General features: G+C 28.1%; 3 protein-coding genes across 4 annotated transcripts; 1 reads left to right on the top strand and 2 right to left on the bottom strand.

Annotated features, from left to right (window-relative positions):
* The first annotated feature begins 20311 nt into the window (after nt 1-20311).
* LOC113377212 (DDB1- and CUL4-associated factor 10 homolog) lies at nt 20312-24743 on the top strand. Of its 2 annotated transcripts, none has more exons than XM_026617446.1 (7): nt 20312-20756; nt 21987-22231; nt 22311-22435; nt 22685-22840; nt 23258-23317; nt 23765-23878; nt 24000-24743. In XM_026617446.1, exons 1-7 carry the CDS (start codon nt 20461-20463, stop codon nt 24606-24608), a joined length of 1605 nt encoding a protein of 534 aa, XP_026473231.1. In that variant the 5' UTR covers nt 20312-20460; the 3' UTR covers nt 24609-24743. The 2 variants fall into 2 exon arrangements, with proteins under 2 accessions (XP_026473231.1, XP_026473230.1); XM_026617445.1 differs by lacking the exon at nt 23258-23317 and adding an exon at nt 23080-23139.
* Nucleotides 24744-26745: 2002 nt separating this feature from the next.
* On the bottom strand, nt 26746-33278 carry LOC113375980 (UV radiation resistance-associated gene protein-like). The gene is made up of 8 exons (XM_026615917.1): nt 32300-33278; nt 31271-31442; nt 30617-30789; nt 30176-30324; nt 27570-27647; nt 27159-27338; nt 26987-27091; nt 26746-26923 (listed from the first exon to the last, which is right to left on the bottom strand). The coding sequence occupies exons 1-8, from the start codon at nt 33059-33061 to the stop codon at nt 26746-26748; spliced, it is 1797 nt and encodes a 598-aa protein (XP_026471702.1). The 5' UTR covers nt 33062-33278.
* Nucleotides 33279-46799: 13521 nt separating this feature from the next.
* On the bottom strand, nt 46800-48025 carry LOC113376518 (skin secretory protein xP2-like; the record flags this gene model as incomplete). The annotated part of the gene is made up of 1 exon (XM_026616465.1): nt 46800-48025. A coding segment is annotated over one exon (1182 nt), but the record flags the coding sequence as incomplete, so codon positions are not given.
* Between the last annotated feature and the right edge of the window lie 15357 nt (nt 48026-63382).

Genomic DNA, 63382 nt, shown 5'->3' with positions numbered 1-63382 from the left:
AAAAAAAAAAAATCGGTCAAAATTTTTGGTCAAAAAAATTTTTGGACAAAAAAATTTTTGGTCAAAAAAATTTTGGGAAAAAAAATTTTGGTCAAAAAATTTTGGTCAAAAAAACTTTGGCCCAAAAAATTTTCGTCAAAAAAATTTTTGGGAAAAAAATTTTGGTCCAAAAAATTTTGGTCAAAAAAACTTTAGCCAAAAAATTTTGGTAAAAAAAATTTGGTTCAAAAAAATTTTGGTCCAAACAATTTTGGCCCAAAAATTGGTCAAAAAAATTTTGGCCCAAAAAATTAAAAAAAAAAAAATTTGTTCAAAAAAATTTTTGGTCCAAAAAATATTGGGAAAAAAAATTTTGGGAAAAAATTTTGAAAATTTTGGTCAAAAAAATTTATGAAAAAAAATTTTGGTTCAAAAAATTTTGACCGAAAAAATTGGTCAAAAAAATTTTGGCCCAAAAAATTAAAAAAAAATTTTGGCCCAAAAAATTAAAAAAAAATTTTGGTCAAAAAAATTTTTGGACAAAAAAATTTTGGTCAAAAAAATTTTGGAAAAAAAAATTTTGGGAAAATAATTTTGGTCAAAAAAATATTGGTCAGAAAAATTTTTGTCAAAAAAATTTTTGGTCAAAAAATTTTAGTCAAAAAAATTTTTGGACAAAAAAATTTATGGTAAAAAAATTTCGGAAAAAAAATTTGGTCAAAAAAATTGTGCCCAAAAAAATTGGGTCAAAAAATTTATGAAAAAAAATTTTGGTTCAAAAAATTTTGGCCGAAAAAAATTGGTCAAAAAATTTTGGCCCAAAAAATTAAAAAAAAATTTGGTCAAAAAAATTTTTGGACAAAAAAATTTTGGTCACAAAAATTTTGGAAAAAAAATTTTGGTCCGAAAATTGGTCAAAAAACTTTGGCCCAAAAATTAAAAAAAAAAAATTGGTCAAAAAAATTTTTGGACAAAAAAATTCGGTCAAAAAATTTCGGAAAAAAAATTTTGGTCAAAACAAATTTTCGAAAAAAATTTTTGGTCAAAAAAATTTTTGAAAAAAAATTTTGGCCCAAAAAATTTGGGTCAAAAAAATTTTGGTCAAAAAAATTTTTGGAAAAAAAATTTTGGTCCAAAAAATTTTGGCCCAAAAAATTAAAAAAAAATTTGGTCAAAAAAATTTTTGGACAAAAAAAAATTCGGTCAAAAATTTTCGGAAAAAAATTTTGGTCAAAACAAATTTTCGAAAAAAATTTTGGTCAAAAATTTTTTGGAAAAAATTTTGGCCCAAAAATTTGGGTCAAAAAATTTTGGTCAAAAAAATTTTTGGAAAAAAAATTTTGGTCCAAAAAATTTTTGGAAAAAAAATTTTGGTCCATAAAATTTTGGCACAAAAAATTGGTCAAAAAAAATTTTGGCCCAGAAAAATAAAAAAAAAATTTGGTCAAAAAAAATTTGGCTTGAATTAAAAAAAAAATTCGGTCAAAAAAATTTTTGGACAAAAAAATTTTGTGGTCAAAAAAATTTTGGTCAAAAAATTTTTGACAAAAAAATTTTGGTCAAAAAATTTGGCCCAAAAAATTAAAAAAAAAATTTGGTCAAAAAATTTTTGGACAAAAAAATTCTGGAAAAAAAATTTTGGTCCAAAAAATTTTTGGGAAAAAATTTTGGTCCATAAAATTTTGGCACAAAAAATTGGTCAAAAAATTTTGGTCAAAAAATTTTGGCACAAAAAATTAAAAAAAAAAGTTGGTCAAAAAAATTTTGCCCAAATTAAAAAAAAAAATTTCGGTCAAAAAAATTTTTGGACAAAAAAATTTGTGGTCAAAAAAAATTTGGTCCAAAAATTTTTGGAAAAAAAATTTTGGTCATAAAATTTTGGCACAAAAAATTAAAAAAAAATTTGGTCAAAAAAATTTGGCCCAAATTAAAAAAAAAATTCGGTCAAAAAAATTTTTGGACAAAAAAATTTGTGGTCAAAAAAAGTGTGGTCAAAAAAATTTTTGGACAAAAAATTTTTGGACAAAAAAATTTTGGTCAAAAAAATTTTGGCCCAAAAAATTAAAAAAAAAATTGGTCAAAAAAATTTTTGGACAAAAAAAATTCGGTCAAAAAATTTCGGAAAAAAATTTTGGTCAAAACAAATTTTCGAAAAAAATTTTTGGAAAAAAATTTTGGCCCAAAAAATTTGGGTCAAAAAAATTTTGGTCAAAAAAATTTTTGGAAAAAAAATTTTGGTCCAAAAAATTTTTGGAAAAAAAATTTTGGTCCATAAAATTTTGGCACAAAAAATTGGTCAAAAAAATTTTGGCCCAAAAAATTAAAAAAAAAATTTGATCAAAAAAGATTTGGCCCAATTAAAAAAAAAATTGGGTCAAAAAAATTTTTGGACAAAAAAATTTTGTCAAAAAAAAATTTTGGTCAAAAATTTTGGTCAAAAAAATTTTTGGACAAAAGAGTGTTTGGTCAAAAAAATTTTAATCAAACAAATTTTGGTCAAAAAAATTTGGGTCAAAAAATTTGGTCAAAAAAATTTTTGAACAAAAAAATTTTTGGTCAAAAAAAATTTTTGGTCAAAAAAAATTTTGGTCAAAAAAATTTGGCCGAAAAAATCTGGTCAAAAAATTTTGACCCAAAAAATTTAAAAAAAATTTGGCCCAAAAAATTAAAAAAAAAATTTGGTCAAAAAAAATTTGGCGCAAATTAAAAAAAAAATTTTCGGGTACAAAAATTTTTGGACAAAAAAAATTGTGGTCAAAAAAATTTTGGTCAAAAAAATTTTGGTCAAAAAAATTTTTGGACTAAAGAATTTTTGGTCAAAAAAATTTTGGTCAAAAAAATTTTGGGAAAATAATTTTGGTCAAAAAAATATTGGTCAAAAAAATTTTGGTCAAAAAAATTTTTGGTCAAAAAAATTTTAGTCAAAAAAATTTTTGGACAAAAAAATTTATGGTCAAAAAATTTCGGAAAAAAAAATGGTCAAAAAAATTGTGGCCCAAAAAAATTGGGTCAAAAAAATTTTGGTCAAAAAATTTATGAAAAAAAATTTTGGTTCAAAAAATTTTGGCCGAAAAATTGGTCAAAAAAAATTTTGGCCAAAAAATTAAAAAAAAATTTTGGTCAAAAAATTTTTGGACAAAAAATTTTGGTCAAAAAATTTTGGAAAAAATTTTTGGTCAAAAAATTTGTCAAAAAACTTGGGCCCAAAAAATTAAAAAAAAAAATTGGTCAAAAAAATTTTTGGACAAAAAAAATTCGGTCAAAAAATTCGGAAAAAAAATTTTGGTCAAAACAAATTTTCGAAAAAAATTTTGGTCAAAAAAATTTTTTGAAAAAAATTTTGGTCAAAAAAATTTTGGCCCAAAAAATTTTGGCCCAAAAAATTTGGGTAAAAAAATTTTGGTCAAAAAAATTTTTGGAAAAAAAATTTTGGTCCAAAAAATTTTGGCCCAAAAAATTAAAAAAAAAAATTTAGTCAAAAAAAATTTTGGACAAAAAAATTCGGTCAAAAAATTTCGGAAAAAATTTTGGTCAAAACAAATTTTCGAAAAAATTTTTGGTCAAAAAATTTTTGGAAAAAAATTTGGCCCAAAAATTTGGGTCCAAAAAATTTTGGTCAAAAAAATTTTTGGAAAAAAATTTGGGTCCAAAAAATTTTTGGAAAAAAAATTTTTGGTCAAAAAAATTTGCAAAAAAACATTTTTGGCACAAAAATTGGTCAAAAACTTGGCCCAAAAATTAAAAAAAAAATTTGGTCAAAAAATTTTGGCTTAAATTAAAAAAAAAAATTCGGTCATAAAATTTTTGGACAAAAAAATTTGTGGTCAAAAAAATTTTGGTCAAAAAAATTTTTGGACAAAAAATTTTGGTCAAAAAAATTTTGGCCCAAAAAATTAAAAAAAAAATTTGGTCAAAAAAATTTTTGGACAAAAAAAATTCTGGAAAAAAATTTTGGTCCAAAAATTTTTGGGAAAAAAATTTTGGTCCATAAAATTTGGCACAAAAAATTGGTCAAAAAAATTTGGTCAAAAAATTTTGGCACAAAAATTAAAAAAAAAAGTTGGTCAAAAAAATTTTGGCCCAAATTAAAAAAAAATTTTCGGTCAAAAAAATTTTGGACAAAAAAATTTTGTGTCAAAAAAAATTTTGGTCCAAAAATTTTTGGTCAAAAAAATTTTAGTCAAAAAATTTTTGGACAAAAAATTTATGGTCAAAAAAATTTCGGAAAAAAATTTGGTCAAAAAAATTGTGGCCCAAAAAAATGGGTCAAAAAAATTTTGGTCAAAAAAATTTATGAAAAAAAATTTTTGGTTCAAAAAATTTTGGCCGAAAAAATTGGTCAAAAAAATTTTGGCCCAAATAATTAAAAAAATTTTGGTCAAAAAAATTTTGGAAAAAAAAATTTTGGGAAAATAATTTTGGTCAAAAAAATATTGGTCAAAAAAATTTTGGTCAAAAAAATTTTTGGTCAAAAAAAGTTTTGGTCAAAAAAATTTTTGGACAAAAAAATTTATGGTCAAAAAAATTTCGGAAAAAAAATTTGGTCAAAAAAATTGTGGCCCAAAAAAATTGGGTCAAAAAATTTATGAAAAAAAATTTTGGTTCAAAAAATTTTGGCCGAAAAAATGGTCAAAAAATTTTGGCCCAAAAATTAAAAAAAAAATTTGGTCAAAAATTTTTGGACAAAAAAATTTTGGTCAAAAAAATTTTGGAAAAAAAATTTTGGTCCGAAAATTGGTCAAAAAAACTTTGGCCCAAAAAATTAAAAAAAAATTGGTCAAAAAAAATTTTTGGACAAAAAAAATTCGGTCAAAAAATTTCGGAAAAAAAATTTTGGTCAAAACAAATTTTCGAAAAAAATTTTTGGTCAAAAAAATTTTTGAAAAAAAATTTTGGCCCAAAAAATTTGGGTCAAAAAAATTTTGGTCAAAAAAATTTTTGGAAAAAAAATTTTGGTCCAAAAAATTTTGGCCCAAAAAATTAAAAAAAAAATTTGGTCAAAAAAATTTTTGGACAAAAAAAATTCGGTCAAAAAATTTCGGAAAAAAATTTTGGTCAAAACAAATTTTCGAAAAAAATTTTTGGTCAAAAAATTTTTTGGAAAAAAATTTTGGCCCAAAAAATTTGGGTCAAAAAAATTTGGGTCAAAAAAATTTTGGTCAAAAAAATTTTTGGAAAAAAAATTTTGGTCCAAAAAATTTTTGGAAAAAAAATTTTGGTCCATAAAATTTTGGCACAAAAAATTGGTCAAAAAAATTTTGGCCCAGAAAAATAAAAAAAAAATTTGGTCAAAAAAAATTTGGCTTGAATTAAAAAAAAAAATTCGGTCAAAAAATTTTTGGACAAAAAAATTTGTGGTCAAAAAAATTTTGGTCAAAAAAATTTTGGACAAAAAAATTTTGGTCAAAAAAATTTTGGCCCAAAAAATTAAAAAAAAAATTTGGTCAAAAAAATTTTTGGACAAAAAAAATTCTGGAAAAAAAATTTTGGTCCAAAAAATTTTTGGGAAAAAAATTTTGGTCCATAAAATTTTGGCACAAAAAATTGGTCAAAAAAATTTTGGTCAAAAAATTTTGGCACAAAAAATTAAAAAAAAAAGATTGGTCAAAAAAATTTTGGCCCAAATTAAAAAAAAAATTTCGGTCAAAAAAATTTTTGGACAAAAAAATTTGTGGTCAAAAAAAATTTTGGTCCAAAAAATTTTTGGAAAAAAAATTTTGGTCCATAAAATTTTGGCACAAAAAATTAAAAAAAAAATTTGGTCAAAAAAATTTTGGCCCAAATTAAAAAAAAAATTTCGGTCAAAAAAATTTTTGGACAAAAAAATTTGTGGTCAAAAAAAGTGTGGTCAAAAAAATTTTTGGACAAAAAATTTTTGGACAAAAAAATTTTGGTCAAAAAAATTTTGGCCCAAAAAATTAAAAAAAAAATTGGTCAAAAAAATTTTTGGACAAAAAAAATTCGGTCAAAAAATTTCGGAAAAAAATTTTGGTCAAAACAAATTTTCGAAAAAATTTTTGGAAAAAAATTTTGGCCCAAAAATTTGGGTCAAAAAAATTTTGGTAAAAAATTTTTGGAAAAAAAATTTTGTCCAAAAAATTTTTGGAAAAAAAATTTTGGTCCATAAAATTTTGGCACAAAAAATTGGTCAAAAAAATTTTGGCCCAAAAAATTAAAAAAAAAATTTGATCAAAAAAGATTTGGCCCAAATTAAAAAAAAAATTGGGTCAAAAAAATTTTTGGACAAAAAAATTTTTGGTCAAAAAAATTTTTGGTCAAAAAAATTTTGGTCAAAAAAATTTTTGGACAAAAGAGTTTTTGGTCAAAAAAATTTTAATCAAACAAATTTTGGTCAAAAAAATTTTTGGTCAAAAAATTTTGGTCAAAAAAATTTTTGAACAAAAAAATTTTTGGTCAAAAAAATTTTTGGTCAAAAAAATTTTGGTCAAAAAAATTTTGGCCGAAAAAATCTTGGTCAAAAAAATTTTGACCCAAAAAATTTAAAAAAAAAATTTGGCCCAAAAAATTAAAAAAAAAATTTGGTCAAAAAAAATTTGGCGCAAATTAAAAAAAAAATTTTCGGTACAAAAATTTTTGGACAAAAAAAATTGTGGTCAAAAAAATTTTGGTCAAAAAAATTTTGGTCAAAAAATTTTTGGTCTAAAGAATTTTTGGTCAAAAAAATTTTGGTCAAAAAAATTTTGGGAAAATAATTTTGGTCAAAAAATATTGGTCAAAAAATTTTGGTCAAAAAATTTTGGTCAAAAAAATTTTAGTCAAAAAATTTTTGGACAAAAAATTTATGGTCAAAAAAATTTCGGAAAAAAAAATTGGTCAAAAAAATTTGGCCCAAAAATTGGGTCAAAAAAAATTTTGGTCAAAAAAATTTATGAAAAAAATTTTGGTTCAAAAAATTTTTGGCCGAAAAAATTGGTCAAAAAATTTTGGCCCAAAAAATTAAAAAAAAATTTTGGTCAAAAAATTTTTGGACAAAAAAATTTTGGTCAAAAAATTTGGAAAAAAAATTTTGGTCCAAATTGGTCAAAAAACTTTGGCCAAAAATTAAAAAAAAAAATTGGTCAAAAAATTTTTTGACAAAAAAATTCGGTCCAAAAATTTTCGGAAAAAAAATTTTGGTCAAAAAAATTTTCGAAAAAAAAATTTTGGTCAAAAAAATTTTGAAAAAATTTTGGTCAAAAAATTTGGGCCCAAAAAATTTTGGCCCAAAAAATTTGGGTCAAAAAATTTTGGTCAAAAAAATTTTTGGAAAAAATTTTGGTCCAAAAAATTTTGGCCCAAAAAATTAAAAAAAATTTAGTCAAAAAAAATTTGGACAAAAAAAATTCGGTCAAAAAATTTCGGAAAAAAAATTTGGTCAAAACAATTTTCGAAAAAAATTTTTGGTCAAAAATTTTTGGAAAAAATTTTGGCCAAAAAATTTGGGTCAAAAAAATTTTGGTCAAAAAATTTTTGGAAAAAAAATTTTGGGTCCAAAAATTTTTGGAAAAAAAATTTTGGTCCATAAAATTTTGGCAAAAAATTGGTCAAAAAACTTTGGCCCAAAAATTAAAAAAAAATTTGGTCAAAAAAATTTTGGCTTAAATTAAAAAAAAAATTCGGTCAAAAAAATTTTTGGACAAAAAATTTGTGGTCAAAAAAAATTTTGGTCAAAAAAATTTTTGGACAAAAAATTTTGGTCAAAAAATTTTGGCCCAAAAAATTAAAAAAAAAATTTGGTCAAAAAAATTTTTGGACAAAAAAAATTCTGGAAAAAAAATTTTGGTCCAAAAAATTTTTGGGAAAAAAATTTTGGTCCATAAAATTTTGGCACAAAAAATTGGTCAAAAAAATTTTGGTCAAAAAAATTTTGGCACAAAAAATTAAAAAAAAAAAGTTGGTCAAAAAAATTTTGGCCCAAATTAAAAAAAAATTTTCGGTCAAAAAAATTTTTGGACAAAAAAATTTGTGGTCAAAAAAAATTTTGGTCCAAAAAATTTTTGGTCAAAAAAATTTTAGTCAAAAAAATTTTTGGACAAAAAAATTTATGGTCAAAAAAATTTCGGAAAAAAAATTTGGTCAAAAAAATTGTGGCCCAAAAAAATTGGGTCAAAAAAATTTTGGTCAAAAAAATTTATGAAAAAAAATTTTGGTTCAAAAAATTTTGGCCGAAAAAATTGGTCAAAAAAATTTTGGCCCAAATAATTAAAAAAAAATTTTGGTCAAAAAAATTTTGGAAAAAAAAATTTTGGGAAAATAATTTTGGTCAAAAAAATATTGGTCAGAAAAATTTTGGTCAAAAAAATTTTTGGTCAAAAAAATTTTAGTCAAAAAAATTTTTGGACAAAAAAATTTATGGTAAAAAAAATTTCGGAAAAAAAATTGGTCAAAAAAATTGTGGCCCAAAAAAATTGGGTCAAAAAAATTTATGAAAAAAAATTTTGGTTCAAAAAATTTTGGCAGAAAAAATTGGTCAAAAAAATTTTGGCCCAAAAAATTAAAAAAAAAATTTGGTCAAAAAAATTTTTGGACAAAAAAATTTTGGTCAAAAAAATTTTGGAAAAAAAATTTTGGTCCGAAAAATTGGTCAAAAAAACTTTGGCCCAAAAAATTAAAAAAAAAAATTGGTCAAAAAAATTTTTGGACAAAAAAAATTCGGTCAAAAAATTTCGGAAAAAAAATTTTGGTCAAAACAAATTTTCGAAAAAAATTTTTGGTCAAAAAAATTTTTGAAAAAAATTTTGGCCCAAAAAATTTGGGTCAAAAAAATTTTGGTCAAAAAAATTTTTGGAAAAAAAATTTTGGTCCAAAAAATTTTGGCCCAAAAAATTAAAAAAAAATTTGGTCAAAAAAATTTTTGGACAAAAAAAATTCGGTCAAAAAATTTCGGAAAAAAATTTTGGTCAAAACAAATTTTCGAAAAAAATTTTTGGTCAAAAAATTTTTTGGAAAAAAATTTTGGCCCAAAAAATTTGGGTCAAAAAAATTTTGGTCAAAAAAATTTTTGGAAAAAAAATTTTGGTCCAAAAAATTTTTGGAAAAAAAATTTTGGTCCATAAAATTTTGGCACAAAAAATTGGTTAAAAAAAATTTTGGCCCAAAAAATTAAAAAAAAAATTTGGTCAAAAAAAATTTGGCTTGAATTAAAAAAAAAAATTCGGTCAAAAAAATTTTTGGACAAAAAAATTTGTGGTCAAAAAAATTTTGGTCAAAAAAATTTTTGGACAAAAAAATTTTGGTCAAAAAAATTTTGGCCCAAAAAATTAAAAAAAAAATTTGGTCAAAAAAATTTTTGGACAAAAAAAATTCTGGAAAAAAAATTTTGGTCCAAAAAATTTTTGGGAAAAAAATTTTGGTCCATAAAATTTTGGCACAAAAAATTGGTCAAAAAAATTTTGGTCAAAAAAATTTTGGCACAAAAAATTAAAAAAAAAAGTTGGTAAAAAAAATTTTGGCCCAAATTAAAAAAAAAATTCGGTCAAAAAAATTTTTGGACAAAAAAATTTGTGGTCAAAAAAAATTTTGGTCCAAAAAATTTTTGGAAAAAAAATTTTGGTCCATAAAATTTTGGCACAAAAAATTGGTCAAAAAAATTTTGGCCCAAAAAATTAAAAAAAAAATTTGGTCAAAAAAATTTTGGCCCAAATTAAAAAAAAAATTTCGGAAAAAAAATTTGGTCAAAAAAATTGTGGCCCAAAAAAATTGGGTCAAAAAAATTTTGGTCAAAAAAATTTATGAAAAAAAATTTTGGTTCAAAAAATTTTGGCCGAAAAAATCGGTCAAAAAAATTTTGGCCCAAAAAATTAAAAAAAAATTTTGGTCAAAAAAATTTTTGGACAAAAAAAATTCGGTCAAAAAATTTCGGAAAAAAAATTTTGGTCAAAACAAATTTTCGAAAAAAATTTTTGGTCAAAAAATTTTTGAAAAAAAATTTTGGTCAAAAAAATTTTGGCCCAAAAAATTTGGGTCAAAAAAATTTTGGTCAAAAAAATTTTTGGAAAAAAAATTTTGGTCCAAAAAATTTTTGGAAAAAAAATTTTTGGAAAAAAAATTTTGGTCCAAAAAATTTTTGTAAAAAAAATTTTGGTCCAAAAAATTTTGGAAAAAAAATTTTTGAAAACAAATTTGGTCAAAAAAATTTTGGGAAAAAAAATTTTGTTCCAAAAAATGTTGGGAAAAAAAATTTTGGTCAAAAAAATTTTGGGAAAAAATTTGGGAGAAAAATTATTGGGAAAAAAGTTTTTTGGAAAAAAAATTTGGTGGCCGAAGTTTTAATACCTGCAAATGTGCCTTTGTGCATTCTATATATTTAAGAGAATGTGTTATTGAAAAATGCATATGAATGAATGAATGGAATGGAGGACGCGACATCTGTCGCATATGTAGTAAACTTTCAGCAATAAGGTGCAGTTTAAACAAGTCTATATATTCTATATATAATAAATCTATACAATATATTCTTAATTCAGTTAAATTTAAAAATTTGTATTTCCATGTACAACAATATGGATTACCTTTTATAAGTGGCGAAAGGAGATTATTTCAAAACATGTCAAAACTCAAAAATTTTAGCGAAAAAAAAAATTGAGAGAAAAAAAATTTGTGAAAAAAAAATTTTGAGAATTTTTTTTTTTCAAAATTTTTTTCCCTAAAATTTTTTTTCGAAAAAAAAAATTGAGAGAAAAAAATTTTGTGAAAAAAAAATTTTTGAGAATTTTTTTTTTCAAAATTTTTTTTCCTAAAATTTTTTTTCCAAAAATTTTTTTCCCCAAATTTTTTTTCAAATTTTTTTTCAAATTTTTTTTCCAAAAATTTTTTTCCACAAAATTTTTTCCCCAAATTTTTTTTTCGCTATACTGCACGTCGTGTGCTATTGATGAACTGTTGCCCTAGCAACGTTTGCTAGGCAACAAGGGTGCCCGTACGTCAGAAGCAGTTTAGTTTTTTTTTTTAGTTTTTATTTCTGTTTTATTACAATATATTACAATATAGTATACAATAACCATGATTTATGAGTTTACTACTAAAAGTATTTTACTCTTATTTAATACTACAAACTATCCACTTTAAATTATACATTTTGTTTTAAAAATAAAATAATGGTTTGTGATCGAGAAAAAAAGAAAGTTCAAACATTCTTCAAAAAAAAAATCACAATCTTTAAATATATATTTAATTTACATTCTTTAAATTATTAGATACTCTTATTTGTGTTGTCCAGAATGTAGTTCGGCATTGGATATTTGCCGTACCATATGATGTCAGGCGTGTACTGTCCGAGGGTTCTAATATTATTATTGGTATGGTCTTTGCATTTTTCGTAGAAGTTTTCCGTCATTTTCTTAATGTGGTTAATCACAGTCGGTATGTCTGCTTGTTCGTGTAAGAGCTTTGTTGAGTAGTAGTGTCCGGTAGTTGGGTCACGTATCAGGTTCAGTATTTGTCTCAGTGATTTGTTTTGTAAAATTTGTAGTTTTTTAATATTTGTCCTCGATGTCATGTTCCATATTGGGGCAGCATACATCAGACATGGCCTGATCAGCGTTAGATATATTCTTCTTTTATTACGCATATTTAATACACTCTTTGTGCTCAATAATGGTCTAAAAAGATTTAGAAGCCCATATGTTTGCGCCAATTTCTTTCGCGCCTATCAAGCGTTACTCCTAGGTACTTAACTTTATCTGTCCATTTAATTTTTTGTCCTAAAATTTTTATTTCTATAGGCTTTTCTTTCAATTTATTTCCTTTCCAAAAAATTATTGCTTCCGTTTTTAAGGGATTTACTTTTATGTGCCATTTTTCTGCATATTTTGCTATATTATCAATGTGATTTTGTAGCTTGTTAGCTATCACCGCTACTGATTTGGATGATGTGTACACAGCAGTATCGTCCGCAAATGTTAATGTATTTGTTTTGCTGTCAGTAGGGATATCATATATATATGTGTTAAACAATGTTGGTCCTAGCAAGGATCCCTGAGGCACTCCAGCTACTATACGTTTAGGATTTGAAAGATTATTATTTACTTGAACCTGAAATGTACGATCTTTAAGATATGAAATAATGACTTTTGTTATGTAATGTGGAAATTGTAAATTTATTAATTTATACAACAGTCCATCTGTCCAAATTGTATCGAAAGCTTTTTCAAAATCTATTAGTACAAGACCAGTGTGTGTCTTTTTGTTAAAATTTAGTACAGTATTTTCAACTAGCTGTGCTAGTGGATGCAGAACTGGATGCCCATGTTTGAAACCATATTGCGTTTCTGGTATGATATTATTAACACTTAAAAATTTATTAAATCGAACAAGCAGCAATTTTTCAACTACTTTGCTTATTGTATTTAATAGACTTATAGGTCTGTAGCTTTGTGGTAGATTTGGTTGTTTTCCTGGCTTTAGTATTGGTACCACATTAGAACATTTCCATGACACAGGAAAGTATCCATTTTTAAAAATTTTATTTGTTATTCGTGTAAGTAGGATAATAGCTTTAATAGGTAACTGTTTAATTGCTAAGTTCTGTATACCATCTGGTCCTGGTGCTTTCTTATTAGACAGTTTCTTAATAATATTTCTAACTTCCGCAACAGTTACTATCTCTATTTTGTGATTTTTGTTATAAGTATTGTTTATATATTGTCTTACACTGGAACTAACAGTATGTTCAAAAGCATTTTGAGTAATAGAAAGATTGTACTGATGTGCTAATTCGAAGTTAGATGCTAAAATTTCGGCCTTTTGTTCGGGCGTTGTTGCAAAGTTATTGGAATTTGTATGTAAATATGGTATGGGAGCAAAAGTTTGGGTCAGTCTTTTTGCAGTGTACCAAATTTTATTTGGATAATAGTTAATATTTGTTAGTTTATTAGCCCATATTTTATTACGATAAACCCTAATGTCCTCAGTAATTATTCTAGTAAGCCTGTTTAAATGTTCTTTGAGGAACGTGGCACCTGATTTTTGCCACAACTTTTTAATTTGATTTTTTAATTTAATTTTGGATATAATTTCCAAAGGTAAACTAATTGTTTGTGTTGAAGTGGACTTTCGCAATGGAATGGTTTTACTTATGGCATCAGTAATAGTAGTTGTTAGGTGTTCTACAGCTTGATCTATACTATCATTGTTGTCAATTTGTCTGGTGTGACATATATTATCATTTACTATTTTCTTATAGAGCAGCCAATTGGCTTTATTATAATCTAAAACATTTTTGTAGGATTGAGGATTGTCGTCAAGTGGGTTTGAGATACTTATAAAGACTGGATTATGATCTGAGTTAAAAAATAAAGATTTGGTTATAGGTTCAGAAAGAATAGATAGATTTTTTGTAAGGGCTAAATCTATTGTACTATGGTCTTGATTTGGTATCGCAGGAAATCTAGTTGGAGTCTGAGGATAATGTAGTTGAATGGTATCATGGTTTTTGTTTAAGTACTTAAATAGTTTGAGTCCGTTTGTGTTATTATATTTACAATTCCACATTATGTGTTGCGCATTAAAATCACCAGCTACAATAACTCTTGGATTTAAGTTAAATATTTTATGTAAGTCTGCATGCAATAGTTTTGCAGAAGGAACATATATGGAGACAATAGTTATTTTACGTCCTCTATTGAACACATTTATAGCAGTAATTTCAGAGTGTTTTACAGATAATAACGGTAATTCTTCATGTCTGATACAAGCTTTTATAAATATTGCTGTACCACCCCATCCTGTCATGTTTCTGTCATTCCGGTATATTTTGTAGTCGTTCATGTATAATTTGTCAGTGGGTTTTAAGTGAGTCTCATTTATTATTACGATGTCTAAGTCCATTGTAACGATCGTTTGTCTGAGTTCATCAATGTTATTTTTTATTCCATTTGAATTGAAAAACATTATTTTTATACCATACTTGTCAATTATGGGCATTTAGTAAGAAAGTTTAAAATTGTAGTATATTTTTCATTGTATGTCATGTTAGTATTTATAGTCTTTGTAAGTGCATAAAGTTCCCTGAAAATTTTTATTACCTCAGGATCTGAAAAAAGCAACTTGATTTGTCTTATTGCAGCAAAAATGCCCTCGGTGGAGTTAAAATCAGGATCTTGATTCGATGAGGTTGATGGTATACTTCTTTGTTCAGGAATAGCTTGGAATTTTGGTAGTTCCATCTGGACAGTGTGTCTGGCATCTCTCGGCTTCAGCGTTTCAGAATAGCTTTTTGTCATAGGTTTAGGTTCAATGGCTGCATGAATCTGTTATTTTTTAGCCTTGTAATTCAGTAAGGATGTACACTTTGAATAGTTTGCTGGGTGATAGTCTTTACAATTAACGCACTGGGGCTTTTCTTTTGATAATTTTTGGCAGCAGCCAGGAGAATGTGCTTTTGTGCATTTAATGCATCTATATTTCATATCACACGAGTAAGACGTATGTCCAAAACTTAAACATTTATGACATTGTAGGATTTTGAAATTTGGCTTATACATTTCCCATTTAATAATGTGACCATTTAAGTTCGTTATTTCTTTTACTTTTGACATGTCTTGCGATTTGTCAAGCATAATTATATAAATTGGTAGATTATGTTTTTGTCCATCAGAATAGGTTTTCTTTAATTGTATGACCTTTTGCACAAGAATACGTCGTACACTCAGTAATTCAAATACCTCTAACTCAGTAATTGCTGGATGTAAACCTGTTAGTGTGATTTTCTTTGTTGTTTCTCCAGTGGAATACGTATAAAATTGGTAATTGCAATCTCTTAATGTACTCTTTATCTTGTTATGATCTACTAGTGTCTTAGTATATATTTTATGGGTATGCGTTTTAATATATTGTATGGTAAAATTAACTTTCGTAACATCTCGGATGTAGTTTATGGCCCTGAGATCTAAGTTATGTTTTACTATTATCGGTGGTACCTTTACTTCTATAGGTTTCGTGTCATTATTCCCTTGTATGATTTCCATTGTTTTTTTGCTTTTGGCCTCGCTTTCTTGACTTAACCTTTGTAAATTCTTCAAGTTCGAGGTCGGTATCCATATCACTTCGGTCAGTAAGTGACTGGTACCTGTTTTCTTTTTTATTCTTTTTACTTCGTACCATTGTTTGTTTGTTACTTTTGATTTCAAGCCTTTTGATAGATTTCCTAGGCTTATGCCTAGGAAACTCTGTGTTGGGGACACCCACCTGACTATAGATTTTCTTTACCTTCTTGTAATAATACTTAAGAAATATTCTTCTAAATAAACTAGCTTCTAATAACTTTAAATTTCACTACACTCTTGCACTTCCGGGTCGTATACTTCAGCTCTCTTCGTTCTCTCGTGACCACACCACTTACGTCAGAAGCAAAAAAACGAATTTAATTATTAATTGTACAGGCAGTACTGCACAGCGTGCGTTATGAGTTGTAAAAAATAGATAACTTATCATCAGTACTGCACAGCGAGAGTTATAAATGGAAAAAATAACAGAATTAGTTAACACTTGTATTTAAGCTTTACAAATAAACCAACGTTTTTCCTTCGATATTCTATGTCAAAAATCAATCCAACCCGGAGATCGACGACGACTTTGAAATATGTCGCGATCTAAAAACAGTCCAGGTGAGACGACTCAATCAGTTCCTGCTCCAACGGATCTCGATACATGGTAGTAATAAACATGAATTGACACTCAGTACATACTACTAAGTGTAATGAAAAAGCTGCTAGGTCGTTATTTCATAATCGCCCTTGCAGTACTTTGAAGCGTACAAAAAAAAATTTTGGTCAAAAAAATTTTGGTCAAAAAAATTTTGGCCCAAAAAATTGGTCAAAAAAACTTTGGTCCAAAAAATTAAAAAAAAAATTTGGTCAAAAAAATTTTTGGACAAAAAAAATTCGGTCAAAAAATTTCGGAAAAAAAATTTTGGTCAAAACAAATTTTCGAAAAAAATTTTTGGTCAAAAAAATTTTTGGAAAAAAAAATTTGGTCAAAAAAATTTTGGCCCAAAAAATTTGGGTCAAAAAAATTTTGGTCAAAAAAATTTTTGGAAAAAAAATTTTGTTCCAAAAAATTTTTGGAAAAAAAGTCCATAAAATTTTGGCACAAAAAATTGGTCAAAAAAATTTTGGCCCAAAAAATTAAAAAAAAAATTTGGTCAAAAAAATTTTGGCCCAAATTAAAAAAAAAATTCGGTCAAAAAATTTTTTGGACAAAAAAATTTTTGGTCAAAAAAATTTTTGTCAAAAAAATTTTGGACAAAAGAGTTTTTGGTCAAAAAAATTTTGGTCAAAAAAATTTTTGATCAAAAAAATTTTGGTCAAAAAAATTTTGGCCGAAAAAATCTTGGTCAAAAAAATTTTGGCGCAAATTAAAAAAAAAAATTCGGATAAAAAAATTTTTGGACAAAAAAAATTGTGGTCAAAAAAATTTTGGTCAAAAAAATTTTTGGACAAAAGAATTTTTGGTCAAAAAAATTTTGGTCAAAAAAATTTTGGGAAAAAAATTTTGGTCAAAAAAATATTGGTCAAAAAAATTTTGGTCAAAAAAATTGTTGGTCAAAAAAATTTTGGTCGAAAAAATTTTTGGACAAAAAAATTCATGGTCAAAAAAATTTCGGGAAAAAAATTTGGTCAAAAAAATTGTGGCCCAAAAAAATTGGGTCAAAAAAATTTTGGTCAAAAAAATTTATGAAAAAAAATTTTGGCCGAAAAAATTGGTCAAAAAAATTTTGGCCCAAAAAATTAAAAAAAAATTTTGGTCAAAAAAATTTTTGGACAAAAAAATTTTGGTCAAAAAAATTTTGGTCAAAAAAATTTTGGCCCAAAAAATTGGTCAAAAAAACTTTGGCCCAATAAATTAAAAAAAAAGTTGGTCAAAAAAATTTTTGGACAAAAAAAATTCGGTCAAAAAATTTCGGAAAAAAAATTTGGTCAAAACAAATTTTCGAAAAAAATTTTTGGTCAAAAAAATTTTTGGAAAAAAAATTTTGGTCAAAAAAATTTGGGTCAAAAAAATTTTGGTCGAAAAAATTTTTGGAAAAAAAATTTTGGTCCAAAAAATTTTGGAAAAAAAAATTTTGAAAACAAATTTGGTCAAAAAAATTTTGGGAAAAAAAAATTTTGGTCCAAAAAATGTTGGAAAAAAAATTTTGGTCAAAAAAATTTTGGTCAGAAAAATGTTGGTCAAAAAAATTTTGGTCAAAAAAATTTTGGCCAAAAAAATTTTTGGGAAAAAATTTGGGAGAAAAATTATTGGGAAAAAAAGTTTTTTGGAAAAAAAATTTGGTGACCGAAGTTTTAATACCTGCAAATGTGCTTTTGTACATTCCATATATTTAAGAGAATGTGTTATTGAAAAATGCATATGAATGAATGGATGGAATGGAGGACGCGACATCTGTCGCATATGTAGTAAACTTTCAGCAATAAGGTGCAGTTTAAACAAGTCTATATATTCTATATATAATAAATCTATACAATATATTCTTAATTCAGTTAAATTTAAAAATTTGTACTTTCATGTACAACAATATGGATTACCTTTTATAAGTGGCGAAAGGAGATTATTTCAATACATGTCAAAACTCAAAAATTTTAGCGAAAAAAAAGAATTTTGGAGAGAAATTTTTTTTTTCAAAATTTTTTTTCCCTAAAATTTTTTTTCAAACATTTTTTTCTCACAAAAATTTTTACTCAAAATGTTTTTCCAAATTTTTTTCCCAAATTTTTTTTCACAAATTTTTTTTCCCTAAAATTTTTTTTCGTAAAAAATTTTTTTTCCCAAAATTTTTTTTTCCTAAATTTATTTTTAAAAAAATTTTTCTCCCAAAAATTTTTACCCAAAATTTTTTTTCCCAAAATTTTTTTTTCCAAAATTTTTTTTTCTCAAAATTTTTTTTCCTCAAAATTTTTTTCAAAAAATTTTTTTTTCACAAAATTTTTTTCCCAAAATTTTTTTTCGCTAAATTTTTTTCCCAAATTTTTTTCCCAAAATTTTTTTTCAATATTTTTTCCCAAAATTTTTTTTTCAAAAATTTTTTCCCCAAAATTTTTTTCAAAATTTTTTTTCGCTAAATTTTTTTTCCTAATTTTTTTTTTGAAACCAAAAAAATTACAAGTTAAAAGCTCTGAAAAAACTTTTTGATGCAACCAAAAAAACTTATAAAATTACAAGCTAAAAGATCTGAAAAAAATTCTTCAATGCAACCAAAAATACTTATAATATTACAGGCTAAAAGCTCTGAAAAAAAGTATGAAGACGAACACGAACACGAACACGTTAACTCGGAATATTTTTAAGAGCAAATTTTCAAAAATCAAAAATTTTTATAATTGAACCAGTTTCTGGTAGAACTTTAATGGTTTAGTATGATGATTGAGACCAAGTACTCTATCGTTATACCAAGTGAATCAAAACAAAATGAAACCCAACAAAAAGTTGAGTTGACAATGTGTATATACTACTAAGTGCAATGAAACAGCTACTAGGTCGTTATTCCACAATAGTTAATAAGTTATAGCAGTCGCAAAAAATCGAAAATAAACATTTTTATTTATCTTTACGTTTCAAAACCTTCTGAACATTTTGGCATACCTTAGAAAAAATGGATGCATGTGTATGTGTGTGTGCGTGTGTATATGTGTGTGTGCGGATACAAATTTCGTCGACGATTTCGGGAACGTGGATGAAGCGATTTGAATAATTAAAAAAAAACATTCGATTCGTATTGATAAGAAGACATAGTGTCTAGCCGTTCCGAAGATATAGTGCAAAAAGTGCCAAAAACGGTAACTCAGTTTTTAAGAGAACGGAGCGTCCAATTTGAATAATATAAAAAACATTTTACTTGTATTGATCAAATTGAAATTGAGCGGTTTCGAAGATCTAGTAAAAAAAGTAAAAAAAATGCCATTTGGCGGTCAAAAATGACCATTAGACATATGCACTTCAAATTATCAGATATTTTATAGAGATTTTAACAATAAGCTCTCCATTATACTGTATTTCTGATCATTTGTGTCAAATTATGAAAAGTATTAGGAAGGAGTTGAATTGTGGTTTTTGAGGCTATTACAAACTTTTGCTGAATCACTACAACCACTATTAGTTGTGGGCAAAATTCAAGTTTTACGAAAACATTTAGAGTATAGGTTCCCAAACTTGTTTGTGCCGTGGACCCCCTGCAATCATTTTTGTTTTGCTATGAACCTCCTATATTAAAGTGACCACACGTACTAGTTTCGCCGGAACAGTCGCGGATTTCCATCAAGTGATGCGGGTTTTTATAAAATCAATATTTGGCCTGAATTGTTAAGGCACAGTTAAGGATGAAATAATCGCTTACTCACACAAATATAGAAATTGCCTAGCTGATCACCCGAACTTGCTCGCGAGAAAACTTCAGAACAACACTACCAGGGCCCGATTAAAAAGAAAATTTCTTCTGCATTAATCAATTATAGATAAGACCTTCGACAAATCACTGGCAATGGTCAGATGATTTGTATTTTGCCAATGCCTTCAGTTTCATGTCAAATATTTTACTTGTTGTCCGCTTCAGGACAGTTGTAAAAATTATTAAAATAATAATAATAAAAAAAAAATAAGAAAAAAAGTGAGCCGATGAAAAAGTATTAGATGTTTTATGTAGGTTATTAAGAAACGTTAGTGTTGTTTTTGTATCAGTTGACAAAATTTGTATCTTTTTTCGTTTGTGTTTGTACATTTGTTAATAAAAAATTTATTATGAATTGCACTCAAAAACATAACCCTTAGACACTATGAATAGAACAGCTTTAAACTCAGATACAGAACAGAAATACTATGTAGTGCGTTGACAGATTAGTCTAATCATATTATACTTCAAGAAAAGAGACCAGTCGTAGGAAATTGTATAAGAAATCAAATATAAGCTTCTAAAAAAAAGACAAAATATTTAGAAATCTTCCAGCTGTTTAAAATTAGATTAACACTTCACACGGATCTGAATATACTTGGAAGAAAATGAATTGCTTAAGAATGTCAAATTTTGCACAGAATGATTATTAGTTAATGAGAGTTAAGAGTGACAGACAATGTAATGAACTAACACTATAATGCATTATTCACTAAATTTCACTAAATGTTTATATTAATAAGTTAAAAAGTGTGAAGTTATTCCAGTGGATTAAGTATCATGTATACATAGATAAAAGAAGAATATATTTAAACTGGCAGTGAGCCATAACCATAAGCGATCCCTATGGCTCGCTCCACTGAACGAACGCGCACGAACGCGCACGACAAATCCTGTTTTTGACATGCGCGAGATTTGCTTTTGCTTGCAATAATTTAGTCTGCGCACATTGCGAACAGATTCGTCGTACGGATTAGTGCAATGGAGACGAACCACTACGTTTCTCTGTTTTGGCATTTGTTGTCGATGATCAACTGCGATTGACACATGTTGATGTTCTTAACGAAATTAAATAAATTTGTATCTAAAATACTTCGATAATGTCCAGTACGTACTGGATGACTCGCGACGTTCAGTACGGGTTTAAGCCGAAATTAGGAACGCAGAATAAATTTTACAAGACTCTTTACAGTTCGTTCTATAGACGAACCTCATCTTCCACTAAACGTCACCCTGATTATTTATATGGAGGTGTCTTCAATTTAGAATTTTCTCCCGATAGTTCTATATTAATATCCGCCAGGGAGAAAAATGCGTTCATATTGTGGGATCCAATTTCATTGGAAGAAATTAAAGTAGTGGAAAATGCTCACCATGACTGCGTCAATTGTATAAAGTTAGTATTAAAATTAAGCAAAACACCAGATATAAGCTATCATATTCTATCTATTGATAATTTTATAGGTAGATTAAACAAAAACGTATAATGCTGAAAAATGATAATAAACGTTTTCCCAATTTTTTAAACAATGAAAATTGCACAGAGATTTGCTTTCATGGTCTTACTTAATTGGTGTAATTTTATAACACAGCTTGATTGTTGAATTTGAAATGATATATTCGATGAGCAAATTGCAATTAGGGGATTTAATTGCTCTGTCATTAGCGAAGAACTAATCTGAATCATTCGAGAGTACAGACAATGATTATTTGCTATAATCAAAACTTATTTATTTCGATATAGTTTTATGACCACTTTTAAACTTTATGCATTACTACTTGTACCACATTTTCTTGAATATAAAACAAATACTTTCAATGCATACTGAATTTTAGGTATAGCTCTCATAAGAAATCACAGCAGAGACTTGTTTTCTTTTAACAACAATCTGGAAATATATTATATATTAACTTTGACATTTATTCCATCAGATAATATATAACTTTGCAAGATGTTTGATAAATAATTACGTTGATTCTTAAATAAAAACAAAAATTGATTATTACAAATATATAAATTTATATATATATAATTATAAATGTATATATTTGTGTGAAAAGTACAATGTCGCTACCACTATCAGTATTACTGGTAGCAAAGTCATCACTGCTTTGTAATTCATCACTAATTATTTTTTCTTCTTACAAACGATGTATGCCTGTGCCTCACCAAGTTTCGGAAATGTTTTATTTATGTTTCGTTCGGTAGACTTACGACGTCTTTAAGGCGTCCTGTTCGTGTTTAGGCCGATAACCTTGCGACGACACAATTAAACAGATTAAAAGATTTGTAATAAAATAACCCAAATTATATTGCGCGTATTTATATATTTAATGTTATAAATTATATTTCAGGTTCTTTTTGTATAGTTTTGATGTAATTGTTTCTATTTGATATAACTGTATTAAAAACAGAACCTTTTAAAGTAGAATATTTCATAACCTTTTAGAAATACAGTATATATCTCATTCCTTTGTTTGACTTCGAAAAACTTAAACATGCTTTTATGTAAAGCTCTTGATAAATTACAATTTAATGAGCAATTTTGTGCTGAATATGTTTTATCCAATTTTTACTTGCCTTACTAATTATGGGATTGCAGTTATAATAGCATCATATTTCTAGATTTGTCGATAGCAACACATTTGCTACTGCTTCTGATGATACCACAATAGCTTTATGGGATATTAGGAATTTAAAATCTCGGAAACGGCTTCTGAATGGACACAGGAATTGGGTGAAAAACATAGAGTATGAGCCAAATCAAAATCTCTTAATATCATCAGGTTTTGATGGAAGTGTATTTGCTTGGACACTCAATGCTTCAACAGAAAATGCAAACCTTTACAAGCAGATCTTCCACACTGCAGGTAGAAAAGTTGGCTCAAATATATGCAAAGATGTCTCTGTTTCTGCATAAAAGTATTCACACACTGTAATCTGTTTCAGGATTGATGAGATGCAAACTCTCACCAGATTCTTCAAAACTGCTCCTATGTACCACCGGAGGATTTATGGTTGTAATACACGATCTGAACATTTCGAAATTGGCGGAAGATCTAGATGGATTTAAGGTATAATTTTATTCACTTCATCTTAACATGTAGAAGACGCACGAAATGTGTTATTTGAAATAGGCTATTTTTGGTGTGGTCGCCACGAGTAAAGCACAATTTTCGATGCGGTCTTTAAGGTGTTAAACTAAATTTATATTTTATTATATTGTTTTATTGTTATTTTTGAACAAATATGATTTTACTATTATATAATACTATTATATAATATGATAAATCTGTTAAATAACTGAATTTATTGTAATTTAGCCAAACATCTTCCGATTGATGCAGATGGGTCGACAAAATATTCCAATTGCCGCCCAATATAAATATCTCTTCAAAGAAACTCGTTCGAGGAATAGAGTAGAAATTATCTCAGATTTTCCTGAGAACAATGACGCAGAAGTTATAAGTTCATTGCAGGTATTCATGACTTAAAATTATAGTCTTATCATCTAATGGTCACATTTTTTTGATTTGCTAACCTTTTTCTTATTGTGGTTTACAATTTAAAATGTGACTTGTAAAATATTCAAATTTATTTTAATTTTTATATTTAAAGCTTGTTTCATTATATATGCATCTTATGACAAAAAAACATTTTTATAATTATGTAAAATTCATAATCAGTCTATTCATAATTTTTTGTATGTTTAATTCAGATTCACCCTCATGGTTGGTGTGTCGTTAGTCGAAATACAAACTGTGATGAATCTTCTGAGGTCAGTAATTATTGTGATTCTATATTTATGTGTCGAACAAATAGTTCGTTTTATTGACTTTTTCAATGAGTTTTCAGTCTGAATCATCACAGTTTTATGTCCATTAAACAGAATAAAGATTCACCCTCATGGTTGGTGTGTCGTTAGTCGAAATACAAACTGTGATGAATCTTCTGAGGTCAGTAATTATTGTGATTCTGTATTTATGTGTCGAACAAATAGTTCGTTTTATTGACTTTTTCAATGAGTTTTCAGTCTGAATGCATCACAGTTTTATGTCCATTAAACAGAATAACTGTTATAAATCAGAACTTTATACCCAAATTAGTAAAATTGATCATTTTATACTCACAATATGTCATTTTCTGTACAAAATGTTTACATTAAAATATTGATACTTCTTTTTCTATTTTATACACAGATCAAGACAATTTTCTAGAAGAATAATTAGTTGAAAATAGTTAAAACTTGTATATATTTTTTGAGCACTATATTTATAGTGTGTACTATATATTACATATAGTTTAGATGGTCTTTTTAAATGAAAAATTCATTGTCAAAATTAATAGCTCCTTTTACTTTATCTGTTATAATTGTTTATATAATGGTAATGCTTTATGTACAGTGGACATGTGTGCATGATATCCAGAAGTACGTGCCAAAAAGTGATGACAGGTGTAACGATAATAGTAACGACTGTCCTCCTGCAAGAAATAACATAAACCCAGTACCTGCACAGGTATTGTTTAAATGAGTATATATATATATAATATATATAGAGATATATATTTATTTATTTATAAGAGAACAAATAGGCACTGAATAATTGTGTAATAAAAAGTTAAACTCTTTCATTATAGGCAAATGGAGGATCTAATTCTGATCTATGGGAAGCGGCTCTTTCAATTCGTGACCAACGCACTAGGCGTATCAATAACCCAACCCGGAGCACAAATCCTCAACATCAGTTTATGCATTTTATTGCTAGAATTAGTAGTGGACTTGTGCCAAATACTTTGGAAGAAATTGTTAATGGAATTAACATTCAAGCCATACCTACCACCTCAAATTTTAATAGGTCAAATGGACAAGAATCCTTACCTTCTGGGACTAATGTGGATAACACAATAGATGAAACAACCTATTATGACAATAGACCAAGATTGATAAGATACATCCTGGAATCTAACACTGGTAAAGGTTTTATAAAGGAATCATCTTTTTCACCTGAAGGCCGAGTGATATGTTCACCTTTTGGTTATGGTGTTAGACTATTAGCATTCAATGAAAATTGCCATGAATTATCAATGGTAAATAACAATTTAGGAGAAGCTACAGAATTAATTCCTGTGTGTCATATGTATTGCCACACAAACGCCGTTGTTAGTACAAAGTTTAGTCCAAAGCATTCTCTTTTTGTGTCTGGCTCTTTAAATGGGCAGATGATTAGTCATCATCCTGTACTTTAGATTTAGTTAAATTAACTTTAATTTATATACTAATTTAATTAGTTGAAAGCTTTAAGTATGTGTGGTTGATTTATCTTTAATAGTGAATTCTACATTACAGTAAGAAAATAAAATGTATACAAGCAAGAATGTAAATAAAAGGAATTTTATATGTAATACATAATAAAATTATATTTAAAATAATAACATTTAAAATAATTTATCTAAATATTTTTTTTTAAATAAGGACAAACATCTGTTCATTCATTTAAATTGTTAGTTATTATATTCGTTGCATTTTGTATCAATGTTCGTCTCCATTAACGCGGCGAGTGCGTACTGTGTAGTTTGGGCACCGTGCTATTCGTAGTTCGTTCTAACCCAGAATTATTACAAATCGAATCATTTATATCGCGTTACATGAAACCCAAAGAATTCAAATAAGAGTAGGGGTAATACGGAAGAAATAACACGTATGGACAAAATACATAGGCACCTTATTTGATAATTGGGGCGCGTTCCAGTAGTCAGTTCAAACGTGTTCTCGTCTTCAAAAGTTTATTTTATGGATGGTTTTCTCATATTTTTTGGAGACATATTTATTGTTATTTGTAATTATTAACTTCCCATAGGGTAAGTTATTGTAATCGTCCAAAATCCGAAATTGAAATTTTTTACATTTCTCGACGTTTTGAAGGTTACTGAACATTTTGGCATACCTCAGAAAAAATAGATGAGTGTGTGTGTATGTATGGATACAATTTTTCGTCCACGTTTTCGGGCAGACGGATCAACCGATTTGAATGGTTCAAAAAACATTCGATTCCTCTTGATAGGGAGATGTGCTGATTAGTTTTTGGCAAAGGCAGGTCCAGCCGTTTCGGATATACGGAGCAAACAGTGCAGAAAATGGAAATCGAGTTTTTGAGAGATCGGAGCATCCGATTTGAATGATCCAAAAAACATTCAATTCGTAATGATGGTGATTATTTTTGGCAAAGGCAGGTCCAGCCGTTTCGGAGATACCGAGCAAAATGTACAATAAATTTTGTTTTTGAGAGAACTAAGCATCCGATTCGAATGATTCAAAAAACATCCTGCTTGTGTTGACGAAAGAATTGCTTCTGGCAAAAAATTTTTTTTTTGTATATCGAACATAATTCAGATTTTAATTTTAATTTCAGCTAAAGTTCTAAAGCTCACTTAAATACTATAAATAAATAATTTTAACATTGCAATTCAGTTTATATAATTCTTATAAATATTAGATAATGTTATAGTATTTATTTATAATAATATAATTGAAAACATTTAATATTCCTCGAACATTTCGTTACGGTACGGGAAGTTCCTACAATTTGCCTTAAGGCACGATGCCATACACACCACTAGTTTTATTTAAGATTCAAATTGGAGATTCATTCCAATTCGTTAATTTGGCAATAGATGATGATTTTTTCTCCACCTTCTAAATGATTTATAATTTGAATTTTATTTTCAAGTGATCCTTGACAAAAAAGAAGGTGTTATTTTAATCCTTCTTTATGTTCTTTTGGCATGATGACAATTTGACGGTTCAGAATTTTTCTTTAGTATAAACCTTAAACGAAATGTGTTTATGAGCTGTTGAACGAAAACCATGTAACAGAAAGTCCGTGTTATCGGAGGAATGTCGCATTTTCAGCTTCACGTAATATGAAAACGGATAGTTGACTGTAAATATTTTAAATATTGGCATTTCATACTCTCAAAAAGGCATAAGGATGTATAATAAATCGGTTAAGTACAAGGTTGTGGCACATTTGATTCTTAAATTTAGCTATGCGGTTTCATAACATGCGTGTTTTTCGCATTAACAGTAAACTTGTGTTCTGTTCAAACTAAATTTTCAAAATTCACCTATAAAATTTATACAAAATAAGATGATGCTCACTTACCCCTATGAATTAACGCTGAACCAATGCTAACCCGTCTTTCTAATTGAAAGTATGTTATAAAAAAGCGTGTTATGGAACATGTTTCTTTTGGACACCGATGCTGGGAAAAAATAAACTGAAACGAATTAAAACATGATTTATGAGAATAAGATATGATATATGTAATAATAATGAAAAGATAATCCATTATCAATTATCTTAAAAGTTTTAATTTTGGTAATCTATTTAGCATTATTATTTTGTCCTAGATTACATTCTTTGTTATTAGTATTATGACTTATTTCTACTGATTTAGAATGTAGAGAGGGTTCTGATGTGCAATTGCCCTTGCCCTTGCCCATGCTCATGTAGTCCTTCACAGACCGACTTTCTGTTGAACTTCCAATAGATCGAGAAATTCTACAAAAAAATATTAAATTATTCATATCATCAATGAAAGATACGATTTTAATCTAAACTTACCCGCGAATTAACTTTTTGGCATGCATATCATTATAATTATTTAAAAATTCATTTTGTGTAGGCATGGGTGATTCTGATGGCGCAATGGTCTTTGCAATGCCTAGACTAAAACAAATATGTTAAGCAAATTGGCACATATCCCACTACACAAATAAATTGTGAATAAAAATACCTGTTTTCTCTTAATGATAGATTTAATAGAAAGCCTTTAAGATTTGGTAATGTCGCCCTCAAATCTTTTGTAACTAAACCAAGAAGAGACCATCTCAGCTGAGCTATATTTTTATTCAAAAGGTACACACCGTAATGTAATGCACTAGTTGAGTAATTTGATTTTGAATGTAGAGGAAATCTACAAGTAAATAATTAATTTGATAACAAAAACAAAATGATCAATTAACCCATATTAGCCTAAATTTTATTGAAGATATAATTGAAATCAATAAAGATCTTATTGACTTTCTTTTTTTAATTTTCACAAAACGTTTATTTTTCTTTTTTTATAAAAAAAGTAAAATAAAATTGAATTTCTAATTATGATTTTATGTATTATAAAAAGCCAACATGGGTTAAAAAAACTTACTCTCTTTCGTTATCTGCTATGTAATCTGTAACATTGTCAATTATTTTAGAACGAGACCCAAGATGAATTAAAGGGTACCTGTAAATGAAATAGAATTACATTAATATTTCATGTATTTATATTTAGTCCACATACAAATCTTTATGACGCATACTATGATAAAAAATTATCAATTTGATAAAATTTGCTATTGCAATAAACATTTTATCACAAATGGTTAAATATGAAGATATTATGAAAAAGATTTGCATATTTTATTTATAGGCAAAACCTAGTATAACACAGTACTTCTATAGCATGGATTCATGCTTATATGGTTTGAGAATTGAGAATATCCTGATTTTAACATGGTTTCACTCCAACATGATTTGAGAATTGAGCAAAACCCTTATATATATATATATATATATATATATATTATATATAATAATATATATATAAGATATAATAAAAGCTAACTTTCTCTAATTTATAATTAGTAAAATTAATGCTCAACAACAGCTCAATTATTGTGATAAAATTAGTGCAAAAGATGTCTAATTTGACACTTTTCATTCCAATGCCTATATTCGATTAACAAAAAAGACCTAAGGCTTATCCTTATAGTTAGTCATTTTCCTTAATTGAAAATCATATCAATGAAATGAGCACAAAATTCAAAAAGAAACTTCATAAGTACTTAGAATAATATACAGAAATTTATATAAATATTTACACTAAAATCAAGCAAATGAAGATAACAAATTTTTTGCATGAGTAGTTTTATGGAACAAAACTACCAGGATATATGACTACCAGTATGAATAAAAACAGATCTGGAGTTTCTGAGTTTAAAAAGGAGTACAAATAACAAAAACTACAGGGTCAAAAAACTTATATTCAAATTATAAAATTATTTTAAGGATAGTTTAATATCATGTGCAAAATTTGGGTTTGCACCATTATTTGAATTCTGTCAACTTCAACAATAATAAATTCAAAACAATAACAAATAAATTAATTTAACAAATCTTTTTGTAGTGGAATAATAATAATTATTCCTTTATAAACTTTATGTATAAAATAAAAACAAATCTTTATTAATATACATATAGTATTTTTCATGAAATAAAAATACCTTACATTCTCCTATCATTTTCTTTTCAAGAATTAATTGTATATTTTACAGGTAGTTCGATTAGCATACTATTACTTTACACAATTATAAATCATAAGTAATAATATAATACTAAATATTTTTCATTGGTTGTACACCATTGAAAGAGGTCATTTACCAACAAGGATTATCGTATACAGAATACAGAATATAAAACACAAAGTTGCAATAATTTAGGACATTTTATACCTAGAAAGTCATAAAATTGCTTGTGAGTCGAGAAAACGGCCGCTTCTTTCAACACAAATCTTTGTATTAATAACAAAATTTCATTTAGTACTAGTTTAGGGAAGTCGGATATGACAAAAACTCCGATATAACTCCGCCGGGATTCACCCCAAGGGAGGAGATGTATCGGAGTCTTAACTCCAGAGTGAGTTACCCATTTCATATACATATATATATATATATATATATATATATATATATATATATTATGATATATTGAAAAATTGCTGAATGATAACACACATACCATGTCGAAACATATAAATAAATAGTTCATTATTTATTGTTCTTTTATTTCGACGATTGGCTGCAAAGTAACATTCAAACATATGTCTCAATGTTGAACAAAAAATTTAAGTCTTGTATGTGTGTTATCATTCAGCAATTTTTTAATATTTATACAGTATCTAAAAATTTTTGTTACAAAGTTTAAACATGTTAAATTTAAAATATATTATAAAATAAAATAAATTCAACAAGTAAAAAAATTGATACATACCATACCAAGAAAAACACTCACAAATAATTAAACTAACAATAGTAGTAAACTAAATAGTAAACTAATAATAGTAATAGTAGTGTAGTTACTGATACATGTATGGCGAGCCAAGAACCGAGCGCAACCAATAAAAGCCGAGAATTCAGGAAAAGTTGACTCTTATCATAATATTATTAATTTTTTTTAAAATAATTTTTCAAATCTTTGACTCCTGTTGTTTTTCGAATTAAGTCTTTTTAATTCACTGTTCAACTATCCTTGAAATCTACTCCTGCATCAACTTTTCATGAATTCTCGGCTTCTATCTGTTGCGCTCGGTTCTTGGCTTGCCATACATGTACCAGTAACTACACTACATAACTCTTTGTTTAACTTTAAAACATTTTTTTTTTTATTTTATTCATGTTTTATTTTTCAATTATTGTTAGTTTAATTATTTGTGAGTGTTATTCCTGGTGTGGTATGTATCCATTTTTTACTTGTTTAATTTATTTTGTTCTATAATATATTTTAAATTTAACCTGATTGAACTTTGTAAAAATTCTTTTAGATACCGTATAAATATTAAAAAATTGCTGAATGATGACACATATACCGCGTCGAAACGTATAAATAAATATTTCATTTTTTATTGTTCTTTATTTCGACGATTGGCTGCAAATTAACCCTCAACATATATATATATATATATATATATATAGATATAGATATATAACTACATACCTTAAAGGAATTTGTAGAATAATGCTAATCATATATACAGTGTGAGCTGCAAATCCAAGAGCTACAGACAAACTATTGCAGTAATTTTGATTTAAAGACTCCGCGTCCGGTAAAGGCACATTCAATATATTCATAATATCCTTGGAAACCTGTTAAAATGATAATTAAATAAACTTATATAAATATTATGTCAAATCATAATAAGACTTTAATACATTCTCATATCAAGTAGGTAAATAATAAATTCTGTAACTAACAATTCAATTCATAATTGCAAAGAAATGAATTAATGAACTAATGAAATTAATAGATATAGAGAAGTAAAACTTTACATAAATTATCAAATAAAAAGTTGACAAGAAAACAATTTATTTAATTTAGATATATCTATAACTGAGATAAGGTGCTATAATTTGATTTTATAAACTTGCAAATACTCACTTCTGTTATGGGATAAATTGTTAAAATTCCGGAGAGCAATTTTGCTTGCCTAATGCACAAAGCTGCCTTTGTTACATTTAATGAGTCATTCAACGTCTTCAATGAAAATTCATTTTTCTTAGAGTTCTCTCGGTCTTTACTCAAGCTATGATAATTGTTCATCAAATCAGAACCTATATTGAGAGAAGAATAATTACAAGAATGCTTTTAAAATTATCAAGCAAAGGAAACATGTAAAAATTACATCATTTTTATAATTATGATGAAAAATCATTCTGAAATATTGCACAATGCATAATTCACAATGTGCAAAGTCCATTAGAAGTCATACAAAATAGGGAAGACTTGATTATGATCTATTTATATACAATTTGAATTAATACTGCATGGTGAAATACCATTTGACTTATAAAGATTTATTTATTCATTTCTAACATAATGTTAAAAATTATGGCATTTCATTACTGATAATGTAATAAATAAATGTGGCACATTAATTTCTGTTTCTGTATTATGCTCGTACAAAACAGATGAATATTATCAGTAGATAAATTTTTTTTTTCTTTTAAATTTAGGTGGTCACCATATAAGGTATCACTGTACTGGCACTGATATAGTATAAAATACAACCAGGAAGAATATTTCTTATCTTACCTAAGTCATTATTTGATTCATTAATAGCTAACTTTTGCGATTGCAACAGGCGTAATTTAATTCGTTTCAAATCCGCTTCAACATTTAATAATTTACAAACACATTTAGCAGTTTCAATCTGCTTATGAAGTTCATGTGCTCTCAGTATTTTATCTGGATCAGGTTGAGGTGACTAAAAAAATAAATTGAAATATATGATATACTCTGGTTTCAGAGATCTTCACTAGTTTATGCAGTTAAAAAAGCAAAACTTTTTTCAAAAAATGTCAAAAAAACAAACAAATAAAAGAAATGGATAATTTACAACATTTTCATATATTTAAATCATTTAATTTCTAAAAATAAAGATAATCAAAATAAAATTTGTTTCGTTCGTTTAATAAAGTCTAAACACATTAATAAAATAATATCTATAGACATTATCAAATTATTCAGTTATAAACATAATACAGTAGAACCTCAATTAACCGGACTAATTGTTGTCGATGGGCATTCGGATAATCGATAATCTGGACAATAAAATGCATAAAGAATAATGTTGTGTATTTATTGAAAATAAAAATTACATACATAGATATCAACGAAAATCAATGTTTATTAAGAAATTAACACTTCCCTATGTTTGTACATACATATTTTCTTCGATTACATTACATACATGTACTAAATTGCAGCATAAATCATGCTAAAATTCAAAATGTAGGTATGTACATACATATAAATTGGTCGCGGTTGGTAGTCTGGATAATCGCGAGTCGGTATAACTGAGGTTCGGATAATTGAGGTTCTACTGTACAATAATTTTTATTAATAAAACACTGTAGGTAATAATAAACAAATAACTAGCTTAACTAGATAGGTGAATAGTGAATACCACCTTTTATAGGGCAGTATCAATCATCATGATTCACTTAAATCAATAATTCATACATTTTAAAACGGTAAATACTTAGTACTTCAATACATTTTGTTTTAATAATGAAATAATTATAAACAAAATACTTATTTTAATAAATAAATATTTCATACCTGTTGTAACATGTACCAATTCAGTCTATTGCTATTCAGTTCTTTGTAAATTTTTTTCCTGTGCTCTATTAATTTAGCTTTATTATCAGTGCAGTTTTCTAAACAAATCGGACTCTTTAAACAAATTTTTTCCCTCAGCTCATAAGCGCTCATAAGACGCTTTTTAAATAATAGTTGTAAATCTTGTAGCTGAAGCAACTTTTGTACATTATAGCTCGGCCTTATTTCTGAATTGAGAAATTTCAAACTCGTATACCTTACTTTGTATACATCTATTGGCTCTGTATTATCTTCACCGGCTTCTTTCTTACTACTAATAAAGATTTTGACTGGATTTCTATTTAGTAAACAATCATAAGACGTAAAAAAGCCTCCATTCAATTGAAACACTAAAGAATTTTCTACAAGATTCATAGAGTTTCGATTTTCTATATTAACTAGGCCAGAAAAGAATATACCCCATTTCAAAAAAATAATGTCTTTGTTCTCGGCGGGATAATGCTTCCATATTCTTATGAAGACACTTTTAGAAGAGGATTTGGTCAATAGTTCACAATCGATGTCACACCAAGCGGGATTATTATTATCGATTTTTTCGCTCGTGTAAAAGGGGGCACACATAGAAGTCAAGTGTAGGGTGTAATAGAAACTGCATTGGTTGTCATTTACCAAATTGTGCCCTGTGATTTGGATCAAATTTCTCAATCGCAATTGCTGAGTTACGAGCGGTGTCCATTCTCTACATCTTGGTCGCCCATGCATCTTTTACAATGTGATGCTAATCAATTACACTGCAAGACTTTATTAACTTTTCAACGAACTGTCATCAGGTGTAATAAAATAAATAAATAATCACACGAACCGATAACTGTTAACTGCACATGCTGAAGTTGCACATTAGACAAATGTCAAACTGACAACTTGCGCCGATGCAATGACAAAAAAATGTAAACACCCAATGGTGGTAGTCAGGACTCACGTACTAAAATAAAAACCAAATCTATTATTTATCTTTGACCAAATCCTTAATTGATGGCACTTGTCGCGTGGGGCGCTGCGGTTGCAAAACAAAATTATAAACTCTAAAAAATAAATAAAAACACGTCGCCGAATTCAAATTGGTTGTCATTATAAAGTTGATTAATTCGTAATTATTCCCGTAGGGTAAGTTATAGTAATCGCAAAAAAATCGAAAATATTTTTAACTTCTCTTAGGGTAAGTTATAGCAATCGCAAAAAAATCGAAAATGAAAATTTTTATATATCTTTACGTTTTAAAGGTTTCTGAATATTTTAGCATACCTTATTGTTAGATAAAATGTATTTATGTGTGTGCGGATTCAAATTTTCGTCGATGATTTTGGGAACACCGATCAACCAATTTGAATAATTCAAAAAACATTCGATTCGTATTGATAAGGAGACGGGCTGATTAGTTTTTGGCGAAGGCAGGTCTAGCCGTTCCGAAGATACGGGGCAAAAAGTCACAAAAATGGTAACTCAGTTTTTAAGAGAACGGAGCGTCCGATTTTAATAATTCAAAAAACATTTTACTTGTATTGACAAGATGAAGAACTGATTAAATTTTTGGCAAAGCAGATCTAGCGGTTGTAGACTCGCAATAAAAATAAGTTAAAAAAATGTCATTTGGCGGTCAAAAATGTTTATTGGACATCAAGTTATCAGATATTTTATAGAAATTTTAATAATGTGTACACATTTTGTGTAAATTTCTTTGTGTTCCGTACCAAGATTTTTGATTACGGTACGAATAGTTCCAGCAATTTGCCTTAAGGTATGATGCATGCAACCCACTAGTTTTTATATATCTTCACGAGACGTTCCGAGGTTTCGGAACACTGGCTGATTTCGGGAACACGCTTCAACCGATTTGATTGATTCAAAAAACATTCGATTCCTATTGATAAGGAGACGTGCTGATTAGTTTTTAGCTCAGGCAGGTCCAGCCGTTTAGAAGATACGAGGCAAAAAGTGCCAGAAATGGTAATTCAGTTTTTGAAAGAACAGAGGGTCCGTTTTCAGTAATTCAAAAAACATCTCGCTTGTATTGACAAAATGAATAATTGGTAAAATTTTTTGAAAGGCAGGTCTAGCGGTTTCGGATATCTAGTAAAAAAAAACAAAATCGTTCTTTGGCAGTCAAAAATGATCATTAGATACATGATATACGGACATCAAATTATCAGATATTTTATAGAGGTTTTAATATTAACTATTAATTTTGTTTACATTTTTATGAGATCCGTACCAATATTTATCCGTAAGACTGCGACGTGGCGCTTACGCGATTCGATATTTTTTTAAAAGTATTTCAAACAAGTCAGATTTTTCCAAAAAAAAAATAAAATTTTCAAAAATCTAATTTTTCAAAGTTTTGAAATTTTTTTAAAGTTTATATGAAAATTTTAATTTTTGGTACGGGAAGTTCCAGCAATTTTCACCACTAGTTAACGCTTCTATTCGTTTCTTTATAATTCTAGTTCTCTTTACATATTCGAATTATTACTGAGCGCTAATATTAAAGCCATATTCAAGCATATCCTGACTGAAACTTGAACGATTTTTTTGATGTGAATTAATCAAGTTGATCGAATATATTAAATTATTTTGCGTTTGGTTACTTTCTAATCAAAATTGTGGGCAATAACATGAACTTACCGATACATGTTAAAAATCGGTTTAATCAGTCAGAATCGATTATTAGATACAATTTTCAACTATTTCGAAAACAAAGTTTCCGCTTTTGCTAAAAACTGATCAATGCGATATTCTATTAGCATTCTAAACTTAAACAATCTTATAATATTTGTGATTATATAAATTTTTTTTTTTATTGTTTGAACAGCAATCAGAAGTCCTGTATGTTCTATAAGCTGTTGGTTAACGACTTAAGACTACTTATTTCATGAGAGGCAATCCATCGATTAACCATTCTCTTATGTGTGGGATATTCTTGATATTAGCTCTTACGTCTAGTAGTTAACATATGATTGAATGTTGCAGCTACGTCCACGAAGGACGATTTTCACTTGGAATTATATTGTGATCTATAACCCCAAGTGGAAATTTGACATCAAAGTTGCCTGATGTCGGGCTACGGCGGTAGCGGGAATCGATCCAGCGAACCTGGAACTAGTTGCCGCTAGCCCACGCTCTAACCGATATCGCCACCGCTGGCCGATTATATAAATATAATTAATTTATTTAACTCATTTTATACTTTTCAATGTTTTTTATTTAAATGTGAACATCAACGATAATCAGCAGGTACAAATAAAAAATTTAACATTCGACCACTCATCGTTGGCCTATAATATTTTTTTATGATGATTATTATTAGACAATAAAACATATCGGTATACAAAATTTCATCAACATTGTCAAGAATTTTTTTTTCAACAATTGGTTATGAAAAAACTGGAATTGAATAAATAATAAATACGAGATGTTTAAAACAATAAATATGGGTGCGTGATTCAAATAAAGATTTGGTAAAATTTAGTAGTTGTTACAACTAGCCCCAAACACGGGGTGAGCTGAAACACTGTACTGTTTCTAAAAAATTATTAATTGTGAAATAATGAACAACATTTGTGAAATTATTCGGACTTGGTAGAGGATAGTTACAGCAACTATACATCTTTTTTTTGTGGAAATATAATCAGTGGACTTCAGTATATATTGATTTTAAAAGCAACTGTGTTGCAACCAGCCACTAGCTCAACTACAGAAAATTCTCGTGTCATGATGTTCGTCGCAGTACTCCTCCGAAACGGTTTGACCGATTTTTACATAATATTACAATCGCAATCGATATGATAGGGAATCGGCCATCATTTATTTTTTATACCCCTAAGTGGTAAGGGTTGGCAACCTTTAAGATTTTTTTTTAGTTTTTCGATTATTTTTTATTTTATTTTATAATTTGTGATGAAAAACACATAGAGCCCTAAATTTTACCCTCCTAGCACAAACCCCTATTTCGTGAAAAAATTGAAATAAAAAAATATGTTTTTACTTTCCCCAAGCACTAATTGTCTCTTCTCAAGACAAAATGTTTTTTGAATCATTCGAATTGGATGCTTTGTGTAAAAAACTGCCATTTTTTATACTTTTGGCACTGACCTCTGAATTGGCTTGGCCTGTCTTTGCCGAAAACTAATCACCACTTCTTACCATAATTACGAATTAATTACCGCTTTTTCGAATCGTTCAAATCGGTTTAGCAGTGCTCCCGAAAATGCGGACGAAAAATTGTATCCATACATAAACATACACACACACACACACACACATATATATATATATATATATATCTGTTTTCTAAGATATGCCAAAATGCTCAGAAATCTTTGAAACGTCAATTTACGCAAACAAATTAATTTTAGATTTTTGGACGATTACTATAACTTATCCTACGAGAAGTTAAAATTAATGAATTAATGAAAACCGTGATAATAATAATATTAAAATGTGCCAATTCAATTCAAATAAAATGAGTTTCAGATTAAGCTGGCACTTGACTATTAATAAGCCCAGGACTATTAATAAGCCCAGGAAAGTTTATATATGGCATGCGTTGCAATGGGTCACATATATAGCACATACTTCCTCTTTGACAATCAGTTAGTCATTTGTTACAAATCTGCTAGAAATATTTTTAATGCTAAACAACGTTTACCAGGTCAGCTAGTATATCACGTCTATAACGTTTACAGGTTCAGCTAGTATATATATATATATATATATATATATATATATATATATATTGTCAAACCTCATAAATAATGATAATTTACTTCTTACTGTTTGTACAACTTGAGATTTAATATTAATCATTCGAAAGACTTTCATTTTTCAATTTGTTCAAAGTTAATCACTCATGGTTTAATTCGGCTCTGTGCATTATTATTAACCCGTGCATAACTAAAACTCTTAGAAAGTTTTTTTTAACGTTCTGCATGCATTCACAGCTTGGGCATATAATTCATATTTAATAAAATAATATCAGATTAAAAAATGAATTTTTAGTTGCATTCGTTCTAAATCAATGGGGATTTGAAAATATCATGATATAGTTTCCGAATAATAAATATGAAATGAATCGAGCTTAATAATATACAAGACTCTAAATAAATATTGTCTATTAAAATTTTCGTGCCATTGATAATGATTTGTCAAATTTATATGTTTGAGCTTCACATGCCCTTTGGAAATAATCTGAGAAATATCCTCAAATTCATTCAACTTTAAATTCTCCTTCAAAAGCTCATTCGGAAAAAAGTTGTATCGAGTCCGAAGTTAATTTTGAATGAATAAGTTAGAAATATTCAATCAATATTTAATATTCACAAAAGCTTCTGTTGTAGTTATTTCAATCCTGGCTTATTGCTGAATGTATACATTGATTTTTTAGTTTTAGCATATTTTCCTAGAGAATTCGTGGCAAGTGATAGATCTTCGCCCTTGCAACCACAAGGTTCCGAGTTTAAATTTTGCGTTACTTGCAACATCATATCAAGCACTTATGATATTCATTTTTATTCGAAAATATGGATCATAAATATATTTTTAATTGATAACTACCTTTACGGGCATAGCAGCAAAAAGGTTAAAAGATCATAACAATTAACTAATGGTGTATGGTATCGTGCCTTGGCAAATTGCTGAAACTTCGCATACGAAAAAAAATTTTTTCTAAAAAAGATGATTTTTTTAAAACTTTGAAAGAATTAGATTTTTTAAGAAATTTAAAATTTTTGAAAATAAGTGACTTTTTTTGGAAACAAAGACTTCAAAAAAGATGTTTTTTTTTATCTTGAAAATTTTAAACTTTTTTCAAAGCAATCGCACTGCATTAGCTACTTAGAGGCAAAATATCGAAGCGCGTAAGCGTCGTATCGCCGTCTAACGGATCAACATACATATTATTAAAATCTCCATTAAATATCTGATAATTTGACGTGCATATGTCTAATGATCATTTTCAAAAGAACTAAGCATCCAATTTGAATGATTTAAAAGATATAAATAATGAAAGTTGCATTATTTATAATAACCTATTTGAAAACATTTTATATTCTTCGAATATTTCATCATGGTATGGGAAGTTTCAGCAATTTGCCTTAAGGGACAATGCCCATACACCACTAGATTTTGCTTTTTATACTAGATCTCCAAAATCGCTAGATCTGCTTTTTCAAAAATTTAATTAGTTCTTCATCTTGCCAATACAAGTATAATGAATTATTAAAATCGGACGCTCCGTTCTCTTAAAAACTGAGTTACCGTTATTGGCACTTTTTGCTACGGGAAGTTAAAAAAGGGGAGCTATTTAATATAGTATAAAAAAGGCTTCATAATAAAAAAAACATATATCGAAACTAGAAAAGGCATTTAAAATCTAATCAACACAAAAAATAATCATCACACCAGCTTATAGAATACCAATATATACCAAGTAACTACATTTCAGCATCGCCAAAGCAAATTTTGAAAATATATCAAACTAGTATTTTACATTTAAATTCGGGAACAAATTCACCAATATAAGAAAGAAGCTTGAGTGCTCTTGCATTGCATTGGGTAAAGATAAGATTTTATTTTTGTTGAACATCAATCAAAACTTCTAATATGTGTTCTAGGAGCAGTTGTGATATGATTTCTTAACCTAGTGTAAATAAAATGCCACTTAATGGTAGGCCATTGTCTATTTGATAAGATTATTATTCTGTTCTAATTATGACGGGATGCATAGGCGAGAAATGCTACAAAGGGTTATTTTCATTTAAAATCATACTTTAGATCTATAATCCCAAATAATAATGTACTATCACTACTGCTTGATATCAGAACCAGTGGCTTCTAGCTCGTTTTCATTATGAAGCAACGGCCAGCTATAAATAAGATTGCGTAAGATTACCATAAGCCTTGAGAACTATTAGGTTAGCCGTCTAATTATTATTATCCAACACTTTTTAACTTCCCGTAGGGTAAGTTATTGTAATGGGCCGAAAATCGGAATTGAAAATTTTAACATTTTTCGACGTTTTGAAGGTTTCGAACGTTTTGGCATACCTCAGAAAAAATGGATGTGTGTGTGTGTGTGTGTGTGTGTATGTGTGTGTGTGTGTATGTATGTATGGATACAAATTTCCAGTCACGTTTTAGGGCGCACGGATCAACCGATTTGAATGGTTCAAAAAACATTCGCTTCCTATTAATAGGGAAAAGAGCTGATTAGTTTTTGGCAAAGGCAGGTCCAGCCGTTTCGGAGATACGGAGCAAAGAGTGCAAAAAATAGAAATCGAATTTTTGAGAGAACGGAGTATCTGATTTGAATGATCTAAAAAACATTCAATTAGTAATGATTGGGAGAAGTGCTTATTAGTTTTTGGCAAAGGCAGGCCCAGCCATTTCGAAGATACGGAGCTAAATATGTAAAAAATGGCAGTTTTCGAGAGAACTAAGGGTCCGATTGAAATGATTCAAAAAACTTTCTGCTTGTCTTAACAAAATAATTGATTTTGGATTTTTTTTTTTTTTTTTTTTAGTTTTTTAGTTTTTTAGTTTTTTGTATATCGAAAATATTTCAGATTTTATTTTTAATTCTGACTATAGTTCTAATATACTTTACAAATAATTTCAACTCTGCAATTCAGTTTATATAATTCTCATAAATATTAGACAATGTTACAATATTTATAATAATCTATTTTAAAACATTCAGTATTCCTCGAACATTTCGTTACGGTACGGGAAGTTCCAGCAATTTGTCTTAAGGCACGATGCCATAATTGCCTCAAAACAGAATTCCACTTACAGCTAGTTTATCATATTTTGGTGTAGTTTTACCTAACAACCTAAATATTTTTGAAAAAAAAAAAACAGTATTTAACAACAACATTGTAAATTTTCACGTTAACCAAATGGGTAGTTTTACACAACACCAATACGTTCAATTATCAAGGGGCAAAAAGGGCGTCCAACGTGCAGCTTTATTAATTTCTGTTTCTTTTCTTTATATACTATTTATAAAAATGTGCCCAGAAATATAGTTTTTATGAATTTTAAGTAAAGTATAAATATAAGAAATATAAAATAAATAATTAAATAAATAAATTATATAAAGAACTTGGAACATATTCACATGAGCCTTGCCATATTGGTATTGCATTGTACTGATGGTTTGAATAAATAAATAAATATTTTTCTCCGAGAAAGCTAATTTGACGAGTTTTGTCTCGTGAGTATAATTTGTATGTTAGTATGTAACCAGGCATAAAGTTAGTACCATGCTTATACAAACAGTATTTGCAGTTCTTATATAAACTAGGTGAAGGTATAAGTAGCATTTTGCCTTTGCCATAAACTAACCAGCAAAATTTCCAACTGATACATTTCAAAGTTTACGATTTTTGTTCGAAAACATTTTTTTTATTCTCTATTTTATTTACAACTGTACTGTTAAGGGCATTTAGTAAATTTGGGGAACTTGCAATTGTCACCCGTAAAGGAACATTGTATACTAAATGGACATGTTGGAAAAACAACTTAATTGTTGTTTTTCCATTCGTTATAATATTAACAATATTTTATTGATAATGATATAATCTTAACTATTCACTTATAAATAATTTCTTATGAATAATGACTAAGTTATTTCAATCTTGATCAGGAAAATTGATGACTTAAATCCAGTGGCGTTTTTCTTTTCAATATTCGATAGTTCTCTGTTATTAAGAAGTTTGCTATTGAATTTAGGTAAATGATGAGCTTGTTTCTATATTTACGTGCTGTTTTTGTTATTACATCTTTGATGGTAGGTGTGTTCGTGTCAAGATGAATTAACCAGTTCGGGATATATTTTGGTGCTCCTAAGGCAATTTTCAAAAAATTGCCATAAGAGCACCAATTGAATTTTTTTTGTTCTGAAATTTTTGTATAATTTCTATATTAGTCTTATGAGCACTGCCCCTCAATTGTATTCCATAAGAGCAAATTGGTTTGAATAATGTTTTATATAAAAGTAGCTTATTGTGAAAGCTTATTTTGGATTTATTCCCTAATAACCAGTAAAGCTTTTTAGTTTTTATCTCAAGCTGTTGCTTTTTTTATGCGAATTAAGTTTTCTATCGAGGTGTATGCCTAAATATTTTGCATGGTCTTCTTGAGGTACTTGAATGTTTCCTATTCTCACTGGTGGGCAGAGGTCTCTCTTCTAAACGCATGTACTGACTTCAAACCATTCATTTCAAATCTCCAGGTTTTGTTCCAATTATCTAATAGATTTAAATGGTTTTGGAGTAACTCAGATGCAGACCTGGAATCTATGTGGCTGGCTAGAATGCATGTATCATTCATTCGAAAATATTAACATTTTTTTTGCTAATTATGAAGAAATGGCTCTAATAAACAAATCAATGAAGTCCTTATCGAGTTTCATCAAAGGGCTTTTAAATTCTTAAAATGTCGTTTCAAAGAAAATGTCGACAAAAGTCAAATTTGGCTCACATACAAGTTTTTTGCATTTTAGAATCAAACGCTTCAGAATTACTTGAAACGTTGAGAAAACAATAAAATTAGTAAATTGGATTTTTAGGGGAGACTGGGTACGGTACAATACTGAGTTCTGGCACGATCCCCGAGGACAGGCTTAAACATAGGTTAAGAAACAGTAGCTAATAACAACCAAATGGCTTATAACGACATATATTTTGCAAAAATATGGAATACAACACAATATAATCATTTAAACAAAGCTTATGAATATAAAATAATATTACATAAGAAACGATTTTTTAGCACAAAGCACAAGAAAACTTTGTGTATTTTTTGTTGTATGTACTACATTTTTCTTTTTCTTTCTCTTTCGTATTTTGTTTTAGTTAAATTAGATTTTTTTAATCTGTTCAATCTTCACCCAAAAAGAACAAGAAATACATGTCCCTATAGCATAATCCTATGCATAATTGATTTTTTAAAAAAAAATTTTGTTTGTTTTATTTTACGTAGCAAACTATACACACAGTACATTTAGCTACTTTCGCAGGCAAATATTGAAAACTATCATAAGAATAAATATTCAAAAACTTTTTCTAACGCCATTAAGAAAAGATTCGAAGCGAAATTCAAAATTCGAAAAGAAACAGTTCTGCCACTTACTGTATATTTTTTTCTTAGGCAGATGAGTCTGTAAATAGAATTATTATGAAATTTGCCTAAACAATAAATATGTGTAATCCGAAGAAAGCGACAATAATAGTTTTACTCACACTTTAATTATGATCGTGTGCCGTTGATGTTACCTAAGTGCAGTCGTAAAGAAAATAACGTAACGCCACGATGAACAGCGCGAATATGAAATAAAATGGAAATTCATTAAGTTCATATTAACTATAAACTTTTAAAAATGGTGATTTTAAATAAAAATCGCACCAAAGAAATAATGTATCATATAGTAAAACAGCTAGTCACCAAGTTATTCAAATGTTTTATAAACTCTTGATCAAGTACTGAGTCAAAGTCTGTTTTTTCCACCGCTAAATTTATTTTATAAACTGCTTATAAATATCCATATAAATTACAAATCTGACTATTTTATGTAGACACTTAAAAATTATTTTGTTAATTTTTACAGGTAACTGCGAGAAGACGACCCAATGGTTGTCTTTTCTTGTTGTGAATATATTTTTACATAATCCAAATTAGCATATTTAACTTTCCGTAGCCTAAGTTATTGTAATCGTCTAAACATCAAAACTTAAATTCTGTGCATATTTTCAGGTCCGTTTCGAAGATACCGAGAAAAGAGTGTAAAAAAATAAAATTCGAGTTTTTGAGAGAACATAGCATCCGATTTGAATGATCCAGAATTCATTCAGTTCGTCATGATGCAGAGAAGTGGTGATTAGTTTTTGGCAGGTCTAGCCGTTTTAAACATATAAACCTAAACGTGCAAAAACGACAGTTTTCGCGAGAACTAAGAATCAGATTTGAATGATTCCAAAAACTTCCTGCTTGATGATTTTTTTTTTATTTCAAAATTATTTTTTTTAATATCGAAAATAATTCGAATTATAATTTTCTAAAGTGTTAAAGCTAAAGCTAAAGTGTTAAAGCTTACTTATATACTTCAAATAAATAATTTTAACTTTGCAATTCAGTTTATATAATTCTTATGAATAATAGACAATGTCCTTCATTTTAAATCCGATTGATTAAGTTTTATTTATTTACTTTTCAAATGTTGTCGTCTAATTTATAAGCTCTTATATTTTATATATAAAATAGGAATAATAAAAGTTACAGATTTATAATAATCTATTTGAAAGCCTTTAATATTCCTCAAATATTTTATTACGGTACGGGAAGTTCCAACAATTTGCTTTAAGGCACGATTCCATACATTACTAGTTGACTTAAACTTTTGCAGTAAAACATGCCAAGCTAATTTCTGTTCTAGCAGCTTAAATTTTATTTTTAAATCAAAAATATTCAAATACAGATTTTTAGAAGAAAAAATAGTTAAATGCCATCAAATAGTATTTGATATGTATAATTACGTATTAAGAATGAATTAGATTTTATATAAATTTTAGCAATATAATTAATTTGATAACTCTTAATTTCAGATTAAATTAATAACTTCCCGTAGGGTAAGTTATAGTAATCGCAAAAAAATCGAAAATGAAAGTTTTTACTCATCTTTATGTTTTAAATATTCTGAAAATTGATGTGTATGTATTTGTATGTATATGTGTGTGTGTGTTCGGATATAAATAAAATTTCGTTTATGATTCTGTGAACACTAACCGATTTGAATAATTCAAAAAACATTCGATTCCTATTGATAAGAAGACGTTCTAATTGGTTTTTGCTAAGGCAGGTCCAGCCGTTTCAAAAATACGGGGCAATAAGTGCCAAAAACGGCACTTTACTTTTTGAGAGAACGGAGCGTCCGATTCCATTGATTCAAAAAACATTATATTTGCATTACCGAAATGAAGAAATGATTAAATATTTGGGAGAGCAGGTATAAAGCGGTCAAAAATAATCATTAGACACATTCACATCAAATTATCAGATATTTTATAGAGATTTTAATAAGTACAAATTTTGTTGACAATTCTATGAGTTCCGTACCAATGCTCATCTGTTAGACTGCGATGCGGCGTTTACGCCCTTTGACATTTTGTCTCTACGCAGCTAATGCAGTTAGGTTGCTTTAAAAAAGTTCCAAATTTTTAAATTATAATAAAATATTTCAAATTTAAAAAAATATTTCAAATTAAAAAAAAGTCAAACTTTTTCAAAAACTTCAAGATTCTTAAAAATCTAATTATTTCAAAGTGCACAAAAAATTTTAAAGCCTTTTCTAAAAAAAATAATTTTCGGTACGGGAAGTTCCAGCAATTTGCCTTGAGGCACGTTGCCATGCACCAATAGTTAAATATTAAAACTACATCAAAATATGCACGGTAAAGCAAAGTAAGCATTGGCTTTCTACATAATTTAGTTTCATACCAATACACATTTTTTTTTAAATTATCATATAAAATTAACATTAAATAAAAAACTTTATTTACAAGACTAAAACAAAGATTTTTATTTTAATTGAAATATATGTTTTTAATTTGCAAACATGTAATATATTTAAAACTTGGTCTATATAATTATTACGAGAAACGCATTTTTGATGCCATTTGATAAATTTAATAATTGGCTATAATTTGTAAAATGTCAATTATTATTAATGGTTTTAAAGTCTTCATAACTTTTAGGCAGTTTTTAACATAAATAAATTTACTCTGTAATAGACTTAATTTAATTTTTAGTAACATATATTATTTATTTGTATTTTATAGTTTGCTATACACACAAATTTATACACAAAAATGCGGGCGCACGCCTTAGGGGGCGCCAAAACGAGTTTCGGAAATTAAATTTATAATATATTATTTATATATTTTAAAAAATATAAACTCAAGAAAACTTAATAGGTTATAATAAATAGTCTAACTTTAATATGAATATATAGACACAAAAAGCATATTTAATTTGCAATGTGATATATATAAGTAGAAACAATTAACCGATTAATAACTCTGGAAATTAGTAAATAACAGCTCTGTTTATTGCTTAATCTACTTGTTCAATTTTTTCTTTGTTGAAGTTACCGTGGAATCGAAAAAAAATCTAGTGTTCAATCCCATAAGCGCAAACCTGCGAAAGATTAAATCAATTATTGAACATTATTGACGAAAAATTGCGAGCTGATTCAGTTGAAACGGGTCTTGTTAAAAATATAAACAAATTATAATCGGGTAAATAAAAAATGGGGAGTCAGTGCTTAGAAAATGGCATGTTTATTCCGAGAAATTGAGTTGTAACTTTTGCTTTTGTTGCAAATGTTTTGCTTCTGATGAGTTCTGAATGTTGAAGACATGCGTGATTAGGGTTAAGGAAATGGAACAAATATGAAAAATGGAAGCAAAATTTACTTTGGAATTAAAATCTTAAGGCTTTTTTATACCTTGTGGTGTCCATACTCTTAATTTAATAATTATTAACTATGCAGAAAAAATACATATCAAACATATATATTTTAAGTTATATATGTTTAAGTCAACTTGAACTCAATATAGTTCAAGAAATGTGTAATTTCTTTGCATTTTTTACTGATTTTTGACAATACTTCTAAATGCAGAACTAATCCAGAATAATTAAAAATTAATTTTTAAAAATATAAATTTTATATTTTAAAAAATATAAAAATATTTATATATTTTTAATGATAAACTGTTAAAACAGTTAAAATTAATAAGGAGGGGGGGGGGCGCTAGGAAAAAAGTTGCATGCGGGCGCTAAGGACCCCAGGACCGGCCCTGGCTATACACTCTAATAACTTTAGATAATATATATAATTGATAAACAAAAATACATAAATATGTTGCCAAATCAAGATTAACTTAAATGTAATATAAATTATGTGCTAATCCATTGCGCACTCTCAGTGCACAAGCTCGGCTTGCGCTTAGCAATATATGTATAATTATTTGAAATTCCTGCTTCATTTCCTTATATTTATTATGAAACGACACAGGTAATAATTCTCACGTATTTGTTTCACAACATTTTATAAAGCGATGCGCTTTCAATAAAATTTCGAATAATTAATTTATATAACGATGTGCAATTATTGATACAATATGTAATAACTATTTTTGTACATACAATGTATGCCTTTGTTACATGAATGAAAAATTTTAGAAAGCAATTTCTGATATAGATATTTCGTCAGTGCCTGAATTGATTAATATATTGTAATTATTAGCTGAAAAGGTACAATAAAAATTTCTGAAATAAGAACGCTTTTGGTCGATTAAATATAAAAAATTTATTTCAGCATGATTATGTCAATATGAAAACGTATTTAACAACAATTAACATTCACACACAATGACAAAGGTACGTGGTATTGTGTTATCAACAAATAATTAAAAACTACATCTTGTTTTGGCTTCAGTGATGTCCATATCCTCCGGAGTGTTCGCTTCCCCATGAATGGCTCTCCTTTGGCAAATGTACTGGAACGTGGATTGGTACTTTGACTGGATAAGGCACCTCTTTAACAACTGGATACGGGACCTCTTTGTAGACGTGATAAGGCTTGTCTACTGGAACCTTAACCTCGTAAGGTACTGGTTTTTCGACAGTGTATGGAACCTTTTTCTCGACAGTGTAAGGTTGTGGTACTTGTACCTTTACTTCGTATGGTACTGGTTTCTTGATTTCGACTGTGTATGGTTTGTCTACTGGCACTTTAACTTCGTATGGGACCTTTTTCTCTACATACACTGGGTAAGGTTTTTCGACGGTGACGTGGTATGGTTTTGGCACGTGAACTGTATATGGTTTGTCTACAGGAACCTTGACTTCATAAGGTACTTTCTTCTCTACGGTGTAAGGTTGGGGAACAGGTACTTTAACTTCTACTGGGTAAGGTACTTTCTTCTCAACAGTGTAGGGTTGGGGAACAGGAACTTTCACTTCATATGGTACCTTTTTCTCGACGGTGTATGGTTGAGGTACGTATACTTTGACTTCATAGGGTTTATCTACGGGGTACTTCACTTCATAAGGGACCTTTTTCTCAACGGTGTAAGGTTGTGGAACATGCACCGGTACTTTAACGTAAACCTTTACTGGATAAGGTACTTTCTTCTCTACATTGTAAGGTTGTGGCACTGGTACCTTGACTTCGTAGGGAATTTTTTTCTCTACTGTATATGGGACCTTTTTCTCTACGGTATAAGGTACTGGAATCTTCTTAACAACAGTCACTGTTTTAATATGTTCCTTGTGTTCATGACCTCCAAAATCGTGACCACCAAATTCATGACCGCCTCCTGAAGATCCACCAAATGAATGACCACCAAATGAGTGACCACCGCCGGAAGAGCCTCCAAAGTCGTGACCGCCGAAATCGTGACCGCCACCGCCTAATTCGTGACCACCGCCGCCGGAAGAACCGCCGAAGTCATGACCACCGCCGATGTCATGTCCACCGCCTCCAAAATCATGAACACCAAATTCAAATATTCCTCGCTTATCCTGTTTCTTTTCTTCGCCAGTGGCAGAAGTTTTCTCTTTATTATCGGCCGCCAGAACAATGGCAGCGGATGCTGCTAGAACCACCTGTAATTTGATTAAATTTTTATGATGCAAACATAATTAATTTTTATAACACATATTCAATAATCCACACTATAATTATTATATCACATGAATAATTATCGAACTAAGTATCCAATGCTTCGATATTATTCGCAATTATAGGACGGTTTCTGAAATCATCAACCTACTAGGATTTTCATATCTGCCTCGTGTAACTGTGTGCAGATCAGTAATGGTACTGATGATTTAGCAGAGCGAGCGCATTGTTTTATATACAAGAAGCACCAGGGGGCCCCACTACGGACAATCGACAGGAGCGTGTAGGTTCTTTGCACACTTTCGCTTCGATTTGACGCGCGCTCTATGAAACATAGGGAGAAAATTAAACGCATATACATTATGGTACGGTACAGTGCCCTGAACAATTTCCGTAATTATCATTACGATATGCGCCTTAATTATATCGAGTCTCAAGCTTGTATAAATGTTTCATTATGCCACATGTTGCACCCGACCATTGTCATGTTTTGGCGCAGGTGACATGTTAACAGGCGTGAAGACTACTGTTTGATTAAATCTCGACTCGTAATTTTAATACAACACCTTGTATCGTATATACGATACACACACATGCGCAAATCAACTGCATATAGGTAAGATGTATGAAATAATAATAATGATCATGAGCTCTCTGCACGAAGGTAGATTCATGATGCGAGATCATCATTTCACACAGTTTTTATTAGTTAATAATCTACTTTTCAAATAATTTCAAAATTTTTCTGGCTATGGGATATTCAACACACAGTATTTTCCGTTTAACCCTTTCATTTTTTCTTCAGTTGTTCTTTCTTTGAATATTATGATTTTTAAATTTCTAAACTAGAAATTTTATATTTTCTTCAGAACTTTTATTTAATTGATTTTGTTTTATTATTTTTTCTAAAGATTGGGGTATATGCAATGTCCCTTACTGCAGAAAATGTTATTTAACATATGTTCTTGTATATTGCCTTCATGATTGTTTTCGGTAACTTCATTCGATTCTTGAAATCCACAAATTGATACTCGGGAACAAAATTTCATCCATTTTGTTTTCGATATTTTATTGTTCAGGTTTATTAAATAGCTTATTAAATTTAATTAAGATAGCGAAAAAAGTGTAGTATGTTCATATTTATATATTTTGTGTATTTTTATTTATAACTATGCTCTGGGTCTTGATAGATAACTTGAAGATGAAATATACATGGATTCCAAAACGACGTGAATAACTTATTATACATCTTTCTTAAAAAGTTTGCTAAACAGTTTCTTAACAGTTTCACTTGAATATCTTGTTCGAAGCACTATACTAATATATTATAAATACACACTTCATCAATCCAATATATAAACACAATACTACATATGTGCTATGTAATATTTTTACTTTTCTCAATAAAACAAGAAAATTAAAAAGCCATTTGCATATGCAGCGCTTTCTCAACATCTTCGGTCTGCAATTTGATTTCCTTTGTTGTCTTCTATTTCTTTTTACTTTTGATGGGTGCAATTTTTTGTGATATTGTTCCAGTCCAATTTCTAATTATCTATATTATATTTCCCATTTTTATCCAGAATAAAACTTTTCAACACTTTCTCCCGTTTTTATTAGAGCACACGTCTCATATAAACAGAATAATGGTCAAAATGTTGTACATATTTAGTATATATATATATATATATATTATATATATATATATATATATATAAATAATGCCCAGCTATATAATTTTTATACAGCTTGACTTAATATATATTTCTCAGTAATAAAACATCTTTGTACCCAGCAGTTTTTTTCAGTTTATATCTTTCTGTGACAAATAATTCAAGCTGCATAAAATTGTGTAAAAAATATTACTGTATGTCGTTTTGTAAGCAAGTTTTAAATAAATTAAATTACGCATTTAACATTCGCATAAACTTCGTAATTGGCTGAATCTATTACGCTATGATTGAGCAATAATAAATAAAATACTTGCAAAATTAATTTATTCTTTTAATTACATAATGATGTACATAACCATATCATTATCTCTAGTTCTAAAAAATAATCTAATAACACATGAGCCAAATTATTAAAAATTAGAAATAACGTTAAAAAGACGAATTCATTAATAAGATTTATAAAAGTAGCAATTTGCATTGCGTGCATTTACATATTACGTTTCATGTTTCGTAACAAGTTTGCAGTTACAGTTAATGAACATTTATTTTTTCTTACACAAATAATAATTTGAACGCATTTGGAAATTATTTAGTGTTATAGAAATAACATTGTGAATAAGTGATTAGTAAAGTAAACTGAATTTCAACCCCTATACAGTTTTTATATTTCTTTATACAAAAATAAGAAAAATATTATTAGATATAAAATAACTCAGATTATGCTCAAATATTACACACATAACATTATTAACATTTGTATAAGCTATATAAAAATATGTAAAAAATTTCACAATGATTTTTGCATAATGAAAATCATATAAGAATAAATAACAATAAATAAATAATCAATCAAAATCACATTTTTAATATGAAATACAATCCTTTAAAAAAGCAACTAGTGACTTGTTAGATTTTTACTGATGTACCTTTCTAGTTGTGATTTTATTTTGCTTATTTTGTGTTCTTAACGTTAAAAAAAAAAAAAAAAAAAAATTGTGTATGCGAGCCAAAATTTGTCATTTTTTGGCAGTTTTTCAAAAACGACTTCACCCTTTCAAAATTTAAAGCTATTCAATGAAACTCATTAAGGACTAGCGTTGATTAGTGTTTTAACCACGATCGGCTGAGCCGTTTCTTTACAACCAGCAGGTAAGTCTCATCTACATTATTAACATTTGTATAAGCTATATAAAAATATGTAAAAAATTTCACAATGATTTTTGCATAATGAAAATCATATAAGAATAAATAACAATAAATAAATAATCAATCAAAATCACATTTTTAATATGAAATACAATCCTTTAAAAAAGCAACTAGTGACTTGTTAGATTTTTACTGATGTACCTTTCTAGTTGTGATTTTATTTTGCTTATTTTGTGTTCTTAACGTTAAAAAAAAAACAAAAAAAAAATTGTGTATGCGAGCCAAAATTTGTCATTTTTTGGCAGTTTTTCAAAAACGACTTCACCCATTTCAAAAATTTAAAGCTATTCAATGAAACTCATTAAGGACTAGCGTTGATTAGTGTTTTACCACGATCGGCTGAGCCGTTTCTTTACAACCAGCAGGTAAGTCTCATCTCAAAATTTGTTCGAATGATTGTTGACATTTTTTTCGACGTTTTAATGAAACTTTTGCTTATGACTATTAATAGAGCTCATGGTTTAAGCAAACATCTCAAAATATTACGAGACTATGACAAGCGGTTTATAGATAAAAATTATTTAGAGTTTGGATTTTCAGTATTTCAATAATGTAGACTACTTGTTGAAAAAATCTAGCATGTTTGGTAAATTTGTACAATATTAAATAAATTGCATTAGTCTCTAACATTTAAAATCCTGTAGCAACTTAAATTTATATATTTAGTAGCTTATTTACTTTTTAGTAGCTTTATTTTTTCATTTGAGTTATTTTTAATTTTATTATTTATTCACTTCTTTTGAAATTGAAAAAAAATAATAATAATTTATAATTAATATATTGATCAACCAATATAAAATCTGGTTACTTAGTACATTTAGTAACTAAGTAAAATATATTAACCATCTAAAATCCAGATTTAGCACAGAGTAGGGTGGGGCACAAAGGACCAATCTGACTTTGAGCAATTATATTGTGAAAACCAAACCAATTATATTACAACAAATATCACATATCAAACAACTATCTGACTATGTTCAGTAAAACTCCCTACTTATTCATCAGTAGAAATGTGGTTCTTCACTGCTGTTCAAAAATTTGTCATCTGGTTCTTTTTACCCCATACAGGAAGTTAAATGGGACGGCCTGGGATCAAACAGATCCAATGTCTTATTATCAATTTTAAAGGGATTTTACGAAATAATAGCTACATTATTCAACTAATGCATAATTTCATGGGTACATATTTTACAGAGGTAACACTGTAAGCTTTTATAGAGATTATGAAAAAAAAACTGAATCTAACACGTGAATCAACAATACATCTCATAAAATCATTTTTGGATTTTCAAGCATTGCAATTTATCTTCCAATAGAAACGTCGTGAGAATCAAGATTAGGCTGGTTATACATCTTTTTCCCTCTACTTTCAAATACTGTTGTTGAAAAATTCTTAACTTCACTTGGTTTTGAAATATCGGTGGTGGACCATTTTACCCCCCGGACATTTAAGCCCTGCTCTACCTTATATCGTTCACATATTATACGAACATAAGTTATTTATTTATAATATATTCATAAGTATAGCGAATAATAATAGACACTATTTTGAAATGTATCAAATTATAAGAACCTAACATTTTTAGCCTATGTGAAATAATATTGAACATTACGAGTACGTATTATTCATTTACTATTAGTAACTAATAGAAAATTAAAAATGATAAAAATTAGAATTAATGATTAAAACTAGTAGTAGTAGCGGGTATTAAAAAGATTTTGTTTTAATATTTCGAAATATTTTGGAAATTTTGAACTATTTCAAAGCAACCGCGCTGCTTTAGCTGCGAAGGGACGAAATATTAAAGCGCGTAAGCGCCGCGTCGCAGCCTAACGAATAAACAATGTTACGGAACTTATAGAAATGTAAACAAAGTGTATACTTATTATAGAAGAATTATTTTATAGAATCTCTATAAAATATCTTATAATTTGATGTTTGCATAATTCTAATGATTGTGTTTGACCGCCAAATAGCATTTTTTTACATAATTTACTCGTCTCCGATAGATCGGTAGATCTGCCTTTTTTAAAATGTAATCAATCCTTCATTTTGTCAATACACTTAAAACGTTTTTTGAATTATTGAAATTGGACGCTCCTTCTCGTAAAACTATAATCTTAACTAGTTGGTATTGGTATTTAGCCTTAAGGCAAGTTACATGAACTTTCCGATATGTGTAGATAATTGACTTAATCAATAATAAACAAATTAATTTATGAGTGATTAGAAACATTCCGAGTGGATTTATTACACACAATTGAAAACGAACGAACACGTTAACTCGGAGTATTCTCTAAAAGCAAATTTTTACAAATCAATAATTTTTATAATTGAACCAGTTTTCGTAGGACGTTAATGGTTTAGTATGTTCATTAAGACCAAGTAATCTATCGTTATACCAAGTAAATCATCTAATTTTAATTTTAACAAACGTCAACTCTCAAAACGTTTGATTTTTTTTAATTTGAAATTTAATTAAACTACTTGCCGTAAGGCCGTAATATTTCAGTAAGTTTCATAAGAGTTGGCCAAAGAAAGTTTCATAAAAATTGGCTTAATTTTTTTTCAACAGTTAATTACAAGAAAACTGCTCGGTAGATTTTCACCTAAAACTAATCAGTATTATTGGACGAAAAGTTTAACACTTTTTCCAAATTACAAAGAAACGGCTTGGCAGATCACCGCACAAAACTGACAAACATGTCCTCACTGAGATACATCAAATGGCTTTTAAATTTCTGAAATCGGTTCAGGCGTTTTTGAGAAAACGTCGATGAAAGGTCTAATTTTGAAAAATGCCAAAAAAACGATATTAATTTTTGCAAACTTTGAGAATCTTTAAAATTAAACGACTTGTCGTAGGTCCGTAATATTTTAGTATGATCTATAAGACTATGGTATCTACGGTCAAAAAAAAAAATCATAAAAATCGTCGAAAAAATTTTTTTTAACACTTTATCACAAGAAAACGGCCCGGCCGATCTTTACCAAAAACTAATCAGCACGATTCCCAACCAATATCTTTCGAAAAGTTTTTGAATTTTCATAATCGATTGAGAATTGCGAGCTAAATTTTTTCACTTTTCTGCGATTTACAAAGAAACGACTTGGCTTATCGATGCGCAAATTTGATAAACCCTAGTCCTCAACGAGACACATCGAATGGCTTTTAAATTTTTTAAATCGGTCCAGCCGTTTTTGAGGAAACGTCGATTTACGGCAAAAAATCTGTTCACATACACATACACACACACATACACACACACACTTATTCCAAATTTGGTCTAATTCGATTCAGAATGGCTTGAAACGTCGAGAAAACATAAAATTAGCGAATCGGATTTTTCTATGAAAACATAAATTTCTCCTTCGGGAAGTTAAAGAAAATACCATTTTTGGCACTTTTTGCCACGTATCTTCCAACCGGCTGGACCTGCCTGCCCAAAACTAATCAATAGAATTTGAACGTTTTTTGAATTATTCAAATCGGTTGAACCCTGTTCCTATAATCGTCGACAAAAATTTGTATCCGAACACATACACACACATACATTGTACACTCATACACATAAAAGTATGCCAAAATGTTCAAAAACCTTTGAAACGTTAAGATATATAAAAAAATTCATATTTTATTTTTTGCGATTACTATAACTTACCCTACCGGAAGTTAATAATATCTAAAAGTTAAATTCTGTCGTCAACATTCGATTATTTAGCCGAGGGTTAGCAATCATTTATTCATTTATCACTGCTGAATTAGTTTGATACGTGCATGATATTTTACGACTAAGTTACTAAATATAATTGCCAGCAGATTGAAACAACAGACGCTGATTAGTTGAAAGGCACAGACAGCAAAAACTATTAAGAAATTATTTTCACCAGATACAGCAGGACAAGGTGTTTCAAAATCATATATAATATATAATTTTACAGCCCGGAAGTAAAAATCACAGTTAAAAGTCACTTAAAGCAAAACATGCAACACACTTTTACTCACATTAACTATTAACTACACAGTTTTTGTGCCGAGGTGCAAATGAAGTTATTTTATTAGACAGACCTACATCGATTACAGATTGAAAAATGTACTACTTTAAACTTTTATCTATTGATCTATTAGGCAATTAAATAATTGTTTAATATTAGAAAAAACATAATTTGGTAAAGTTTTTTTTCGATATCTTGAATGTTCTATCCATTTACATTTCTTGTTTTTTTTTTAATTTTCTGTTTCCTATTTTTATACTGAATCAGATAGGGGAGACTAAGAATGAGGTCATGTTAATGTAGGGCGCTGACTCAATTTAATAATGGAAACTTGTTCGAATAAACTTACTTCATCTTTCTCCCTTTGAACCCTATCTCAAAATCAGTATAGTTTAGCTGTTATGACGAGTATTAAAGCTCAAATTTTCCAAAACTTTCAAATTTATCAAAAATCTAATTTTTGAAGGTTTAAGAAATATTATTAATTAAAAAACTTAAAAATATTAAATTACAATATGGGAAGTTTCAGCAATTTGCCTTAACAATAAACCTACCAACGCCAGTCAAAATGACCGTTTCAAACTCTTAAACGTTAAAATAGCAAATTAAATGACAATTCTTAGAACATAGTAATCTTTCTTCACTCTTTGATTTTAATAATTTCTTCAATTTTCCGAAAAAAAATTGTTATGTGACCTAACTACCGCGGTCGGTCAATTTGATCGGTGGAGAATAATGTTATTTGGAGGATAGTTTTCGTCGAAATGTAGGTGCAGATTTATACAAAATATACCAAATGAATCAGACCAATTTAGAAAAAAGTTCTGGGCGGAGTGTGAAGTCAATAGTAGATATATAATAAGTGAGTTTCCCTATTTGGGAAATGACAAGAGGGGAGATTGTTCAATTATTCAATTCGATAGTTCGTTGTTCTAAAACTTATAAATTCACAAACTTTAAAGAAATTAATATAAATCAAATTTCATTACTCTTATGCTGCAAAAAAGTAAACCAAAAAAATTCTTGTCCTTAGTTTAAAACACTATCATATAAAAATAGGAGCAAAAGTCTTCCGAAAACTATTGGAATTTGTATTAGTACATTCTTTGTACATTGGTGAAAATGTAGTAGACCTGATTGCTAATAAATGTAACATGAACTCAAAAGATTGTAAATGGTATAATTCAACATTTTGATCCTAACGTAAGTTGTGTATGGAGAGACGACGAGTAAGAGAATTTTAGGCACAAATTTTTATTTTAATTATTATATATAATTTTTGATGCCTATTCAAAATTTCAAATAGATACGATGCCTTATTTTTAAATTTAAAAGGATTCTTTAGGGAAATGTTAGCTATATTGTTTATGCACCTTAAATAAAGTTTTGATTGACAAAAAAAATGTATGCATCATGTATGTATATATAACCTTGTATATGCTCTTAATCTCATATTTTGTCAAAAATATTTGTCAGCAAAGTTGTAATAACTATTCATTATTCTTTTGTAAAATTGCTTCTTTTTAGTTTGATTTACTTTTTTTATGTATTATTTTTTATTGTTTACACTTTTGCCAAGGTAAAGGTTCAACGGATACTTTTTACCTCACTTACTTATAAGCCTTTATGGAGTTTATATAAAAAAACTGTTGAATCTAACTTAAAATCAATAATACATCTTATAATACAATTAAAAATCGTATAATTCAAAATTATATTGAAGTTTATAAACCAAACAATGGTGCTTATAAACACAAAATCTCACAACGAATAAAAAATACTCTTTTGTTATGGATTTTCAAACATTGTCGCTATAGTCTCTCGACAGCAACTTTGTAAGCATTAAGGTGATGGCTTTGCTATCGACTTTTAAATATTGTTGCTAAAAATTCTAATTTTACTGGTTTTTGAGATATCGACATAATGATAATGATATTTCAATAATATTCATTCGTTTTTTTTATAATTATATTTTTTTATATATTTTCAACATCTATGCATTTAATATTCATTCTTTAAATTACATTATTTATTATATTTCAAATTATTATTTTTCACAAACAAATTTATAAGTTTTGATTATTGATTATTTTTAAAATTAAACGGCTTTGAAATTAAAATCATAACAAATCACTGAAATTACAAATATAACAAATGTTATAAAATAATTTGTATGTAATATGTCGAAACTATCATCATTTCGAATTTGCGTTCGAAATGCTCATATTTCAATATTCATGAATCCATCGTAGTAAACGAATAAAATGATCAATTTTAAGTGCAAATATATAAATCTAAATACACAATAATTATACATAGTGAATGAACGCATAACAATACTTTCACCTTCGTAACTTTTTCATTTCTAAATTTCGTTTTTCCTAAATCGATTAGTTTTGATTTATTAATAGGTAATAATTAATCACGGTATACATATATAATAAAGTAATGAATGATAAAGTAATAATTTGATTCCAACTATTAGTTTGATAAAAGTAATTATATTTTGTCGTTTATTATGAATGTAATATATTGTAATGAATGTGAAAGTTTTGCGTTTCCACGGTCGAGCGTTTTCCTCGGGTGCGCACTTTTATTACGTTTGGAAAAAAGTGCATTTGTCATGTGTCGTTATTTTAATTAAGTAATTCCAGAAATAAGTAGTTGTCGTTGAATAATTTGTGTTTTGTTTGTTCATTCGAAAAATATGCTTATACTTTTAGATGTTTAATAATTTGTACTTATTTACCTCCTTTTCACATATATTTTCTTATCATTTTATCATTCATCATTTTCTTTCATAATTCTCTTTTTATTGCTTTTGTTTTTCAATGTTTATTCACTCTTTAAGCATATTCAATACTTTTATTAACTGCTCGAATGAAGAGTTTGTTTTCAACAGAAAATTCGATTCGCTATTTTTAACTTCCCGTAGGGTAAGTTATAGTAATCGCAAAAAAATCGAAAATGAAAATTTTTGCATTTCTCGACGTTTCAAAGGTTTCTGAATATTTTGGCATACCTTAGAAAAAATGGATGTATGTGTGTGTGTGTGTGTGTGTGTGTGTGTGTGTGTGTGTGTGCGTGTGTGTATGTATGTGCGGATACAAATTTTCGTCGACGATTTCGGGAACACCGATCAACCGATTTGATTAATTTAAAAAACATTCGATTCGTATTGATAAGGAGACGTGCTGATTAGTTTTTGGCGAAGTCAGGTCTAGCCGTTCCGAAGATACGGGGCAAAAAGTGCCGAAAACGGTAACTCAGTTTTTAAGAGAACGGAGCGTCCGATTTTAATAATTCAAAAAACGTTTACTTGTATTGACAAGGTGAAATACCGATCAAATTTTCATAAAGGCAGGTCTAGCGGTTTCGGAGATCTAATGAAAAAAGTAAAAAAAAATGCCATTTGGCGGTCAAAAATGATCATTAGACATATGCACATCAAATTATCAGATATTTTATAGAGATTTTAACAATAAGTATACATTTTGTTAACATTCCTGTGGGTTCCGTACCAATGTTTACGCGTTAGACGTCGACGCGGAGCTTACGCGGTTTGATATTTCGTCTTTATGCAGTTAAAGCAGTACGATTACTTTGAAAAAAAGTTTAGATCTTTCAAAATATGTCAAAATAAAGAAAACATTTTTTTTTCAAAAAAAAAAAATTAAAAAAAAAAAATTTAAAAATTTTTTTTTTTCAAAAAAAGTAATTTTTTGTCTAATTGTTTGTCAAAAATCTTATTTTTTTGAAGTAAATTTTTTTCAAAAATGCTAATCGTTTTTAAAAAAATAATTTTTGGTACGGGAAGTTCCAGCAATTTGCCTCAAGGCACGATGCCTTAATTGCCTTAAGACAGAATTCCACTTACAGCTAGTTATGTTTTCTCAACGTGACCTTTTTTTCGTCAACGTCATCGATTTTTCTTTATTTATATACCCGTAGGGTAGTTATAGTAATGGGCCGAAAATCAAAAATGAACATTTTTGCATTTCTCGACTTTTTGAAGCTTTCAGAACATTTTGGCATCCCTCTGAAAAAATTGATGTGTGTGTGTAAATGTGTTTTGTGTGCTCGCATTTTTTCGTCAACGTTTTCGGGCGCACGGATCAACCGTTTTGAATGGTTTAAAAGCTATTCGATTCCTATTGATAGGAAGATGTGCTGATTAAATTTTGGCAAAGGCAGGTCCAGCCATTACGGAGATATGGAGCAAAGAGTGCAGTAAATACAAATCGAGTTTTTGAGAGAACAGAGTATCCGATTTGAATGATCTAAAAACCATTCAATTTGTAATGATCGGGAGAAGAGGTGCTTAGTTTTTGGCAAAAGCAGGTTCAACTATTTTGAAGATACAGAGCTAAATGTACAAACAAATGGCAGTTTTTGAGAGAACTAAGCGTCGGATTTGAATGATTCAAAGAACTTTCTGCTTGTTTCAACAAAGTAATTGCTTTCGTCAAAAAAATTTTGGTTCAAAAGTTTTTTCTTAAATTTTTTTTTCCAAAAAAATTTTTTTTGTATATTGAAAATAATTCATATTTTAATTTTAATTCGGATTAAAGTTTTAATACTTATATACTTTAAACAAATAATTTCAATTTTGCAATTCAGTTTATATAAGACAATGTTACAGTATTTATAATAATCTATTTCAAAATATTTAATATCCTCGAACAGTTTGTTACGATACGGAAAGTTCCAGCTATTTGCCTTAAGGCACGATGCAATGCACCCCACTAGTTTTGCTGTAAGATGAATATTAGTAGTTAATTACATAGGTCAACAAAATAAAAAAAGTTGTCTGTATGGGTTGGGGTGTGCGGCATATGTTTTTCCAATAAAGATTTTACCGCTAAACACGAATTTACAATTCGGGTCAAATGGCAGAAAATTGAAAGAAAATAAAATAAACGACAAAATCTCCAATCTAGTAATTCTTCTGCATAATGATCAAAATATTACAATTTCTGTCGTTTTATAGCCTTTTTCACCTTAAATGATTATTTAGTTCGAATTTAATGGTCAACTGAGTTTTTTCGTATAATTCAGCAGCAATTTGCAAACATATTTGTTCCCCAAACAAAATCTTTATCTATCAGTCCGATTCTAATTATTGTAACACAATATGAATTCCTTTGGAAAGCAACAATTATTCAGCAAAATGGCAAGTCGAGATAATATTTTGACACTTGTTTATACAATAGCGATTATGAGACCGTACAATTAGTGTAAAATGTATCAACTAGCGCTTATGTTCTAGTCGTTTCCACTCGGATGCCGCCGCTATTAATTAAATTCGCAAGTGGAAAGGGTCAATACCAAAAATACTGGTAATTTAAAGTAAATACCGGTTTTAATACCCCTGTAAATTAGGTGGCATACCGGTTTTGTGGCATACCGGTTTTGTGGTATACCGGTATACCGGAATTGCATTTCCTAGATTCTGGCATTGCAAGACTCTGCACCAACTCTATAAAGTTATAGACCACATAAATTAATATATTAATTTCTTCTTGATCAAGTCGATTAATTACACATAGTGGCAAGTTCGCGCACTTGCCACTCACACGTCTAGTTTTAAGTTTATTCAGTATTTCAATTTATGTTCACGTAATTAATTACGTTATTTTTAATGTCAAATTCTTGGAATATTAAAATATAAAAAATTACGAATACATCTCTACAAAAATTTCGAAGTTCTAAACTATTTTATAAACAGTTTTAATTACATTTTCATTATAGATTACTATTATCACATTTTTGTAAAATTTGATTTTGATTAATAATAATTTTATTCATCTAATATTTATTGTAATAAAAGTAAACTAAAAATAGAAATAAAACTAAACGAGGGTTACAATTTAACATAAGGCATGGTTTCATAAACTGTTATAATTAGCTAAATTTTATTTTCAATTTTATGTAAGAATTAAGAAATCTGGTGAATAAGATGAATGCTCCGCGGTTCATACATTATATATACACTCTTATTAAAGTACCTAATTTCACTTTTACTATTAACAATGAAAATAAACGGTTCATTTTTAATAACGTTATTTCACAAAAAGTGAACTATTATATAATGATTAATTGCGAGAATTACGTCGGTATTGATTGAATATTCTTAGACTACAATATTCATGTATTACGTATTCGTATGATATATTTATGTAATGCCTATTCATTAATTTTATTTTTATTGTTTCTTTTCAAAGTACAGAAAGTAATAATATATATAGATAATTCATATACCATACCAGAAAACACGCAAAAAAGCAAAAACTTACACAGTGAAGATAAATCCAAACAAACAAACTAAAACTTAAAAATAAACTAAAATGGGACTCAGCCGTGGACTAGGTTACCTCGAACATCTTGATGTCAAGCAGAAGTAGACCCGTTTTTGCTTCTAGAATATAGATAAAAACTAGTGATGCATGGCATCGTGCTTAAAGCAAATTGCTGAAACTTCCCGTGCCGAAAACTGAATTATTAAAAAAAATTTGGAAAAAATAAATTTTTGAGAAATTTTGAAATTTTGAAAAAAAACACATTTTTGAAAAATTTGATGTTTTATATTTTGATTTTTTTTCGTATGTTGAAAATTTTGAACATTTTTTTTAAGCAATCGCGCAGCATAGCTGATTTGGAGTCGAAATATCCTAGCGCGTAAGCGCGGCGTAGTCGTCTAACGTGTAAACATTGGTACGGAACCCATATAAATCTACACAAAATTTGTACTTATTATTACAATCTTTATAAAATATCTGATAATACGATGTACACATATGTCTAATGTTCGTTTTTGGCAATGTTTTTTACTTTTTTTAGTGGATCTCCGGAGACGCTGAACCTGCATTTACAAAATTTTTACCAGTTGTTCATTTCGTCAATACAAGTAAAATGTTTTTTGAATTATTTAAAACGGACGCTCCAGTCCCTCAAAAACTGAAATACCATTCTAGACACTTTTGCCCCGTATCTCCATAACGGCTAGACCTGTCTTTGCCAATCAGCACGTATTATCAGTAGAAATCGAATGTTTTTTGAAATATTGAAATCGGTTGATCCGTGTTCGCAAAATCGTTGACGAAAATGTATCCGCACACACACACACGCACATGCATCAATTTTTTCTAAGGTATGCCATAATGTTCAGAAACTCTGAAACGTAAAGATATATAAAATTCTCAATTTCGATTTTTTTACGATTACCATAACTTACCCTATGGGAAGTTAATAAGTTAGCTGCACCAATAAAAAAATTCATTAGCATTACATAAATTGTAATAATAAATTAATCAATAGAGATAGAACAACAGTTTGGGTTGACATCTATAAAAACTAACGTGATTAGTGTATTATTTTTATGAAAAATAATAATCACTTGTACAAACTAATTATAAGATATATAGGGTAAAGCGGAGCACAAAGGCCCCAATTGACTTTGAGTAATTATATTGTAAAAACTAAAACCAATTATACCACAACAAATCACGCATATCCGACAAATAACTATCTGACTATGTTCAGTAAAATTCCCAGCTATTCAATACGTCTCCCCATCAGTAAGAATCTAATGTTTTTGAATATATTCAAATCGGTTGATCCGTGCGTCCAAAATCTTGGACGAAAAATTGTATCACACACAAAACACACACCACACCACATACACGGTTTGGTTTTAACAATATAATTGCTGAAAGCATGCCATCTATGTATATATAAATAGATCTACAGATGTATAGAATATGTATGTATTTATATAAGCATAAGTACATAATAATCAATAATGTTATCATTCCATTCATTTAGAGATTGTAAATTAAATAATGTTTATTAGTAACACTGGTGATGCACACATTTATCAGTGTCAACCATTATACACATTGATATAATGATAAATTATAAATTATATATTTATAATAGCATTAAAAATATGTATGATATTTAAAAACAATAATGTAATTAAAGTCATACTTCGAATATGACATGATCGGTTTGTCATTGTTATTAGCATTTAGAAATGAACCGTCATTAGAAAAATGAAGTAATTGCTGATTAATAAATTTTTTAATATTCGTTCACACAGTGGATTATGTTAAACAACGCCTAAACAAATATTGTTTTTGCAGCTTCACTCATTATGTAATTGTGTTTCAAGAACTTTATGTAATTAAAATTAACATACATTCATTGACTGCTTGTATTTTTTTTACTTTTTTGCTGACGATATAATCTCATTCTTCCAACAGCTGTAATATCTGTTTTCCCTAAAAAATTTTTTCCATTTCAATAATTTTAAAGATTTATAGAAACTACGATTTTTATATAAATTATTTCAATAAACTTATGTATCGTACACAGCGCAAATGTTGCATTTGTTTTATTATTTTCATTATAATTATTTACGGGGGACAAGGTAAAATATTCTTCTAATTCAGGCATTTTTCATTAAATCA

This window comes from Ctenocephalides felis, unplaced genomic scaffold (assembly GCF_003426905.1).
Source record: "Ctenocephalides felis isolate EL2017-DRISC unplaced genomic scaffold, ASM342690v1 CF-g0.4_SCAFFOLD_01886, whole genome shotgun sequence".
Lineage (NCBI taxonomy): Eukaryota > Metazoa > Arthropoda > Insecta > Siphonaptera > Pulicidae > Ctenocephalides > Ctenocephalides felis.
This window is presented reverse-complemented; position numbering and strand designations above follow the sequence as displayed.

Excerpts from the sequence above, each read along its gene's own strand:
- LOC113375980 (XM_026615917.1), bottom strand. The coding sequence starts at position 33,061 with ATGCATGGGCGACCAAGATGTAGAGAATGGACACCGCTCGTAACTCAG. Across the intron at positions 30,790-31,270 it reads TGAATCAAATAATGACTTAG|GTTCTGATTTGATGAACAAT; the intron begins GTAAGATAAGAA and ends CTCTCAATATAG. Across the intron at positions 27,092-27,158 it reads CTATCATTAAGAGAAAACAG|TCTAGGCATTGCAAAGACCA; the intron begins GTATTTTTATTC and ends TATTTGTTTTAG.
- LOC113377212 (XM_026617446.1), top strand. The coding sequence starts at position 20,461 with ATGTCCAGTACGTACTGGATGACTCGCGACGTTCAGTACGGGTTTAAG. Across the intron at positions 22,232-22,310 it reads GCAGATCTTCCACACTGCAG|GATTGATGAGATGCAAACTC; the intron begins GTAGAAAAGTTG and ends AATCTGTTTCAG. Across the intron at positions 22,436-22,684 it reads AAGATCTAGATGGATTTAAG|CCAAACATCTTCCGATTGAT; the intron begins GTATAATTTTAT and ends ATTGTAATTTAG.